General features: G+C 40.7%; 3 protein-coding genes across 3 annotated transcripts in view; 1 reads left to right on the forward strand and 2 right to left on the reverse strand.

Annotated features, from left to right (window-relative positions):
• Positions 1-39,913: 39,913 nt before the first annotated feature.
• IDS (iduronate 2-sulfatase) lies at positions 39,914-48,800 on the reverse strand. Its single transcript, XM_027690628.1, has 9 exons — positions 48,682-48,800; positions 47,929-48,065; positions 46,685-46,862; positions 45,701-45,789; positions 44,500-44,700; positions 43,721-43,891; positions 43,009-43,135; positions 41,314-41,487; positions 39,914-40,915 (listed from the first exon to the last, which is right to left on the reverse strand). Exons 1-9 carry the CDS (start codon positions 48,779-48,781, stop codon positions 40,413-40,415), a joined length of 1,680 nt encoding a protein of 559 aa, XP_027546429.1. The 5' UTR covers positions 48,782-48,800; the 3' UTR covers positions 39,914-40,412.
• Positions 48,801-60,754: 11,954 nt separating this feature from the next.
• On the forward strand, positions 60,755-68,346 carry TMEM185A (transmembrane protein 185A). Its single transcript, XM_027690578.1, has 7 exons — positions 60,755-60,921; positions 63,167-63,343; positions 63,570-63,777; positions 65,125-65,208; positions 66,088-66,264; positions 66,574-66,697; positions 67,246-68,346. Exons 1-7 carry the CDS (start codon positions 60,884-60,886, stop codon positions 67,488-67,490), a joined length of 1,053 nt encoding a protein of 350 aa, XP_027546379.1. The 5' UTR covers positions 60,755-60,883; the 3' UTR covers positions 67,491-68,346.
• A 1,755-nt stretch (positions 68,347-70,101) lies between these two features.
• CUNHXorf40A (chromosome unknown CXorf40A homolog) overlaps positions 70,102-72,089 on the reverse strand; it is a 2,131-nt gene continuing 143 nt past the window's right edge. Inside the window, exons 1-2 of the mRNA XM_027690579.1 lie at positions 71,902-72,089; positions 70,102-70,543 (exon numbers count right to left, since the gene is read on the reverse strand). The exon at positions 71,902-72,089 is cut by the window's right edge and continues 143 nt beyond it. Of these exons, the coding sequence (XP_027546380.1) occupies positions 70,326-70,543; positions 71,902-72,089 (406 nt within the window). The 3' untranslated portion in view covers positions 70,102-70,325. The remainder of the gene's footprint in view (positions 70,544-71,901) is intronic.

Genomic DNA, 72,089 nt, shown 5'->3' on the forward strand with positions numbered 1-72,089 from the left:
CGGGGCCGGGAGCGGGGCCGGGAGCGGGGCCCCTCACGTTAAACTCACCGCCCCGGCTGCTCCCTCACGGTCACACAGCGGGCGCTCCCGTTGCCCTCGCGAACGGTCCGTCCTTCCCTCAGCCACGGCCTGAGGCGGTAAATGTGACCTCTGAGTCCCAGGGCTTGTGTTTGAACCCCCAGGTGGCCTCAGCTAATCTTAACTGTGGCATCTTCCCGTGTCAATGTCCTGCGGGGAAAGGGCAAAGGGGAGTGAGCAGCACCTGTGTCCATCTGTCCTATTTTGATACAGTCTCTGTTATATTTCCTTTATCAGTCATTCCAGTTATTAGTCATAGAATCACAGAATACCCTGAGTTGGAAGGGGCCTACAAGGATCATCGAAGTCCAACTCCTGGCCCTGCACAGGACAGCCCCAAGAATCACATTATGTGCCTGAGAGCATTTTATTCCAAACAGTTCTTAAAGTCTGTCAGGCCTTGGGGCCATGGCCACTGTCCTGGGGAGGCTGTTCCAGTGCCCAAACACCCTCTGGGTGAAGAACCTTTCCCTAATATACAACCTAGACCTCCCCGATACAGCCTCGTGCGGACCATGTCACTGGTCACCAGAGAGAAGAGATCAGTGCTGCCCCTCCAGTTCCCCTTGAGGGGAAGCTCTAGACCCCGATGAGGTCTCCCCTCAGTCTCCTCAGCTGGCCCACACTTCTCAGCCTCTCCTCACACCAAAGTCTTCCCCTGGATCCAACTGGTGGATAATAAACCCCCACATTATTACATGAAGAGTCCATCATATGTAAACCAGTCCCACCAGTGCCGGGCATCACGGTGAGGCACCTCAGCCCTACTGCCCCCAACATGCACTGCTGGGCCCTACATATCCCACAGGGCCTGCTCAGATGTGCAGCCCTTCCTTTCCTGCATTTACTCAAGCAATATTCATTGCACCTATACCACAAATTAAACACCGTTTGAAGCCTAATGCCATCTACTCCTTCTATTTAAAGAGGAAAAATCACTCTGATTATGCTCCTTGCTTGTAGCTTCTGTTTGCTTGCTCCAGCATTCATCTGTAGCTCAGTGTTTACACAGGATACACAACCTGTAAGTCTAAGATTTGATTATACAGAAAGATGTTCCAGGAACGTTACACATAAATACATGGCCTCAGTGTATTCTGATTCATCCAGACTAATTTTTTCAGACTTCTGACCTCACATCATTTGCCCAAGAATGTTCTCATTTGTCCAAGTACCACCAACTCTGACAGCAACAAGTCCTCACCCCATAACTATGTGTCCTCCTGCTGGCATCTGGCTCAAGGAGTCTCCGACAATTACGAAAAATAAGAGTTGGAGCTTTTCTGAGCTTGCAAGGAGGAGATACATGGTCCCTACTGGAAAACCCTGAAAACCGTGTAGTTCTTCTGAAATCATGCTTGAAAATAGATCTTCTGACTCACTAAATACTGAGTCACTGACCTGGCTCCACAGGATGAACCACAATCCTGCACTGTCCAGACCTCCATTGTTGGCTCAACACACCACAGCCACTCAACATCAGCAACCACATCCAGTCAGAAACTCACTGCCCAAAAGCCTCAGGATCTGCACAGTGCAGTCTTCTCCCTTATACCAGGTGAGTCATGGCTATGGATGGTGTTGTGCTTTCTCTCACCCTCCATTCATCAAGAACAGTGTACTGTCCTGGCAGAAGTGCCAAATTTGGTACTGGGATAACAGAAGAAATTCAAGTAGCATTGACACATTTCCACAGCATAATAATCAATAGTGATTGCGTATCTCAACCACCTTGTAAACAAGCAGCAATGAACATGCAGTTTGACATGAGCATGACAACAAAGTTTTAATGTCTCTGGGTTATTTCTTGCTTTTTAATCAATACAGTTGATATAACCCACCTCTGCTGTACTTATCTACCAGTACGGCACATCCATCTGGCTGTTTGTGGGACTGGCATCTCTACACACCTCTACTGTTGAAATAAAGACAAGAAAGGAAGGGGATTGGAAACATGATTCAAATCTTAAGCATAACTTGACAACTACGAGACAAAAGATAACAGGGTGACACTTCCAGAAACTTATACATGATATAGGTGTATGTGAGTTAAACCAGCAAAAGGACATGGCTCAGATGTTTTGTGTTCTCTCAGAGGACTTTAATGTCATTTAATGGGCCTCACTGAAAAGATTGGGCCAACAGTTAGAAATGTAACCACAGTCTTGCAAAAGCTTGGTTCAAACTCATAATCTGCTAAGCATAGCTGGTGTAGTGTTGGGGAAGTCATTAAACTCCAGAGTTTTCATGTAGTCAGTGGTGCAGGTATGGAATTTGTGAAAATATTAGGGAAATTGTTAGAAAAAAATATATCTCAGTGGCTGCATTCTCCAATGGAAAAAAAAGAGAAACACCTCACATGTGTGCTGTGAAAAGAAATTCACTGAAATCTGTGATGCCATGGTAATGGAGATTCTTTTGATTTTCGGCTACTTCCTTCGTCAAGGGCTTATTACTGTAAAAAAATTAAAGAAGGAAAGAAAATAAAAATATTTATCAGTGTGTTCCATTTAAAAATCAGAATATTACCATTATTTTCAGCTATGTTAAAAAAAGCATGTTATTACTGAGATGGATCACTTATCCATCTTTATTAATAATTCCCTATTGTGAAAAAGACGAGTATCATTTTCCTTACACCTTTAGGGAACAAACAATTTTCCCATTTTCTACGACACTAATACACTTTTAATGGCTGTAAATTGTACACACATAAGAAGTGAAAGATTCCTATCATTTCAATCTATATGAAAGTTTCAGCTGCAGCATTTACCGTATTCTGACTCACTGATTTTAAAATTACACGAATGCCCCCACAGATCTTTTGAATTAAAACAAGATACAGCTTCTGGCTTAAAGTGTTAGCCTCCTGAGGTAGGCAGGGTAATACTGTACAAATCTAGATTCCAGCATTTTTTCCACATCAAATGAGCATTTCTTGAGAAAATTTGACTGGCACCCATTGCTCACATGTATCAAATGGCCTGATCTGGAGCAGGATGTTGATTCATCACCACATCAGGCAATGAATTTCCTTGGGCCACACCAGCAGCAAGGGTAGCTGAAAGAAAGGGAGGCTTGAACAAACCCTTCAACCAGCACAAAAGGAAAAAGCAGCAGCTGTGATGAGACTTGAGGATTTGAAAATCCTTGTTAGACCGCTCATGTTGCAGCATAAAATCCACACTCTTTGTCAGAATTTATACCACAGTCAGAGGCCAATTTAATGTTACCTTATTTGTGACAGTAGATCTACTGCTGCAGTCAACAATCCACCATTTGCACATTTCTCTCTCTGCTGGCTTTCTGCAACCTAATGGTGAGACACCAACTGTTACTAATCAAATTATTAGTAACTGGAGTAAATGCACAGGAATGGCCCATCCTAGAGTCCTTCTCTTAGCAAGACCTTGTTGGAGATGAGAATGGGCAGCTGTGTGAGAAATTACAACAGTGCAAATAGCATGTCACTACTGAGCCTCAAACCCATGTTTTCCAAAACTTCTCCCAACACCCTCTTCCAGCCTCCACGTCGTGGAGTAACAGGCACCCAAAATGAAGAAAGCAGGCACGGGCTATTTGCACTCAGTGCTTGAGGAGTGTGTTTCTGCACTGTGAACCTCTGTCCTTTTATTAAAGGTCATTCATCAGGTGCAATGTCAAAATACAACTTGTCTTCTAAACTGGTGGTACAAAATGTCTCAGATGTAACTAAAAAACCTCCCAGTAACTAGGGGGAAGAGCATGCTTCATTTTGGAGGGGAGGGAGGGATGAAAGAGAGAGAGACACAGAGCCAGAGGTCACCACAGAGCAGATAAACTCAGAAGATACGGCTTCTGGAGGAGAACAATACATTCATAATACAATTATGGCAAAATGGGAAAAAGACTGATAAACTAAATAGCCTTAACTCACTCCCCAAGTTCTAAGTGGTGATGTGTTCACTGGTTTAACTTTCCACCAAGATTACAGCTGTGTGACACTGGAGCCTATGAATTTAGATAGCTCATTGGTTGTAGGAGACTAAACACGTACCCGTATCAAGTATGTTTTCAGATCCTTCAAACATGAGGAGAATTCAGGTAGAGTATCATGTGCTACTGCCGCCTGCAGTCTCTGACACAGCTCTGAATTTCTATTACAGCTTTTATACATAACTTTCAGACTTCATTAATTCTGGTGGAATTATGATTCGTCTTTCACTTTTTTTAAGGTTATGTGTGACAAAAAAATTATGCTTTCAATTTGTAAAACCAAATACCTACGTGGGACCTGTCGCCACCAACAGAAGCTCCAAACAATCACACTGATGGGGTTAATTGGCATTTTAAAATAAATCACTGCCTCCAGATTGATTTATTTCCCCCCTTCTCTTTACACAACATTACAGCGTTTCTCTATAATTATTCAATGCTAAGTTCATGGGTTTGAAGCAGACGACTGCCGACTTAGGAAATGGTGTTTGATTTGTTGCCATGGAAACATCTTGCTGTAGATGTACTCTAATCCCATGACAACTCTGTCTCTCAAGAACCATTTTTTCTGACATAATAAAAATCTGATCAAGGTCAGATTTAATAACAATCTCAGTTCTCAGACTTTATTTCGCAAAGCTTTAGCAGAGTTATTTTTTTTTTCTGAAGGGATTCTCTGGAAACTTTGTTTATTTTCTTAGCCAGACTGGAATTTATTCCCTAAAATACATAAACCTGGTGTGGTGTCATGTAAATTTACAGTGCACCTTTTGTTATGGTATAATTGCATCATTAAAAGAAAGTTACTTATAATTGTTTATATTGTCTTGACAGATGTTAACATTTTACATAACATTGTTCCCACTAATACATACATTTAGGATATCAATAATGCTTATCATTTCCTAACAACTGGTGTTTACATAGTAGCAAATGCCAGCATAGCTTAACTTTTCATTGAGCTACATGTTTCATGCTATAATGCTTTTCTGAACTATTTATCACAGGTATATTCAAACCTATAGGACTGGAGACAATCACCAGTGTTTTATGTGTTCCACCAAAAAATAAAACCAACACACGTGCAGAAGAGTCATATTAACACACAAAAGAAGTGACTTGGAAATGAGGAACTTGTCAAGAACTCAGGCACAAGTTTGGGAAATTTTTTCCCTCCTTGACACAACTGTATTTGTCCTTCGGCAGTTCAGTACCCACTGAACTGCCTTTGAACAGTAACAGCTCCCTGGGAAGAGAGACTCGGCTAAATCAGCTCAGCTACACACTTAAGGTTGGGCTTTCACAAGACAGTTAGCGCCTGAAAATGCTGAGAGACAAGAAGGTTTCAGAAACACCTTTTCATCAACTCCAGCTCAGCCCCTGGGCAACTGAGTCCTTAGAATTATATGGTCCCGACAGGTGGGGGAGGAACCAAACTTGGCTAACCCTTAGGGACTTCTCCCTTCGTGCTGCATGTTCAATATAACTTTAGAGCCCCTAGAGAGAGATTTTACACATTCACCTCACCCTAACGCACATAACAAAAAGAGATCAAGTAAAAATCACAGCCTAAAAAACACATGATTTCTATTGATTGTAAAGGGAATTCAAACTAATTCAGAGTCAAATATCTCAGATCTGTCCCAAAAGCACCATTTGCAAACCCGGTCTAAGACAGTGAAGAGAATGGGAAGAATACACCCTTCCTACAGCAAAAACTTATTTATCCAAATTTATTTAGTCTTATGCCTATCAATGCTTCTATTAAAGAAAATATATAATTGACTTCCCTTTGTCAATGTGAATAGTGATCCTGGAACTCCTTAATACATTGCATGGCAATATTTTATATCACAACTACCCATATTTCTTCTTATTCCCCCAAGCACAGCTTCACACATATAGATGACTTTTTTTGTCTGTATCTTTTCAACCATTCAACACTGGACTCTTTGATCTGCTCTGGAAATTGGTATCACACCCTTGTGACAGGCATTCACCAGCCTGTGTTACAGTACTGCTTTGGATCCACAGGCCACAATGGATTATGCAAGACACTCTACAAGATAGATGGCAGGAAGTCCTCACCTCAAAAAGACAGGTAATGGTCTCTGCCCAGTGGGGTTTCTGGCAATCAAGTTCAAGCAGTGACGTATCATGGCAAAGAGAATTACTGGGACCAACGCAAAAATATAAGGAGTCTGTTCAGAAAACTTTTCTACTGTCATGCAATTATACCACAAAGATATATGAAACCACAGAAACCGTCATTTAACATTAGGATTGTAACAAATTTTGTGCATTATTAACGTATTCGAAACCAACAGCTTTTCCATATTGATTTTCAAGTGTGGCACCACAGGCAGAATATAAACCCTTCTTATAGCCCAGAAAAAACTGAGCTACATCTGTTCTTTGACATTACAGGTGATAAAGCATCACTTTGATGGCTCAGCTGAGATCAGAGCACATCCTAGGTACCACATAGACACACACTAAGATACAGCATCTGCCCTGCAGAGCTTTCATTTTAAGTACTGTGAGACAGAGTGAAAAAGGAATTATTCATATTCCTGTACTATAGGTCAGGAAGCTGAACCTTGGGCTTTAAGTATAAGATTGTCCTTCCTTTTGCATTATCAGTGTAAACAAGGATTATTGTCAGTACTATTGTGGCCAAATAAGAAAATCTGAGGCAGCTTCAGTGAAGATTATATCGTGGCATACAACCTGTTTAAAGTATTCATGCTTGGCCCACAGGCACAGAGACAGAAAATACAGATGTTACTGCTGTCGAACTTTAAGGTACTGATCACAAACCCTGAGCCCTTTCTGCTGATGTTGTAAACATGCACGCATTTACACACACCAAAAGATGGTTTCTGCTCTGGAAAGCAAAGGGTCCCATGAGGATACAGCTGCAAGATCCATGTGTCAGTAAATACAGCATCGCCGGGCTGTCACTCTCAGCATTCAATCTCCAGGTGAAAATGCAATATAACAGAAAAGGCCACCCAGCAGGACAAGTCAGTCAGGCACTCTGCAGCAAAGGGAACAGCAAATCCCATTCACCCAGGCTGCCCTGCCACCCTCTTCAATAGAGTCAGCTAAAGGATTTGTGCTCTTCTCCATGCTTACCTTCAAGCCTAAAGAAAGAGGGGTTTAGTGACTTATCCCAGTGAGTGGACCAAGATTGTACAATAGCTGAGTGGTGTGCAGACACAGAACAAAAGGACACTTGAAACTAAAGAGATCAGAAGTTACTTCCACATTAAAGATGATCAATGTCTATTTTTCTTCAGTGTACTCCAAGCAGGATTCCCAATCCACCCTGATAAACACTGGAACTTGACCGCTAACTACCAAGAACAAGTTACAGAAAAAAAAGCATCAATTCCAAATATTGGATGATTTTTCTATTTTTTTTTTCTCAGAAAAAAATGTCAATCCTCATCTATTTTTATCCAAGCTTTTTCTACAGAAAAACGAAAATCATCTGAAGAAATCTGTGTGGGTTTTTCTTTGGGTTTGGGTTGGGTCTTTTTTTGGGGGGGACTGGCGGGGAAGAGAGGAGGAGGTGCAGGGAAGGAAGGGATTTCAGATCCCCTATTTGGAGCACTTGTAAAAACAAAGTTGCCTTGACAACTATAGCCATCTTTACATAGTAATTCTCTTTGCAGAGTAGAAGGCTGTTTTAATTCCTTGTTTTTTCTGTCTACAAGGAGATCCCCTCCCACTCCCAGGTAAGGTTCTGTCATGCATACACTGGTTTTACTTCAGTGTATACCCAGAGTACAGCCTGTTCTCATTGACTAAATCTGGAGTTTTAATAGATGTTATTTGACTTTTAAAAGCATTTCATATTAAAATTTTCAGATTTAATTGACAGATATTCAATTCCAAAGTCCTACTCTCCCTTCATAAATTGCTAATAGTATTTTATCCGAAACAGAGCTAACCTAATAAACAGATGAAACTTTGTTGTCATTTCAGCTGCTCGGAGCTCTGGGCTGTATATAATTGCTCTCTTCATTTTACAGTTCTTCTGCTTCAGATTAAACTTTTTCAGGATGTTGCAACGCCAAAACACACATTCTGACAGGAAACTGGCATCAAAGGTAAAGGGCTCACAGACATGTTTGGTGCTTTGAAACCGTAGGAAGAGAAGTAACTGCTTAATTTACAACAGTTATTGCAGAGGAAGAGAAGAGGGGAAGAAACAAAACACTGACTAAGGGACTGGAAGGAGCGCTCAGCTCTGGCACATCAGTGCCACACAGAATAGGCACAGGTTACCCACAGAGGTGGTGGATGCACCATCCATGGAAACATTCCTGGTCAGGTTGGACAGGGATCTGAGCAGCCTGATCTACTTGAAGATATCCCTGCTCATTACAGGAGTGATGGACTATATGGCCTTTAAAGGTCCCTTCCAAGGCAAACCATTCTGTGATTCTCCCCTTGGTATTCTGAATATTCTTCAGATTGAAAGAAAACACCAAGGGAGGGAAATCCTTTTCTGCAACAAAATGAAAGAACAGCCAAATAAAATAATTCATCATGATAAAAATTTCTTCATGCTGGGGGCTGGGAGAGGTATGCGTGTGTGTGGCTTCCAATAAAGAATTTGAATTTTTCAAGGAGAACAGACATTTTCCACCAAGCTTTTGATGCAGTGTTCCACTTAGTAAAAAATGGTTTTCACTGATTGTCTTTAAATAGCTCTAGTTATAACAACAGCACCCACACATCTTCATGCTCACCTTTACAGGAATCAATGTATAAATTTATAACAGAAGAGTTGTGGAGATGTACGTTAAATCATCCAGACTCCACCCTTCTGGCAGCTCTCCCTGGGGAATAGGCAAACACCTAAGAAAGGCAATTCTTGTTACACACACACACAAGTTCCTCAAACAAAAAGCCACATGCTGCATTATGGTACCTGGGTACACACTTGCTTCCTTCTCCACCTCCAACACCCCGTGGCAGCATTTTCAGAATGAATTCGTACAAAATCTGGTCTTTGTCACCTCAATGTGCAGAACTGGCAATTCCATTTCCTCAGTTTGAAGGTTTAAGGCAGGTCCTTGCAGGTTCATCAAGGGAAGTAGGTGGCAAATACCATTAAGAAGGGATCTTTCCACAACTGGCCACCTGCAGCCAAACTCACCCTGTAGGGCACTGCTGGATCCCCATGTACTGTTGGAAGAAAACAGTGCAGGAACAGTTGGGAATGAAGCCAAAATAGATGTGTGTGTGTGCACATGCATAAACACAGGCAGAAGAGCAAACACAATCATCAGGCACGTGAAGGTGAAATATAATTTTAAAAGGCTCAAGAATAATTGCAGAATGTCCTGGTTAAATACCGTTTTGGTTCAATGAAATATTTTGTTGCCATCAGATTTTGAAGAAGCAGAAATTAACTTATGGCACTTTTTTTTCCCCCACAGTTAAAAAATTCATAGGCAAATATTCCCATTTTTCTGTTCACAAAACTATGGACTGTTTATTTTCACTGGAATTGTTATTCTTGGTGAATAATACAAAAATAGATTTATATTTTAATAATCTTTTTTTAACCACACTTTAAAATAAAGACTGATCCCTTATGAACTGGATACCAATACAAAAATTGTTTTGTTTTGGTTCTTTTTCAAAAATAGACTTTTGTCTGGGATCAGTTCTTCAGTCAAGTGACAAGGGAATCTTTAGGACAGTCTAAAACATTGTGATCCACTGCAGCTTTTATTTGGATGTGTTGAGTAAATACTACAAGCCACATATTACTCTGAGCCTCAGTTTCCTTTGTTGTAAAAGACTGCAATAAGTCTGTCTTTAAAAAGCACTCTAAGGTCTGCAGATGAAGTAAACCATATGATAACTGCATCCAAGCAACCAACAGCAAAATGTGGTTCATCTCCCACATTAGTATCTGAATAAACATAGAATATGTTTATATTAGTAGTTAAATACATAGAAACAGATAATCAAATGGGAGAAACCTATTTTCATAGGAATGACATGTAATGATAAGGATATTTATTATACTTTTGGAAGGACAAAAGGAAATAAAGATGAGTGGACATACATCTAACTTCTTTTCTAGAGTTGTATCTTGTTTCTTAAATCAACTGGCCCCTATTCCTCCTACTCAGAGGAATCTTTGATAATTCACATGTGAAATTAAAGGCATCTTATTTATTCAGTTATTTATTATTCTCTGTAAAATGAGTTAGGAATTTGTCCCTGTGAATAATGTTAGCCATAATAGTTAATTTACTCCTATTCATTGGCAGTAATAAAAATGTACAAGGGGATGCAGAAACATTATTATTTCTTGCTTGAAGTGCAATTTCATGTGGTGAGAAAAACATGCTAATATGCTGCAAAGTGCTACAGGAATTTAGTTCTCAAAGGAATGGTGGTATTAAATGTATTCTGACAAGAAGGGGCTTTGGAAGGGAAACATTTATCTTCATAAAGTCATTAAATTTACTGAGCAGCACTGCATTCTTACTGCAATCTGCTCACTCCATTAAAGGCAGAGCTGTGGAACGGTCTCTGCTGTATTAGGAGCATCTACATTTTTGAAAATTGTAATAATGGGGGGAAGAGAAGACTCAAGAAGGGGGAAATAATATGTCCTTCTTTAAGAGAACCTTCTGCATTAAAAAAAAAAAAACCACAACACAAACCCACAAAAAGCTTCAGAAATCACCACTCAAAAAGAACAAGTTTCACTGCTTACCTCTGGAAAGAAATATATTTTAGGGGAATTTTGCAAGATAAGACATTAAAACACTGCAATGAGGACTAATGGCTTTGAAGGCATTGGCAGCACATAACTGGCATGTAAGGGGTGTTCAAAGTAAAGAGGTGGGAAGAGCAGCTTTGCACATCATATTTGATCTGTAGCTACCTGTTCATGCCCAGGCTAATGGCAGTGAAATGGAATTAGGGCAAGCAGAGAATTCCTGAAACTGGAGATGCTCTTCTCAGTGCCATTGCCTTTGCAGTTGGTTACCTTGTTTTTCTTTGTCCTTGATAGCTATATATATTTTAAGTAAAAATATAAAGTCTCTGTGTGTATTGCAGTGCATCAGTAACATTTTGGGTGAAACCTAAAGGTCAGATAACCCAATCCAAAAGCTTGGGTCAAAGTCAGTCACACCACAATAATCTGCACAATTGAAGAGGAAGGTCCTTCCTTTAGAGGAAGCAGGGCAATTTCTCTCATGGCTCAGATGTGAAAATTGTTGCAGGAAAGGCACTAGAACCAGACCACACAGGTTATTCTTTTCTAGTTCCATTATAACCTCTTTAATGACCTCCACTGCACCTGTCAGAGAAGGAAACTACCTGTGCTTGTTCTGATTATGGCAAACATCAAGAACAGAAAGTCAATTAAATAGCAGTCAAATATGACAGCAACACTGCAAAATTGTATTTCTGATCAACAGCCAGAGCCATCCACAACATGGTTTCTGTGGGCTTCTTACATCAAAAGTCTCCAAGAATTCATTCAAAACAAGGCAGCAGAAAACCATAACATTAACACCACAAACCCCCCTGCCCTCCCAACCACAAAATGATAGGGCACAGAGAAACACCTCGACAACAACAACTACATAAGCATCAGAACCTGAACCTCATGCCCAGCATGACTGAATCTAAAGCTAAGGAAGACCAATACTCAATGCCCTTTTTCACTACAAGGGGGGATTATCATACCTCCTTTAAATGATTTAGTTATAACCACAGCCACAGAGCCTCTCAAAAACTCAGAAGTGTTTTTGCCTGGCTTGTGAAAGCAAAATAAGATGTTGATAGAACTAATAGAGCCCATTGTCAGAGGCTGAATGAAAGAGGCTTTGAGGGGTGCAAGTGAACTTCTCTTCAGGCTTTTCCTTTGTGAGCAGACAATCCTGATCAAGGCCTAGAAGTTTAGGTAGTATCTGATTTCTGGGTCTAGTAGGTTTGAAGAATGACTTTCTAATGGGTTTACATCACAAGTGCAACAGCTCTGCAGATTAGTGTCCTCTCACAGTTAACATCTGGGTTAACAAAGGGCTGAACCTCCTGGCTTTGTTGTGTCTCTAAATGTGCCAGATAAATACAGTGGGTAGAAGTTAGATAGCCTGCAGAATAATTGTACAATCATACCAATTTCTAATACTTGCAGCCAGTTGCAACCTTGCTGTAAAACAGAAGGGGGAAAAAAAATACATCAGGAAACCACAGACTTCCCTAATGGGTTACAGTGCATAATTGAGTATAAAGAATAGTTATTGCCTGAACTACAATTGAACTGAGATTTCCAGCTTCCCTAGCAAATGTTCTGCTACCGCTGCTAAGCTATAGCAATAATTTCTAATTGTGTGGGTTTTAAGTGAAAATAGCAAGAAATGCTGTTCGATTGGTTACCGTAAACTATTCTTTCCAATGCTACCAGGTCATTGGAACAAGTCCTGGAATTCAGAGGTCTTTTACCTAAACAACACTGGCAGAAGCTGGAAACTAATGAAGCAGTGCTGCAGTAGCATCACGCCCATTACATGATTAGAGGGACAGCATTGGACACCGTGAGATTGTCACACACCTTGCTAATGAACCATGTTTTACACACATTTAATTAATTAATTATGGCTGAAGTCATTCACTGCTAGCCAGCAACTGCTTTATTATACACAAACCTGACCACCTTACAAATACCACACTGGAGTGCTAATGAGCTATTAAGTGGGACTGCACGTTACCAGCAATTTTGTGGGAAATCAAGTAATAAGAGATCAAATATCAAATAAAAGAGCTTTTAATCCAAGTGAGATAATTAATTGCACCTCCTGTCTCACAGCTTTCCTAGTACTTTACAAGAAAAAAGAGCTTTCTCATCAAGTTAATTTGATCCTATTGCCAAAAACTTTTTTTAAATGATGAGTGCCATTTAGCAAGTACGATAGGAATTATTATTATTTACATAGCAGATTCTCCATGGAATTCCAATATACTCCAGAGATATCACTCAAATGCATAGGGAAAGATAGCCCCAAGAGTTGAAGGGTCACCCCTCCAGCAGCAGGACCTCTGTGCTGGAGGGGTGCAATCACCTCTGTGTCCCAAAGCCCCCCTGCAACTGCACTGCTCTGTAGGCCCCCAGGACATTCCAGGTTGGAATAAGAAGGCATTTATGAACACATTTCTTTATGCACCAGTTGCATTTAAAAAAAAAAAAAAGGTGATTAGCAACACCATCCAACCTAACTTTAGGTGCTCCCAGACTTAATAAAGTTAACTGTGCTCTGCCTTTATTTTTCCCTTTATCATAAGCATGATCATAAGACAGTATGGAAGATGATCAGGACATTTGAGGAGGTTTAAAGCAGGCTGAGTTTTTTTGGAGTCAGAGGAATCAATAGCCAAGAAGGTCCCAGCTCAATTTTGTAGCCTCAATAGCATTCTTCTTGGGCTTGTGTGTGCAAATGTGTTATAAATCCCTGGGGCCTTGATAGAGCTTTTCTTCTGCAGTTTCAGTCAAATATAGGTTGGCCATGACTTCCATAACACCCATAAAGTGTCAAAAGTAATGTGATGAAAGCATACTTCACTTCTCCCTGGATCCAGAATTAAATGTTCACTATACTTAAAAGTCTTATTATTTTGCAGTTCACTGGCTCACCCCATCATCTCTGTTATCCAATTATTTCCTTTCTACATTGTTTTTTTTTTCCCCATAAACCTTCTAGTCTTTCAGCATTCTACAGCACATCATTAGTTAATTCCTGTTGACTTTTATCATTTGTACTCTCCCTAATTGGTTTGTCACATTCCTATTTCCTTCTCAATCCCTTTCCATTTTTATTTTCCTACATTCTAACTCCCTCATATTTATTTTCCTCCTACATACACTATGATTTTTATTGATGCTGAATGCAGCCCGCAGGCCAAAAATAATAGTCAGTCCAAAACCAAGTGACCACAGTTCTTCAGTTTTTCACAGATTAATCTCAGAAAAGAGGTTCGATTTGGCTAAATTTCCTTTTCTATATTTCTAGCTACTGAGGAAGCTGCACATACAATAAATATTTAATAGGAAATCCCCTCCAGCTGAATTCAGGCCCCACAGCATCTCATTACCATGTCTTGGAATAGCATTCTCATTGTCACTTGCTTAATTATGCTAAGAAAGAGTTGAATTGTGTGGCTGTTGGGATCAGAAAGTGATTAAATTCACTTGGCAAGACTTTGGATATCTCATTATGGTCCTCATTTAGCACTTCTAATTGAGTCCATTTTTAATTTTTTTTTTAATTTTTTTTTTTTTTTTTTTTTTTTTTTTTTTTATAAAGAATATTTGAATAATTTTTTCACAAGAGCCACCAATATTTCCTTAACTTTTTCTTTATTTCATACAAATTTCTGCCATGAAGAAGAATCATGTAAAGATTAAAAACGATTTGATGACCTCCTGCACCTCTAATCTTTTTGAAAGATTCTCACCCTTACAGAAAAGAGAACTGAAACTCCCTAGAGTAGACACCTACTTTCAGATGGAGTTCTCTTCCCTATGCATTAACACTTGCTGAGGATCTTGCCCTCTATGAATGATCACAAATGACAGCTTGCTCCCAAGAAATCCCCTGACCTCTACTCTTCAGCAGTTTTTGGAGCTCGTGTCCTTATTTCAGGTGGGAGCACCAGCACTCTGAAGGTGAAGATGAGGGTGCTGCTGGGAAGAAGATGATTTCTGCTTTAAGAGTTGCTACCAAGCTTGCAGGAAACGCAATTCTCTGAAGGAAAGCAGCAGAAGCACCAGGTATCATTTCAATCACAATTAACGTGTCAAAAGGGAACTCAAGTGATGCACAAGTGCCAGATATCTGCACAGGGGGTTAATTTCATCCTAAGTCAGATGACAAGAGAGTGCTCCATTAAAATCAACACACATGCAGTTTACCAGCACAGATACAGTTCTCACATTAGTACTGGGAAAGCCTCTTAATAGCATCATAAAACAAATTCTCATAGCAATAGCTATGTACAGTCAGAAATAAGACAGGTTGTTAACAAACTCTGATTTGTATGAAACTTTTCAAAAACAGCATCGGGAAAACACATCTCTGTGGGTAATGTCTGTGCTAATTGAGTTCTATCTGAGTGCAGAAACACTGATGAAAGTCTGTTCCTCACAGTGAGATATAAATAACATACCTTTAACCTCTGAAAGTAACCATCACTAAAGAATAAAAGACTTAGAAGGGCAAGAATTAGGACTGGGTATCTTAGAACTTCTCCCACAAAAAAGAAAACAAAAGAAATACGTCCTGCAAACGTCCTCACCAGTCTTTACAACCAACAGCCATAGCTGAACAGTGGTTGTTACATCTTCATTTTGCAGGGATGTAGGCAAATGAAGGAAGGTACTTTAAGAAACCCTGGAGCAATTCTGCTGCAAGAATAACACAAAGAAGTGATATGAAAGAGGAAATAATGAAACTTATCAGCATCCAATAAGGCATGCACATTTCTGTCTTATAGATCCAAAAACAGAGATGGGAAAAGGTTACGTGACTTTGCTGAAGCTTACACAAAAAGATCAGTGTGACCTGAGAAACAGACCTTTAATGAAACTCTCGTCCACACAGAGCCCTACATGCTCTGACTCAGCATAGCACCATGGCTTTTAGTCTGCTCCAGTACCTGCTGGGCTAAAATGGACAACTACCCCCTCCCAAGCCTTACCCAGAGAAGTACATGGAGCAAGGTACATAATTTTCAAAAACCCAGTAATTTCTTCCTTTCCTATCCCTATGGAAAGACTTAATTTTGCAGAATCTCCCAAGCACATGGTCCTCTTTTCAGCAAAACAAGAAATTTTACAGCTTCCTTCTTTGCAAGTGTAAACTTACCCCAAGAGGGTCAATATCTGTCCAACATAGCTGGGGATTTCACCCCTTACTTTTTTTTCAACCTTTACTTTTAGCACAATTGCCACAGAAAAGTTTTTCTCCTAGAGTTGCATAACAATGTCCTAAAGACATCCTTAGCTACTGTAAAGCCCAGATTTTGGTACTCTTAATGTGAACTATGAAATATTTACAGGCATAAACATCTCTTCAACCAGTTCTTTAAAGTCTGTTCAGAGAAACAAAGGGGAAAAAAGAAATGGCAGAGGAAAGCCCAAAGCCTCAAGGCCACCATCAGCCCAAGGATTTGTGGTTCTCCTGAGTGCATTTTTTTTAGTGTCTCTGTTCAAGTTGGTACAGGAGATTGACTTTTAAGGTTGATGGTATTGATCTAATTCACAGCCCTATACTCATTTATCATGATTCTTTAATCAATAGCCCAGCTACTTAAGATACTAGGAGTTCGGGTCCTTATTTATCTAGATGACATTTTGATAGCACCTTTCTCCTCGGGGGCTCTTGTCTTTTAGGTCAGTGCTTCATTTCACCTCATCTTTCCCCAAGGTGTGTGAGCAGTGGGAAGACATTATTGTCTCTCCTCCCAGCCTGTGCTTGGGTGTGGCAGCACCACGTTTTGGACTCCTCAGCAGATTCTGTCATTGTAAGGGCAAATGGGTCAGGTGCTGAGCTGGTCAAAAGCTGACATTCTTTCAGCAGAGCCATGCTGATTTTTCAGCAGCTCTCTCTTTCACAATCCACATGCAGGTGCCTTTACTTCTAACACAAGAGGAGCTGTTGAAGCTTAACCAAAAGATGCTCCCAAGTACAGCAGGTCTCATTGTTTCATCTCTTCACCTTTTCCTCCCTTAGCATCAAGAATAAGCTTCAGGAGAGGGCTTACTGCCAGACTCCTCAATAAGAGCTTCAGTTCTCTAGAATGAAGCAGCTTGTCTGGAGCACTGAGCTGTCCCTGCTTTACATAGATCCTCTCCACCCCTGAAGTTCTATCAAAATACATGCTGGCAATGAGATTACCACAAAAGCCCACTCGTCTATCTAAGCACAAGTTCCTGGTTCACTTATTCATTTTAAAGATCATTGCTACGTTGATGTTCTTTGTTAGGATGAAGGATTTTTGCTTTCTTTCCAGGAGGAGGCAAAGGTTAGTTGGCTTTCATTGTAAAAGCAATGCACCTGCACTGCAAAAGACGGCGGAACACTTCAGTGAAAGGAAGCTAAGAATAAACAGAAACCTGCTGGTCCTTCGTGCTGAGAAATAAACCCTCTCAAGCTTTGAGTCATCAAAGAGTTGTGTGCTGCAGCCCAGTCCCAGTGTACAGCACTGTATCTTCAGCTGGTGGGAAGTAAGGGAAGCTACAGCAGTTCCACAGCTGAACATCTGGTCCCTGCAAACAGGCTTTGCATGCCCCTGGCTGAATTTCTTTCAGCTCCTGTATCATGCAATATAAAAAGCACAAGGAATAGAATTTTGAGCCTTGAGAGTGAATGTGGCTGCATCATGAGCCCCCTCAAAACTTTCCTGTTTCAAAACTGAATGCAAGTGTTTGATGCTCCCAACCAAGGCACAAATATCCTGTGGAACTTTTTCCACAACTCAGCCCGGCCTCACCAACTGCTACCTAAGCAATTCTCTGACTGATTTTATGCAGACCAATGTCAACACTTCCTGGTCTCCAACCTCTTCAGAGATCAGTTGGGAACAGAACAGCTTCCTCCCTCAAAAATAGGCTCCACAGACTTCCAAGACATGAAAAAAATGCTTTAACTTGCAGGGAAATGTTTCTGGAGAGAAGGTAAGAGAGCAGAGACAATGAGTTTTCACAACTCTATAAAAATTCCCTTTATAACCTTTTGCTATGGTTTATAAGAAACCAGTACTCTACAAAAGAACCCTGAACTTCCTAGAGCTTCCTTTGATTGGATAAATGTTAAATAATTTTAATTTACAAATGTAAATGCATACACAAGGATAAACACACTGCTGGTGGTGCTGCCATAATTCTGAGCACTACTTTGTGAATTGTAATCTCACAGCACCAGAAAACTGGGGATTATGTCCACCAAGGTCTGTAAAGTTACAGTGGCACAGCATGGTCATACTCCATCCAGTCCACATGTAACTATGAACTTCAAGTCGTTTACATCTGAAGAAATAGATTTCTTCTACTGCTTTAGAAAGAAGAGCAAATATAGTCACTTCCCACCAACGGAGTTTCCCTAAACTCACCATCAACACTGGATGAAATCTACTCCTGTACACAAGGTCTTCACATTCCTTTCCACTGTTAAAAAAGGTTTATCTAGGAGGGAAGTGGTGCTTGAACCTTCTGCTGAGCTTCTGTACGGAGGGGTGAATTTCACCAGACTATTTACCCAAAGTCATTGCTTCCCAAATCAGTCTAACAACTACAGCTGCTCCCTGACATGCAGGGAAGTGTCGTCTTTAAGAAGCTCTGCCACAGCTTGTATCTCAAAGGCAGAATAAGTAATGTGGGGTGACAGATGCTTTCATAGCTGTTTTTGCATTGTAGAACTTACACAGCACATACATAAATATATCTACTACACATGCAAGAAAGACTTTATTTACACATTTCCTTCTTGTCATATTTAATTCATAACTGCACACACTCAGTCTGCTATGTTCCAACTTGGCCAAATCCTTGTTCACCAAACTATCTTCCCTCAGCACTGCAACATCCTAGGGGCACACAACTGAGAGAAGTGGGAAAGCCTATTAAGTGATGAGGATGCAGTGTTTATAAAAATTAAAATGTGAGCTGGGTGTTTGGGAGAGAATGAAAAAAATTCAAGAGCTGCATTGAAGTATGCTGAATAAATTTAAAATATTAAATCAGGGCCTTAATTACTATGTCTCTAATCTCATACAGTCACACTTCACTTTGAGGCAATTTGTGATTAAATAATAATACTTTAAGGCAAATAACAACACTTGGCACTTTTATAGTGCCTTTTGCCTAATTAGTTTGGGATTAGTTCCTTCGCATTGGGTATGGGGCTTTGAAGATATAAAGTGCTAAGTATCATTATGACCTGAGGATCTCAAAGCATTTTACCCTACGCATTAATTAAGCCTCAGAGCACTCCTGTGAGGTAGGTAAGTATTTTTGTATCCCTCTGTGTTTGGCAGGCCCAAATGGAGAGAGGCTTGGCCAGTGTTTTCAAACTTGCAGACACATTCTGGAAGCACTTCAGTGCCCAAGCCACTCTCCTGGACTGGGCATTCCCACGGCCCCCAGCCAGAGCAGTGCCCATGTGAGCATCTTCACATTTCACTGCAAGGCTCCTGGAGCAGACAGCTCTGCAGGAATGGCTGGGCATGCTCAGAACTGCTGGAAAATCAGATAATTGCTTATGAAAAAGCCATTAGAGTTCATTCCCACCTGCAGGAAGCCCAGCGAGAAAGCTATCCTGGATTTCTTGGTCAAAGGGGTGAAACTGAAGTATTCCAACAGTTCAAATCCAAGGATCTCTGTGGTGGAGTCAGACACAAAGTCATGGCTCCCACTGTAGGTCATACAGCCCTCAGGCCTTCTCCAGAAACACGAGTTTCTTTTCTTTTGCTTGTTTCCTCCAAACATCAAAACTCAGAGGCAGCCTAGGGATCACAGGCTGTTACCAAAGCAAAGAAAGGAAACTTATTTCTTTTTAGTTCATCCATTATGAAAACATAAATCAGCAATAAGAAGCTACAAAATCTTCATTCTATTTATAATTAATATTGTACCTGAAGCAGTCACCTGCAGAAGAAAGAGGTATGAAAGGATTTCAACTTACTTTGATAATTAAGGGTATTTAGTGTCCTTTAAACATAAAGTTTAAAAAAGAGGAAATCCACAATCTGCCTGAATGTTCTTAGTTCAACAAAGTCTTTGAGTTGACAGCTAATAATTAATTAACAATGAATGGTGTCTTTCAGCCTGTCACCATGATTGACACTATCATCTTCTGAAAAGTGAAAGATTTGTTAATGTGGCAGACTACAGTCTGGGAAACATTAAAGCTTCACAATTCCCACTGCTTTCAGCTAAACACTTGACATGACAGGTTACCAGCTTGAGAAGAGGAGGAGGTGAAGAGAACAGCAGCAACCTCTGCCGGCGGAAGCTCAGCTTCCCCTCCGAGCATTGATTTCCTTCAGACAGACAGAAGAAATCTGGGAGAAAAAAGACCTGACTGGCCCTGAAAATCCAAATTTCTGGAGGCTGGGTCAGCAGGCTGGGAAGCACTAACTGCCCACCTCACTGTGCTCATGCTGCCACTGGTCCCGCTCAGCAGCAGGGCAGGGGCTGGAGGGGCCCTGGCAGACCCCCTGTAAGGGCTGCTGTGAGCACCTTCTCTCCGCCCAGCAGTGCCACTCCAGGCTTATCCCCACCTATTCACCAAATAAACACCAAACAGCTGTAAGAGGCAGTAACTGAGAGCTTATTTTCAATTATATGTATTTGTTGATTTTTTAAAAATCCTATTTTTACAGACAGTGCCAAAAACTATGAAATATGTATTCTAACTTAAAACAACTGACCTAATTAAACTAATTAAGCAGCGGAGAGATACTTTATTTTAGTAAACAAGGACTCCTGCCATCTCGCCTACTCAGTATTGCTGTCAACCATGGATCCAGCTTCTCATCAACCTTCCTCTCCAACTGACTCTTGGCTCCCCTTAAGCTTAACTCAATAACAACTTCTGTACTGATAAGCCATCTGTGTTCAGAGTCACCCATCTCCTTGGTCTCACACCTGCAGGTCTGGCTTGACTCCCCTGCTGCAGAGCCCTTTTTCTACAACTGCCTTCATTAGCACAATCTGCTTTCTCGACCTCTACCCCACTTTAGGACTGTCAGCTTTTCCACAACTCAGTTGCATCAGGTGTCTATTTACACAGGAAAAACTTCTGTTTGCTTTCAGCCTCCTCCTCACTGCCTCCCTTTCTCTCCTCCATTAGTACTATCTCTGACCTTCTCACAGTTAACAAGGTCTTATTTTCCAAGCCTCCATCCCAAATCACCTCCATTTATACCACATCAGCTCAGCTCATAGAAGAAAGCAGTTCCAGTAGAATTACCTCCTCCACCAGTTTCTCTGGCATGTCCGTAGCAAAGTCTGCTTTTCTGGTAAAAATAAATCCACCTCCACAATTTATTCTTCCTCCTATTATTTATCCATACAGGCTTTTGCCAACTTTCTACCAAGAAAAAATGTCTAAAAGACTTTTAGACTTTTGAATGTCTTACTCTTTCTTCTCCCTTCTTCCTCCTCCTTTCCCTTTAGACATAGAAATTACTTTGCTTCTGCCAACTCTTAGTTCTCCAGGAATTGTTCTCATTCTCATCTCATTTCCTATTTTCCTCCATGTCTTTGTACGTTCAGCATTACCACGTTCAGTATCTCCCTGCTCAGAAAGTCCCCACATTGACTCTGTTTGCTGAACCTTTCGGTTCATCCCTGCTTCAGTCTCCACATTCCCATTTTGCTCATTCTGTCTGCACAATGCTGGGGGTTTACCCCCCCCTCTACTTTTTCACACAGGAACCAGTCAATCTTACTGTCACATAAACATTCTTCTCTCTGCCCTTCCTAAAGCAATTTATCCCCACTACCATTCCCTCCCAAATCATGTTGCAAATACCTTTTTTTTTGAGCTCACGTCTTGCTGTTTTTCCCCTTCCTCCTTCGGCTTTCCCTTCTCTATTATTTATGAATTGCTTGCCTTGAGTTTTAAGGATGTTCATGATTTACTGACACATCCCATTTCCTCTCATCTGCTCCCAAGATGTCAGTCCTTGCCTCCAATCAGCCCTTGGCACCAAACTTCTACATTTGCTACTTTTTAAAATTAGGACTTTCTTGCTTTCTTTTCTTCCTCTCATGTTGTCCCCTCACACAGGAAACAACCTAAAAATTAAATCATTCTGTTTTTCAAAAATCCGCCTTTCCATTAATGCCTACAAAGAAACTGACAACAATAGATCATTTTTTGCTCAAATATCTTCACCTAAAATATTGTTTCCTTATACTATTTACACTGCTGCCTTCCAGGAATGGTCAAAATCCCTAAGTGGATCTTCTAGTTGCTATAGAAATACAAATACTAAATAACAAAAGGAACTTGGAACTAAAGTAGGCAAAGTACACACAATTTATACCAGTTGCTCCTTGCAGAGAAAACTCCAGAGAGCACCTGCAAATAAACTAACAGCCCCACGTCCCTAGTAGGCTTACATGCCAATATTGATGATGGAGGATACCCAAGCTCTATACATTAGATTACCACCCTCCTTCAGGTGTTGTTTTCATTCTTATTTCAAAGAAAGAAGTGCAGGGGAGAGAAGGAGGAGAGCATTACAAGACATCCCCCCAATATACAGCCTCTCTGAAGATGAAACTTGGGGAGCCCTGCATTAAGCATGTTAAAACCACTGTGAGTTAACAGATGCACAGGAGTACAACAACCTGACTTCTGTGGGACTCCTGCAAGCACAGTCTGCTTAGTAAAGGCCCTAATTAACAACTTTGCAAAGGACAATGAGATTATAACAATTATTCACTGCAGGCAGCCTGTTTTTTCCTCCTCCAGTCTCCAGCATTTGCTTTAGCCTGCATTCCAGATAAATATTTTATTCTGTGCAGGCAGAAGGTTCATTATGTAAGTGACAAAGAGAAAGCATCAATTGCCATATACACAGATCCTAATGCACCTGGTTAATGTAGTTATAATATGTCACTGCAAAACATCTTGTCAGCATTTTGTAATTAAAAAAGAAAAGCTACTGCAATAATAAAGGCGATGCATTTAACAGAGACAAATATCACATGTAAGATGATCTTTCAAAGCAGAAATAGAAATTACCAAAGCAAAGCCTTGATAACCTTGCCCTACATACTCCAGTACCCTTGAATGCTCTTTGGCCCAATAAAGTACCCTTTTCCTCTCTACAATAGCACTATTCAGATAAGTAACACTGACCAATCTACAGGGCTGCAACATTTTTCAAAGGACAAAAAGCATTTCTTTCCCATTGAGTCAGCAGGATATTTATTTCCTTGTAACAAAGAGTTTTCTGAACTGCTGAGAGATTTGTCAAAATGGAATCACAAGTGATACATTAAACAACCAGAGGGGAGAACTTATTATTAGGCATTAAAAGAGAAAGCTGCACGTTTACAAATAAGAATAGGACTGTGTGCTTGACTTTGTAAATTCTCAGTTAATGAGAAATCAAACATGAAAGGCAAACATTTAATCTAGAGTAAATTTAGTCATTTAAATCACAGTCACTCACAATCCTGCTGTCTTACACTTCATAATACACAGCAAAGGGCAACTGGCAGGGCACAAACACATGCCTGGTCAGTGCTCCAGAATACGCTGCAGCTATTTAAATAGCAGTTATCAAACCATCAGAATGAAATTTCTACTATGAAAATGCCAGCTCCCCCCATTGCCCTCAGCGCTTCCTGGGACTAGACAGCACCTTTCCTTTTCCAAGGATGTGCCTGGCCCACGAGGTGGGAAAATCCCACTGCCTTCCTCCAGCGCAACGAGCGCTGGGTGGCAAACTGCAAATGCCCAGCTGGCCACAGCACACCCAGTGCTGCTTAAAACTTACTCAAGAAAGAGGAAAAGGTGGGTTTACACTACCACAGGCCAACCACCATATCAAACCTGGTGTCCTACACCCCAGACTGCAGCCACGAAAAGAGAGAAAGTCACTTCTGCTTCTTCCACAAGCCTGAGTATCACCTACTGTCTTTTAGGAAGGCCCAAGACGATATAGCCACGACTTCTTTGCTGCACACACTGGTCTGACACTGACACCTTCTTGCTGCCACAGCTCCAGAGAAATAGGATTAAATTTTCTCATTTTAAATTAAAATTTTCTCATTTTTGAGGTCTTCCCGCTAGCTAAACTAAGTACCTCCCTGCTCAGCCAGCCCTTTATCCAGAGTCCACTGGGGGGGCATTTAGGTTTTCCTGCACATCCTAAAGCCCCCGGGAGTCTGGTCAGGGCAGCAGATTGCACCCCAGGAGCCAGGCACCTCCACGTTCAGGGCTTGCTCTCCATCGATGATCCTGACTTTCCTTATGTACAGTACAGCACTGGGAAAGACCTCCTGGGTCACAAGCTTTCAAAATCATAGTACTGGAAGACATCCCAGAAGGCCATTTAGTTCATCCTTCTATTCATGGTGAGATCAACTGTAAATATGGTATTTGCTCTTAAAGGTCTCCAGTGATACAGACATCACAACTTCCCTGAGAGTCTGTCCCCCCCTTTCACTGTCCTTTCCATCAGTAAGGGGTTTTTTTTCCATACTATCTAGATTGAAGTTTTTGCTTCAATTTAAGGGCATTACTTCTTTCTCTGTCTCCATGGACAAAAAAATTTTTTAAAAAAATACAAGTTTAAGGACAACAGCACACATATAGAGAAAACAGTCTGCATAAGCAAAAAACCACCCACCCATCTTCTTCCAAATTTTCCCTATTTATCCATAACACTAATGAGATTTTTAGAACTAAAACTCTTGTTTTCAAAACAAGCACCGTGCGCTGAGAACATGATAAGGATCTGAGCATTTTGTGAAAGATTTTTGCAGAGACGGGAAAGACAAAAGGGATTCAAACTTTGTCCTCATATTTCCAAATGCCTTGAGATGGCAAAGGCACAAGCAAAGCTTAATGATGGAAAGGAAGATTAGCAACAACTGAACTGTTATTGTTGATTCTTTTATTCAACATTATAAAGGGACTCACCCCACCAGTGCAGAATTTCAGTCTCTGTGGTTGGACCAGGCCCTGGATCATCACACACTAACACAATTATCCAGCAGGCAGTCAAATCTAAGCCTTCCTCTCCTTTCTTATTCCTTCTCATGTAAATCCATGAGCACACATGATGTTCTTCTCTAATTTGGTACCATCATAAGCAGTTCTTCATCCATTACTGCATTCAAGGCTGGAGAACAAAACAAAGAGAGAAAAAACAACACTGGAACTCAAGGAGAACCAGCCTGTGCTGTGAATACATGTTGAATGGCAGTAGAAGGAGGAGAGCACTGGTATTTATTGCAATCTGCCCATGGCCAGAACAGTCGAATGATCCCTGTTATATGTGTATTTTAAATGCTTTATGACTTTAGGGAGAGCATTGATAAGAATAGATGGATTATTTCAACCCAGAAAAGATTCATCTAATAAAATATTAGGATGTGGTAGTTGGAAACATTTACCTGCTCGGGACTCCCTCTGTCCTAGGTGCTTTACCTGCTACAAGAACATTTGCTAAAAGGAATGCTTGGATCTTTTGGGGTTTGTTTTGGGTTTGTTATGGGGGTTTTTTTTGGTTGGTTGGTTGGTTTGGATTTTTGGGGGGAATGTTTTGTTTTAATTTTTTTTATTCTACAATGTCTCCATAGCAGCAGAAAGTTAATCTTCACTTGACGAAGGCAAGAGCTTAAACAAACCACAAACACCCTATGCAGCATGTCAGGCTTACAAAGGAAGTTCTGGTTCTATCAGGTTTCCACACCACATACAGCTGCAACATTGGCTTATATTACTAATCACTTGCAGTATTTGTGTCTTGGGTTGTAACAGATGGTGTTTGTGAGGCATGCAAAAGCTTCAGATAGCCAAATGGTACAGCAGTTGAGATAAGGAAAAAAATCCTCAAAACAAAATACCCATCCCTAGTGCGGAGGCTGGAATGTGAGCAGTGTTTAAATTATTCCTGGTCTCTGCAAGCACCGTGGATTTACAGACTCTTAACCCTAAATAGGACTAGATTCAATCTTTCATATTTCATTACCCCAGTAAATCCTCACAACACCAGCTCACAGATGCGACGCGCAGCAACACAAGACAAGCCACAACACAGGAAAGTTCTGTTCCTGACACTTGGAGAGGCCTGGGCTCCAGATTACACCAGCACAGCTCAGGTATAGCTCACAGATGTTTCGGTGGCACCTCAGTTCTGATGGCACAGTGCAGTATCCCATATGCTAAGGCACTTGAAAATTCATCAGGGATGCCCTGTTAATTCAGTCGCTCTTCTGTAGAGAGTGTAGTAACCTGCTCTATAGTGGCCCAATAAGACATAATTCTCAGTGCTGAGCTGTTGGCTTTTAGGGGACTTGTATAAGCCTCTACCTCTGGGGAACCATGAGCTTTTTTGCCCACATGCTGACCTGGCTTAATAGACATGGAACAGATGAAGGACACAATGCACATCTTCGTACCAGCACTTAACTTCCTGACATCTCAGGAGACCTCTCAGCAGTTTCTGGAGTTTAACAAAACAAAGAAGATGCTGGAGCTCAGGGTAGCTGCCAGTCAAGACCGCCTAGGCTTGTTTTGAGATGAAAGAATAGAGACAACAGAACTAATTTCTGTCAATTCTTCTCTGGATTCAAGGTCTTTTTAATAGCATTCTCAAATAATGCAGTAACAAAATTATTACTGCCTATTACTTTTGATTAAGAAACAATCATTTAACAACATAGCACAAATACTAGATGGCTAAAAAACCCCGTATTTCTTAACTACAAATTGTGATACTGTACCTTTTTGGACAACAAAAAAGCCTGTCCCCAATTTTTAGCTTTCACTCTTTATATTGCTTTTACATTAAAAACGTGGGAACAAGACAAAGGTTAGTTTTTCTTTGTTCAATAAAAGAGAATGCCTCTAAAAATAATTTGGAAGAAAAGACCTTTTTTATAAATAAAACTTTTAGAAGATACTCTGACCACTGCTAGATACCATTATGCAGAATTGACTTGCATTACATTGAACACAGCTGGGGTCACTTATTTCTCTATTTCTAAGGGTTGTTAGCACTGAAAAAACCAACATGTATTGCTTTTAAAACTCTTCCAACATACAGGTCTCAGATTTTCTCACCACTGGCTAGTGGGCTTAATTTTATGGTGATATTCACGCTGCCTTTGCTTTTAGAGCTGTCAAGTTTTGTTTAAATTATGAGAGTGTTTAAGCACAATGCCAGTCTGAACAACCCCTTACTACAGGTTTACATGACCTTGACAAGCAGCAGCAATGACATTTAACACCAGTGATACCTGGATGATATTTTTGATGTCTCACTATCAAATTTGGAACCACTGAAGAGAAAAAGATCTAACTATTGCTCTTAACTGAAGTAGGATTGGTTCCACAGAGAACATCACCAGAGAGTCTTGTCACTGCAGAACACAAAGCACAGAAAATTATTACAGCATTAAAATACAGAAAAATGTCCTTGACTGGGACACTTCAGATGAGATGCAGGTGGAAGTGGAACACAACATTCATAGAGGATTTATAAGAGCACCCAAAAAACCACCTCATCCAACTCCAGTCACCTGCCCAGATAATCAGCACTTGCCCTTTTTCCTCTGCATGTCAGGCTTACAAAGAAATCAGTCATCTGATGCTCCTCTGAGTGCTTTCAAAGCATCTGATCCCGAAAGCAGCAAGTGTCTTCTCTCAGAGAGGTCAGAAGATAGTAAACGCCAGCACTGCACACAGCAGGTACATAATGTAGCTCTATTTGCTTCTGCTGTACCACAAAATTACAAGGAAGTCAATCCAAGTGGAAAAAAAAAGTGGCTCAACATATCCAGCCCACAGAGAGGCTCTCAAGAAACCCAGTACCTACTCTAGGTTGTACCAAAGACCTCATGGATAACCTCACAAAGGTCACCCTCTTCTCTTCCTCGTGTCTTCAAGTTATCTTACTGTGAAATGATAGTACAAATCATCAGCACGAATTTTGTTTTTAAACCATCACCAGCATCATGACACCTTACAAGGATTTACCTGCTCCCTCCTTCTGCAAAAGGCAGCCATGGGCAGAGACCAGAGACGTGTGGGACACACAGAGAGGGCAGGGCAGTGCTAACCCACCAGCTCCTGCACTGCTCTGCAGGGAGATCACTGCATTTAACTGCTGATGCTCATATCTACCTCATTCCCCATCTTGGTTGTTCCACAACAACCAGAATATTTCAGGGGCTGATCAGACAACACTTCTGTCAGTCATGTCCTCCACTGCCACCTCCAATGACCAAGTGAGCATATCAAATTTGGGTTGACAATATCTCTACTTGTGGAGCTGAATGTGGAAATAACCTTTTGCCACAGAAACACACCAGATATTGACCCAAAGTTGTTGGCACTCAAAGCAGCAGGTCTGAACTGGAGGTCTTCCTACATCTTGCAGCAGACAAATCAGCATCTTGGGTACCCACCACTAGAGATGTAAACTCACATGCTACGGGAACACAAGCTACATTCTTAGTATTATCAGGCAAAATCCTGGGTAATTTGATCTCTATTAATGGTTAAAGAAGGAAACAGCTTCTCAAAGAGGCAATCAGTCTTGCTAAAGTACATAAGCATAAACTGAATCAGAGCTTCAGAAACTCACTTTACATTTTATGTAAAAATAGAAAAAGTAATATATGCAACAGAGCCATTAAAATGCATGTGCATTTGTGTGCAAGTTCTCTTTCTTCTCTTCCTTTCCTCCCCAGCTTGATAACTATATTGTTGATAGGAATAAAATATCAGCCTTTACTTGTACACATACCCAAGATCTTGTAAGTCATTACAACGTGTTTTTGAGATTTGCCACTTCACTGCTCTATAAAAAGCTTCCTGAAAAAGTATTAACAGATGGCCTCTTACTCTCTGAGACTGTTCGCAATACACCAGATGGCAACCTGAAAGAGAAAATCCAACTTACATTTTCAAAACTGAAAGAAATGTGACAATATCCTCACAATAAATATACAGCATGAAGGTAGCAATAAATGATCCGTTTGAAGCAAACTGGCTTTCTTTATTTAAGCAGTGAATCCAGCCCTCACTTTATAACATATTGAAGAATGCTTCATATCCAGTGCTGGAAGTAATTTCTGATGCAAGCAGAAAGTTCGCTTTAAATGAGCAACAGATTTATGAGAGGCAAGGTTATTTGAAAGGGTGAAAAAATAGCCCAATAGCCTTGGGGATTAAGACTTTGTATACTGGATCCCAGGTATCTGGTTTGTGTCTGAGAACTAGTCTGTAGATTGCAGCGGTTTTGCTAATAATGTTAGAACTATTAAACCCAACTTGCCAGTCAGGGTCTTGTTAGGGGAAGGCAGCAACTCTTCCAGATCCTTAACTGCTTTCAAGCTTTTTGATTCACCTGCAAGACAACAGCTTAGCTCAGCTCACAAGAACTGGAGAGCTCTGCTAAGTACATCAGCCATTCTAAGGGTCAGTAGCTGTTCTACTGTCCCTTAAATAAATCAGGATATTCTTCAGATGGAGGCAATAATCTCTACCCCACAGCAAGTCCCCCTAAAACACAAGGACTACTGATGGAGATAACATGTCTTCAAGCACACATCAGAAAACCTAAAAAGAGGCCTTTGTACTTGCACAGTATCAGCATGATGTGGCTTCTTTTCTGGATAAACTTTTGAGATGTTTCTGCAATTTCAGTAACATTTGTCCAAGTTGTGATCCTGCTTCTAATGACAAAGGCCCAGTGTATTCTGAGGAGCTTAGAACAATTCTTAAGGGGAGGGCAGGTAACTTTCCAACTCACACCAGGGATCATTGTAATTGTTCCCAGTAAGTTCACCTTTCACATGCAGGACACACCTGGAAAGTTCACTGATTTTTTCCTCCAAAGCATCTCCAAAGAGGCACCTAGGGACTGGCAGTGGAAACACAAACACCTACACCTGCCTTCATGGAAATAGAGAGTGATCTGTTGTGCCATCAGGTTTTAAGCAGAATTCCCTATCGAAGTCAATATGCCATAAGCACAAAATTGCCAGTAGGACAAATTATAAAAGTACAAACTAGACAGATGTCCTACCATTGCCCATAAATGGGAACCATTTCTATAAAACTGCTATTTATTATTAATAATATATTTATCATGATACCAGATGTATGAAAATTGTCACAATTTCCCTCTTTGCTTTCACACTGGCAATAAGCCCATTTTCAAAACAATCACAAAATTGTCTATGGAAATAAAAACAATAATAGGACTGAAGCTGGGCTTTCTGAGACAGTGTCCCACCACAGAGCTAAAAGACCTTTTTCACTAGTCCAAGACAGTGGACTGTGACAGCAGACTGGAGAGTTTCAGGGAAAAGGAGAAGAAATCTGCTAAGTTCCAACTTATGCGCTTCAGTTGCAGTTGGAGCAACTCATTCACCCTAAATCAAACATTGGTGTTTAAAGGGTCTCTATACCAGATAAAAAAGGCTGTTTCAGGATCTTGGGACTGCCCACTTTGGAAGGTGATAGTATCAGATCCCCCTAGTTATATTATTCATTAAACTACTGTTCCCAATACAAACTCATCCAGTTCCCACCTGGCGCTCATCCCCTTCTGGAATCTGGCCAGGCTACCACCTTCACCCTTGCAACAACATACAAATGCACATCCCTTAATTGCACTGCTGTCTCCCTACAACTACCACACTCCTTGCAAAGCCACTGGAAAAGTTCAGACACATTACTAGGAAAGGGAATGGCAATCACATTGCCTTCATCCATCTTTTTCATGCAGGTGCCAAGTTCTGCAAGGCAGGAGCTACGTCTTAGGTCATGTATTTCTTCCTGCTTTGGCATTTCTCTGACTTCTTGGTGAGCTAAATCAACAGGAGGAGGGGGGAAAAGTGGTTTTTGTTGGGTTATCAAGCTGAACCAGTTCCCAGGGAACCAGACAAGCACCAACAGAAGGGCGAGGGCAGAGCCAGCCAGCTGTGAACAGCAGCTCGGAGGTGGGACTGTCCCTGTTGTTGGCAGCCAACTCAGCCACAGCTCAAACCTCCCCCCATGATGGTTTGCAAGGTGTCTATCACTAAGAACAGGAGATTTGAAACACTGAACATTTTCTAGGAAAAAAAACAACATACGGCACCACTTAAACTAGAAATCTACCTCTGTCATTCGAGTGAAACAATGCAAATCTGCTAATCCCAGTGGCTTTCATGCAGGCACACCAGCAGAGAACTTGATTTACTTTATGAAAGAGGCTAAAAAAAGCAGAGTTCCCATTACATTTCATTTCCCCTACTCATTCAATGATCAAACGCATGAAAGTCCTCAATTCTGCCCCGCAAGCTCGGGTTTCCATTTTAAAGCTGATGGAATGACAGGCTCTAACAGATGATGACGGCCTGTCACCGTTCACTTCTGGAGCTGGCAGGCTGGAGTGGAGAGCTCTGCCAATGTACAAGCTAAAGAAAAGAGATGCCAGACCCAAAGAGATGACTGCACTGGGCTTTTAAAAGCATTTATACTGTTCAACCCCCAGTCAGTGACTGCTGACTGTGAAGAGCTTTTTGCCTTGCTGGTGCTAAAGAGGGAGGTGCTGGTATGGCATCAAACTGACCATGAGGTAGGAATCATGAAAGTGCAGGCTGCCCACAGGAGTGAAACTACTGTGCAGCCTGAAGGCTGCCTGGAGAAGAGAACTGAGGAAAAGGACACAGCTTTACAGCCTGATCCCTCTTCTGAGCATAACTATTGTCAATAACATCCTTACAAAACTAAATACCAACCCTCAAACTCATCTCCATGTCCTGCCCGTTACATTCCCAAGGCATAATCATTCCTTAAAACCAGCCACTTTTAGACTTAAACATTTTGCTGCTCCAGCACAAGAGGTGCCTGGTTTTGCAGTTCACTACAGGAGCCTCACTCATCTTGTTTTATTTCTTTAAATTTTCAGTTCAAGATACACTGAGACTTTTTTAATGCAAACATGACTGCATATTACCCCTATCCCACAGGTTCCTATGAACTTGTCTGTACTGATAGTCACCAACTACACTGAGAAGAGACATCTTGGAGATTTTGTTTTATTCTTCTGCTGAAGTTAAAGGGGGGAGAGAGAAGAAAAGAAAAAGAAAACAGAACCAAAGTGTAGAATCCAGATGAAATTAAGTATTTGGCTCAGTTTTGAGCCAGAGAGTTAATAAACCTGTGTTAGATAGCATAAGCATCTTTACTTACTTATTTCAGTAAGGGATTTTTGGAGTGCAATGAGCTTGGTGAAGTCCCGAGGGTCTGGACTGTTGGCAGGTCTGTCACTCTTGGTTGTCATTACATTAAGAAAGGTTTGCATCTCTCATCTTGATATTGTTGATTAGAATTACGCCAGTCATTATAATTGTTGCTAATATTTTACTTTTTTAAAAACTAGGTTTGGTTCCACTCCTACTAACTGGCATAAATCACAATGTAGCTGGCAAGTGTAAAAGTGGTGTGAGGGCAGGAAACAGGACTTGAGTAAGAAGACTATCAAAATGCCTTGGTCTGTGTTTCTTTCTGCAGGGGAAAAAAAATCAACTTAGCTGACACAAAAATGCTGGGAAACAGCGATTTCTCCTTCATAAAGACTTAGAGCACAGCTCTTAGGAGTGCAGCATTCTAATAAGAATCAGCATTTTAGCTGGAGACAAATGCAGTAATCACAGTCATGAACACAACTGAACCAAATGTCTCAGCAAAACCACTCAGTAATGGCATTAGTCATGATAAAGAAAATCAGTATTTTCAGGATAGAGCATATTCAAGGAATACAAACAGAATCCTTTGTGCCTGCTTCTATGAAGAAATGATTCAGAGTATGAATTTGACCAACTTGCTACTAAAATGGCAGAAAGAAATGCATCTGGAATAGAAAGAGCTGCTACATAAATTGCTTTTTAATTGTCCAGATGACCAATTCCTCTATCACCAAACAGGAACAGTTCAGCAGGGAAAAAAGGAATAGAATGGAATGATTACAGAACAATAAGCAATATTTTAAAAGTAAATTGAAACACTCATATCTCTTATTTTACCTTTAAGCATTCCTAAACTTACCCTTTATTAAACAATGACTGATCTATTCTGCACTCTATGAAGTTGTAAGGACATGAGAAATAGGACTTGTAGCTGCTGCTGATTAACCAGATCACAAGTCTTCATTTCAAATGCGAAATGAAATGTCTAGTGGCAGCTAATATCCCACAGTTTCTGGTTTTCTGTCTGCTGTTCTTTGATGTGTTACTGACCTCTAGTCGAGGAGCTCTGGAACTGCAGAGCGGAGCCGCTCCCACATTTGTGGATGGCATCTGAAGTAGTTCTAAATCCTAACAAAGCAAGGCAAAGCTGGAGGACTCTTTCCTCTTCCCAGCTGTGGTCTCGAGGAATACGCCCAGCACAGCCACGAAGTACTGTCTATAAAACAGAGGGAAGGCTGTGTGTGAGATTTTATGTAGGATCATTGTGTGTTTGCACTTCCTAGTTTTTAGCTTTAATGTCTTGTGACTCATTTAAACCTCTCAGCCAAAGTGAAATGCTATTGATCCGCAATCAAGGGTACAAGACATTTTGAGGAATCCAGACCCGGCTCCTGTTTCAAACTAACACATTTGAGAGAGAGAAAGGAGAGATGCAAGAGAGATGTGGGAGCCTTATGAAGCCCAATGAGCACAGAAATTCAATCCTGTGCTACCAAAACCCTGCCACATCCACGCACCATATTCCTGAAAAGTGAAACGAACCTTAAAACACAGAGCACCAAGATACTTTCTTTTCTAGCAGAAATTAAATCGTACTAATTAATACTCAGTTTCCACTCAGGCAGGTCTCTTCAGCCCACTGGTTCCTTTGGTGGCACTGGGATGGTTGTGCCACAGACTCCTGGGTCTGGTTCAGCAGAGCATTTTAAACACATACTCAGCCAACACACTTAAGTGCTTTACTGACTAGGAAGGTATTTAAGTGCATGAATTAGTGCTTTACTAGGTCAGGGCCTCACTGGATTTGATAAAGGTAAACGAAGGTTAGCATTTATTTCTTTCAGAAAGTGAATATTTGAAGAATCCTTAGACAAACCATACCTTAAAAAGGCAGTGAAAAATTTGCATCTCATTTGCATGGCTTTTTATATTGGAAAGAATGTCATTGCTTTAATAGAGCAACATGGAACAAATACGGAGGATACTCGAGATGTTTCCACCAAGCACATTCCTGGAAAAGAGTAATTGCAGGCAAGAGTAGCAGTTACAGAAACAAATAACTCTCAAAAGAAAAGAGGGTTTGCAAATTCTTAAAATATGAAAACCCTTTTAAAGCAAACCCATCACAGCTTTCTTGTCCAGAATACCTCCAAAATAAATAGCTTTAATCTCTGCTAATCTTATTTCAGTGAAGAAAAGCTAAAGCTGGCAACAAGAAAATTATTATACTATCAAGTTCAATAAGTCAATCTATTTTTAATGTCCTTGATCTTGATTTTGTTTAGTAAAACAAGGTATCCAAGTTTTCCAGCAGAGAAGATAAGGGAAAAAGATGAGTATCCCACAGCTGCACATAATGAGGGCTCCTGAAGTAATGGATCACATCCTTCTTACTGTGAAATATTTGAGAGGCCTCAAGTAAAGAGAATAATTTCCTTCAGCACAAGATCAAACTCACTTTGAAACCAGGAAAATGTGGGAAGTATTAGGCTAGGCTGTAGGTTCAGTCAAGGATAGGTATTATACACTTCATACCTGCCAAGATTTGTCTTCTAGGAATTATATCGTAATTCTGTTACCAGGAAAATGTTTCAGAAAAGGCTCTGTTCTTTAAAGCTGGAATAGCAAGCACAGAGATCAAAACAAACTTTTTCCAGACATGTGATTAATATTTGCCCTCTTATTAGGCAATTTGTCGAGGGGGGGGAAAAGCCCTGCTTAAAATTCACTGCAGCTCTCTGGCCAGGGGAAGCATTTCTTTGGCTGTGCAGGGGCTGTGTACTCTGGCTTTCCTGGAAGCAGGAGAAGTATCTGACAGCAGCGTGGGGTGAGCCTGAGAGCTACAAAGCTTGATGGTGGGGTTGAGATGGGAATTGGAAGAAAAAGCTGCTGCTCCATTTTTCAGACAAGAATTAGAATCCTGAGTTGGAAGGGATCCACAAGGACCATCCAGTCCAACTCCTGGTCCACTCTTTCCAGAGCACTGCAAACAGAAACAGCCTAAACCCAAATCCGACCCTCAACACTCTGCTAATGTGAATAATTATTTGTGAAGCCAGGTTAGAATTGGCATTTCAATACCATAAGGAGCTGCAGGAACTGGGATTTATCATCACTTTCTTGTTGCTAACATTTCAAAGTCTTCCCACAAGACAAAAATTACAAAAAATTCCAGTTTGAAAACTCGAATTGACACGTGAAGTGAGCTGCTTCATTTTCACAGAAGTGAACACTCTCCTTTTGAGATCAACATTTTTGGTTTTGACTTTATTATTTTCACAAAGTAATTGCATTCTCATTTGTTACAATACCCTTTTATATTATGTCAAAATTATGCAATATAAATGAAAAATTGAAATAAAATTGAAGCGAAGGTCCCATATCTTATCAAAGCAAAACTTTTCAATATAACTGTCACCAAAGCAATATCTCTACATAAGACAGTTTGATTTAATCAAATAAATACTTTCCTGACAGAAATAAATAAAAAAAAAGGCTGCAGTCAGATGATCCTCAGCCAGCTCTTATAATGTCTACAAAAGATGCACAATCGAGACTTTTTTCAGGAGACTTGCAGCCCAACACAGCACTGAAGCACAACCAGACTGATGCCACCTGTCCCCACCTCACTGAGCAGCCTCAGTGGAATCCAGACTCAAGGTCTGCCAGACATTTAGTGCAGGTTGGCCACAGAGCAAGTCAAACCATTAGGGGTATGTAACCCAGAGGTAACTGCTCTTCAGTTACACAGGAAACATGGAACCTTCAGCACAGGTGTAAAACATACTAGAAATTACAGACTTTGATGCTCCAACAGCATTGGGACCAAAAGAAAAGAGCAAGGGTTTTGAATACATGGATAATGCCAGACTGAGCATACCTGGGACAAAACTCCAAACATACTGAGGTTGATTTTCAGAAGTGCTTCTGAGATAACTTCAAAGAACTTGTACAATCACAACATGGGCAAAGCTTACGGGTTTTATACCTAAACACAGGAAAAAAATAAAGCAGAAACATCTGAAGGAAGATCTGAGTGCCCCCAGATGCGTGCAGAGCCTAAAACCAGAGACACAAAACATTTCCCTTTCCAATCTTGCTCTCTTTAGATTTCTGTTCTATTTTCTTGCTGGATCCTAATCTTTCAGATGACGACTTTACATCTGATTTCACTGTTCATTACATCTTACTGTTCCTTTCCTCTCTGCTGCTTCAGTCTATTATCCCCACTCCATGTCCAACTGCACCTACAGAAATATCTCAAACTTTGCCATTTCCTCTTGCTTAGTCAAAGCTCCATTATAGTTGGGGCCTTCACACACTGCTGGATAGAAATGTTCTTCTGCTACTCAGTACCGAGCCAAGTGTTAAAGATAGAGGGCAAAAAGCTCTTTTTACTGCTTCAAATGGTGGATCTTGACATTGGTAGTCTATCTTCTTTCATAAGCAGAACTCCCACAGACTTTAAAAGGAGACCTGTACATTTAGGTAGAGAAGAACATTGGAGTTGAGATCCACCCATGCAGATCTGAAGATAATTTTCATTAGCTAGGAAGTCAAACAAAGAGACATAAAAAGTTTTGACACAGAGTCATCTTAACTTGGCTGAGAGTTTCTGATGTGAAAAGCAAGAAGTTCTATAGCCTAGAAAACTGTAAAGCACCAGAAAACCTAGTTACCAAGAGGGCAATTTCATTCTTTATGTAGCGTTTCACATTTGAATGCTAAGTAACCACTGGAGGAAAAAAATAAAAAGAAGAATTACACATTCAACAAAGGATCTCAGCTGCAACTACCAGGCACTTCCCAAATACAGTTTGAAACATAAATTGTGCACAGTGCCCTGCAATCCTGGGTGCTGACCATGACATTATGACCCTTTTGCCACTGATGATATTGTTGCTTATCACAGAAAATACACATTAACACCAGGAATTAAGAAACATCCCTGATATTGAACCATCACATCCATATCCCATCTTTCATGCTGTGGAACACTCGCTCCAGCAGGGGACTCCACTTGACCAATACAACACAGCAGCAAGTCACTAATACGTAATTAACATGCAGTGGTGATTAATTAGGTAACATCTGACCAATAGCTGGGGCACTCAGCTGCCTTTGCCTGCCTCACCACAGAAACACATTTGCAACTCTCACATTAATGCAAAACATACCCCATTTCCCCCAGCAAGCACAGGCCAAAGGGTGGATTCCAATCTGTTGCACAGCACAGTGTGTAGCTACGGCATTTGCACATACTCCAGTGTGCACAGCATGCCTGAAATTAAACCCAAATCTTTTCTTTGCAAACAGCATGCTGTAAACATTCACTTAGTGTTACAAAGAACACCCAAATACACAGCCACCTCCATCTTTTTAAGATTCCTATTGCTTCTACTTTGTAAACAGTGAATTTTTTACTTCGCTTTGAAAACTTTGATTTAGGGTGTTGTATATCTATATACTTGAAACAACATCAAGAGTTATGACTGACTGATGTACAGCTGTTTAGGGACCAAAATCTTAATTTCATTGCTTAATCACTCCTGTACATTAGCTTATTAACAGAGGCCTGTTTATTGACTCCACTTTGTGCCAAGTGCTTACGGCGGCTACTCCAGGGTCCCCAGCGGAGTCTCTCCATACATGTACCACAGGTAACAATTCCTGCTGAGGCAGCATCATGCTGTTCTTCCAGCTGTTCTGGTGCCATCCTGAGAAATAGGGTCAACACTGGCATCTCATTTATTTCCTGATGCTTGGCTTGCATCCTCTTCCCTCTAGAGAGAGCAGGCTCGCAAGAGCACTTTATTTTTATTGCTCCTGTTAAGCTCTTTTGTTCTTCAGTGGAGGCTGCTCAGCCCAGTAAGACCCATAGCTCAGGCTCTCCAGCACAAGCAGGGTTTTGGTTTGTTTGAAAAAACAGGTCTTCTCCCTTTGTTTCTGCTGGATTTACGTTTTGCTCAACCTATTCAATAACAAGCTATCACCTGGCATTTGTAAGAACAGAGTTTTTTTCACCTCTGTGCCTCACTCTTCCCCCAAAACGCCAGGTCCCAACTCAGCAGCAGGCAGGAGGGCCCAGCTCTCCAGGTGGACTGCAGAGTCCTGCCCAGGGACTTCTGCAATTACTCAAGAACGTCCTTCCCCTCAGCTCACGGATACATCTTGATTCACTGGCTGTCAGAGACAATTCTGTTTCATGTCTCCCCAAAAGATTACTGGATTTTGATTAAGAAAGGTCAAGGGCAGCTTTTCCCATTCAATATAAAGAGAATGACTTGAGGAAAAAAATACTCATCACCTACCACCAGGACTTTTATCTCCACTTGAAAAATTAAATTGCCTGAAGTGATGGGAGGCTTAGGGCATGGTATGCACAGGAATGTTTTCATGCAAATAAATTCCTAAATAATTTATCTACATGCTATCATTTTACATCCCCCCAAAAAGTGTGGTTTGTTTGGTTATTTTACAGGTGTCTTAGCAGAACAAAACACAAAGCTCACGTAGCCAAATCTCAGATAACACCCATTTGCCAGATCAATTTTAAATGTACACTGTATTACTGACCCAGCACACCAGAGATTTTGAATAATCCTTAACGCTTCGATACACGCCCCAAAATAACTTTCCCAATATTTAATTTTCCTTTGAAGGGAAGTGTGTCAGAGATATAATTAGTCCTAGCTGCAGACTCCAAAACTCTGTCTGGCACTGCTCTCAGTAAAACACACCTTCAGCCGGTGTCAAATTGGTACAGCTACATTGAATCTGCTACCTGCAACTGAAGCACTTCACACCAGCTGAGGATCTAAGTATACCTGCATAAATGAGGGGAAAATATGTTTTCACCTGGAATAATAATGCTGCAGAACACACGGGATCTCAGGCTGAGTAAAACAAATGACAAGTTCATAAGAAATATATTCTTCTAATTGAGTTTAAAGGCACTAAATAATTGCTGTCTTCTAAGAGAGAAACAGATTCATGGTGGGTATCTCCACATTAATTAGGAATAAGACGTGGATTTTAATGAAATAAAGTTATGGCTGTGGCTTCTCTAGGATATTAAAAGCAATTTATCTGAGGAAGACAAGTAATGGCTGGCTTTTTGTAGGAACTGGAGCAGTTCATTAAGGGAGGTAGCAGGAATTAACACCATCTGAACAAGCTCTTATTTGCTAAGGTCCAAATTCCGAGACCCTCAATTACCAAGACAGAACTGCAGAAATCCAGCAGGCTGATAGAACACAATACAAATTACTGCCCTCACACTAAAGCACTGTGTACCTTGTGGCTGTGAGCACATGGTACAGACAGCACTTAAATAAAATACTCAGCAAACCCGTTTTTCTCAGATACAAGCTCCCAAACATATTTACCTTAATGCATTCGTCCATCTGGAAATTACTTACAGCATAGCTTGGGACAACTTACGCTCCACATCCTGTGTTGATAAATGCCACACTAAAAACTTAAAACTAAATGGGAGGCTTTTAGCTATCCTAGGCCAAAACAGAGACTGCCAAGCCCCAGTTAGCACCAAAGCATGCAAACATCCAGGTCTCTGTCACTGGACATGACAACCCTTAAGTGCACTGAGCAGTTCAACAACCAGCAAGCTACAGGAGCTAAAGGTTTCCATCTCCTTTCACCTGTGGAGACCAATTAGACTAATCCTCAGGAAAATATCCAGAAGAGCATATCTTAACCCCCCAGTCTTATTTAGTGTTTCAGTGATGAAAGCATTAATTTCACAGATATTAATCAAAAGTTCAGATTCTCCTGCTGTATGATAAGAAGTATGAATTTTCAAATTAAAGTTTTTATTTAAAATAATTAAATTTTGAATGAAACACATGAAGTTTCTCTTTTAGCTCTAGACAGAGGTAAGGCTGATGACAGCAGACACCGTGGCCCTTCACCACTACCAAATGTCTCCCTGACCACTCCAGCCCCAAGTCTCCTAAGTAAACGGGACAGGACCTGTGTAGGGACACACATGCTCTGCATAGCCTTTCAAACACAGAAGTTTCTGGTTTTCCACCTTTCATATCAACAGTTTCAGCATAGATAATGAAATTTAATTCTTCACTTGCTACAGAAGGTCACAGAGATGTTTCATAGTATGGGCCTGCATACTCTCTGTGGCCTTTTCAAAAGTGTTGTGAGCTTGTGTTTGAAAACATAATTGCAGAAATTCCCTCTGACTACCTTCAGTGCAGTAACAAGAAAAAGGCAATAGCTAGTGTTTTGATACAGACAGGATTTTAATTCAATCCAAGTGTTTTCTGTACAACAGAAAGGTTTTATACAAAAGGGGGAAGCATTCATTCAGCTGCAAGAACAGGAACAGAGACATGCCTGAACCCTAGTGCTTCAGAAAGTCAAGAATCTTTTTGAAAAACCAACCATGTGAGGTGGTGTTATAGATGTTGTAATCCTGGTTTGGATCAGTCTCCATCATGTACAACTCTCCTGCATGGACATCCTCAAAGTTAGCGCTGAAGTTGTCAGGATTAAACTGAACCCACAGCGTGTACCTGTAGTCAATGGCCCGCATGGAATAGCCCATGATCCTGATGTCTTTCAGCTTTGGCTCGTCAGAGTTCCACTGGGGAGTGTCTGCAGGTCGGGGATATTGGCTGAGAGCAACAGGGTCTTCATTAAAACACCTGGCAGTGTCACCACAGCCCTCCTTCCCTTCCTGCACCTTCTCTTCAGCGGCATTAAAGTAGCGGATGATGCTTGTCCCCTCCGTGCACAGGGCAACGTGGAACGACGTCTTGGGGCACGTGGGAGGAACCTGCAGGCCAGCGAGTTCAGCAAGTGTTGGAAACAGAGACACCAGCTCCACCACTTTTTTGCTTTGCCCTAGAAGAAAAAATATCAAAATACAAGTTACGGAACATGATGGTTTGACAATATCAGTAGAACGCTCTAGAAACTTACTCTGATAATTCAGCTGGTGTTTTATCAAAAGTACTTTGTACTGGATTTGTGGGGTACCAAAATCAAGGCAATTAAGGGGTGGCAGTTAGCTCTGAAGATGCCAGTCTATGCATTTATGATGTACTTTAAACAAGAAAATTTTTCCACTTATGTTTCTCAAATGTGCAGCCTTAGAGACAAGAATATCCATCGCTTTGTAAAAGAACTCTTCAAAAAGACAAAGCAAATTCACAAGGTGCCTGTAGGCAAAGTATCATTACATCACCACCTCTGCTTTGTATATACCCACTGCAAACAAAACATAAACACTGGAAATTTACCTTGAGGTACTGAGCCTACAATATGGCTAAAAGGGTCGAGGTAGGGGAAGACCCTCATTCCTTGACTGACAGAGGAAGTTGTCACTCCTGGTACATAAAACATCAGCGGCACACGGGTAGCAACATCAAAATTGCTGTATTTTGCCCATTCACCATGTTCTCCCAGGGACCATCCTAGGTGACAAAGAACACAATTCAGAGCAGATACTGGGCTGTAATTTAGTAGTCATTTCTTTTTCATTGTAAATTGACCCTGGCTGTTGGGGCCACTAGTCTATTAATAAAGGTTATATTAATAGGTAAATAATCTGTACTTAGATATAAGAAGATTTTTCACTAATGTGAAAGCTATTTCAACAGCCACCTCAGTCTTGCAACTTGATACTCTTTATTAAGGAAATAATTACACCTTTCCTTATTTCCCCTACTCTAGATTAGAATTAGGCAATTAGCATTACAACAGTAGAAAAGAGGAACTGGAATGTGTCACAGCTTCTGCAAGAGTCTCCAGATCAATGCCACAAAGCACTCATTTAAGTTCTGGGCAGCTGCCAGCTCTCCAATACTCCTGTTAACACTGTAACTGAACATCCCTTGGAGCCAAGGCTGCTATCCATGCCAGACTGCCATATCAGGACGTTACTCCTGAGGAAGCAATAGAGATAAAACTTTTTAGCTCTCCTCTTCCTCTTGAAAGAGATGCCAACATGACTTCCTTCTAGGCAGATTTACTGCCAGCTTCACTTGGGGAAAGACAAAGGAACTCTATGAAAGCTATGTTAACACATGATATTTTGAATCACTTTGCCAGCCATGGCACTGGAAACACCAATTATTCACAGTTATCCACACAAGGGAAAGAGGAATTCAGTTTAAAATGGAAAGTCCAAGTCAAGTGGCAAGTCAGTAGGAACTTCTAGAGTCACTTTAGTACCAAAAATATTAACCTCATTGCTCTACAACTCATGAGGGTTTGTTTATGTGAACGCACTCACAAAAATCAACCCAAATTAACTAAATATGTGACTGTAAATCAACGTAATTAAGTCACATCCTAAGTGGTTTAAGTCAGCTAAGCCATTCCCCCATTAATGGGATCAGGAGAGGGTTATTTTAAAGAATATTTGAGTACTGAAACAACCATTAAATGCTTGATGTATTTGTCCCACAGATCAAATTCATTTTTTTACCACCAGGATCCAGAGTGTACAAGACCTCAGTTATGAGGGGGGACCATATCACTATCAGTTTAGATGCTCTGCAAGCAGCAATGACAAGTGCAAGAAAACACACTTGAGCCATTAATGAGAAAGCTTGTGGTGCACCCACTGCACCAGATGGCTCTCTGCAAATGGTAAGGAGGGAGGAATGGTCACTCTCCTTTCACAGGACTGTTCCCAGCAAGAGTCACTCCTTGGGTAGGGGTTGGGAATACAGCAAGCTCAGCCCCAGTCCTGGCAGGCAGTCTCATCCCTCACCAGCAAACCCTCAGCCTGATTAAGGAGGTGCCTGTGGGGACTGAACTGTGCAGCCACAGAAGCCAGAGCCAGTCCCTTCAATCACAGACAGACCAACCAGAGATACGAGTACGGCAGCTCTGCTGTATGTCACAGAAACACACACTGCATTAATGTGCCAGCCTTTAGTTGCACAATGAAGTTATTAAGTGAGCTGGTGAAAGATTTAAATGTTTACCATGGTCAGCAGTAAAAACTACCATCGTGTTATTTGAGAGTCCTACATTATCCAAAGCATTCAGGAGCAGGCCAACCTGCACATCCACGTAAGAAACTGCTGCATAGTAACTCTGACGGATCTGCCGCTGCAAGTTAAGAAAACAGGAGAGAGGGGAAAAAAAGTTAGTTTTTCCCCCCACACACACACAGGAGAACCAGTGGGTGGCTGTGTAAAAGAATCATGGGATTTTACTTTTAAAGCTTTATTTTTTGAGTGTCTGTAGCCTGATTAATGTCCCAGAAAAGGTAAATGGGGAGGGGGCAGTCTGAAAATTCTATCTCCCAGAAGTGCTTTCAAGCAAAACACTGCAAACCAATCCATTCCCTTGATCCAGCCAGTGCACCTTATTTTGGCATAAGCACTGGAAAGCCAAGGAAAAGCCTGCAAAAGATACCCTTTGTGCTTGCTTGAAACAGACAAACAGACTCAGATAATGAGCACAAACACAACACTGGTAAACCTGCTACATACATTCCCTCACATGCCAACCAAACTGCAGTGACAGAGAAGGTTTTTCTGTAGAGGTGACAGTATGCAAGGCAGGGAATTCATCATATTTGCAAATTGACAACTGCTGAATAACTGGGAACATCTAAAAACAGCCGACTCCTCCCTTGCACTTGAACAAGCGGAGGCAGTTTGACTTCAGTGCACTGTATTGACAGCTTACCTGGAATTCCTCTGGAAGTGGTCCATAAGGGAAACTAACATTTAATGCTTCCACATCATCCCTCCGTCTGATATCTGTCCAGGGGTTGTACGCCACAGAAGGTAGTTTCTCAGGCACCCAGGGATCTGGGGCTAATGGGATATTTTCCAACGGGTACAACTTGAGAAATTCCTTTACAATACAAAACACACATAAAGACTGTCCTCACCTCAGATTTACTGTAAACTCTGTGTTGTAAAACAGTAAGCATTTCCCCTTGCATGACCCTTAAATGCTACAATTTACAGGGCTTCATTCCCCTTCCCTCACAGTGTAAAATGTAGCAATACTAGTCATCTCCAACCAATTCCTGAAACATACTGAGTTAGTAAGTACCTAAACCCAGCCTCCTGTATCTCAAAATAACACTGCAATAAAAGGTCCAACAGCACTTTCACTGAAATCAGTAGGAATTTTGCCACCAACTCAAACAGGGAATGGAATACAAGATCTTGTAAGGCCTCATTATGTCATACTCCATCAAGCTGAGCCCCATCTCCATGCAGTAGCAGTCACTATTATGGTGGTAGAAGCCTGGCTTTTGGCTGAGGAGTCACAATTCATTCCCATTAAACATTCTGAAATGCACCACAGATGACTCCCGAAGTTACACCAAATCAAGGCTGGTTTTCAGCTCGCTTCCCAGAAACAACAGCAACAAAGCACTTGCGGAAACAGCTCTGCAAAGCGAAAGCAAGGATTGTCTAAGTTCCTTTTCCTGCAGCTTCCCATCTCCTCACCTGGGGGTACCTCAGTGGGATATGTGGCTTGTGGTAACCAACAGCCAGGAAGAATTTTTGCTTGTTGGCTTTCATAACATTCAGTAAACGTATGGCCTCTTCAGTGCTCTGGATATCAGGCAGAGTACCCTTGGGCATTTCTGACACATCCACCGGGCACACCAAGTTCGCATGAAGTTTTCCATCTTTTCCCCTGCAAGTCTTTATTTTTAAAATAAATAAATAAATTAGTTAAGTAACTTCCATAAAAGCAAAGACAAAACCCTCTGTTCCATAACTTTTAAACCAATTTGTTTCTCAATCCTTCCACCAACAAAGGAATGCAACATTCATGCCTATGGAAAAGCAGAAATCCTCTCTAAAGCTGGGTAGAAGATTAAATGTGGTCACACAGGGGAAAAACCCACAGCTTCCATGATGAATAGAGTCTCTGAGTTATTGGCAATGCAGCAGTATTCAGTTATGTCATACACATGCATTTAAACTCCTTCTGATCCCAAGAGTCCACAGAAAAGCTGCCTGGAAGCTACTGACTTAGTTTCTGAGCAAATGCCAGCAGTGGCTGATGTGTAATCAGTGAAGAGAGATAAATTGGACTAAACAGTTGTCAGGGAAAGGTGGCCTCAGCAGGGTGTTTAGCTAAATGAACATACTTTTCTTTATGTCATGGATGCAAATATTGTCGTTGTTAAAACCAGTCTTTTCCTGCAATAAACACAAGACCAAAGCACTGCTGAGGCTCCCTGTACCCTCATGGCTGCAGCTCCTGCTGGGCCGTGCACAGACTCCAACACATGATGTTAATACAATGTTTGCATAAACATAAACCAGATTGTTTTGGGTCACACTTAAAAGTAATAAACATTCTAGAAAACTGAATCAGATTATAAAGTTTCAGATTATTTAAAGATTACTTTAATTATGATCCCCACTCACTCAGGCCTGGGCTCTTTATTGCATTAAGTTCACTAAGACTATTGACAATGTTTTGTCACTTATTAAGCAAAGTCAGACCAGTGTGCAAGTTGCCAACTGCACTTTTCAGATAAAGGAATTAATGACATATACACAAATTAAGACCACTCTTGCTTATATCTCAGTAACTTAAGTTTCCAAATACCAATTTAGAAATACTTAAAACATCTGCAGGATGGTTATATCCTGAAAACTCCCCTGTGAGAGTCCCACAGATCATCCTTACCTTATGATTTTCATACTTTTCAGTTGAAGGATGAAAGGGTGGAATGGACCAGCTGTATGGATAGTCATCACTGTGATTGGATGAAACCCCTGAAAAGGAAAAAGATATTAGAAATTCTCTAATAGTTCACTGAACCAGGAAGAGCTCAAACACAAGTTTAACCTGCGTTCAGTTGTGGGGTTTCTTCTAAAATATGCAAATGAAGAATCATTTCCAAATAATCTTTGACAGCAGAGAAAAAGAAAGCCAAGAAATAAAAGTAAAAAAGTTTAAGACATTTTTCCCCAGAATACACTTTTTACTGGTGAGGAAGACTCAAGCCTGTTGAAGAGCCTTACTAAATGGGAGTAATTCCTCAGGGAAATTACTTCAGTGAACAGCAACAAAAAACCCTCCCCAAAACCCCAGAATTAATCACAGTCTTCATGCATATCCTTGATTAGCTTTACTATCAACTGAAAGTTCATACATCCACACAAATTTAGTTCTAGGATAAAAAACTACCAAAAAGAGGGTCAGTATTACACTATCTTTCAACTCAGTAGCGTTACTGCTTTTTAACTAGTGAACTAATTTCCTACTGAACTTGTAGCATTATCATACATTCTGTATGTCCTGATCCACACTCACAACCACAACATGAAGCACATGCAGGCAGAACTAAGCCAATGAGGCTGTTCAGTAATTTCATGTTCAGCAATACCTCACTTCCAGATGTATTTTTAGAATGCAGGCATTTATTTCCACAATTCCTAGACAAGATGTGAAAATATTCACTATGTAAGAGTCATCTAATACAGTCCTCTCTAATGCCTTAGGACTTAGGATTTAAAATCAACCTCCATTCATTGTAAAATCTGGCTTGTGGTTGTGATTTAGGTTCTCAATAGACAGGAACAACACATCGATAGTCATATAAGTCTGCTCGTGAGGCTACACACGTTAAGCATTTGTATGTAAATCAAATGACAATTCAAACCATACCAGGATGAAAAACTTTCCCCACAGATAGGGTCATGTAGCCATTTTCCTTGAAATACTGGGGCATTGTGGAATAGTTTCCTGCGTGTACCCTCCAGTAGGAGCCGAAATCGTACAGGCGGGTGGTGTCAGGTCTGCGGCCAGTGAGAAACGACACCCTGCTGGGAGCACACAGGGCTTGCTGGGGAGAGAGCCAGCCAAAGAGAGAATCAGTTTGGAACAGAAAGCAAAACACATGTACAAACTGACTGAGGCCTGGCTGGGCAGAACATCTGAAGGCTCCGGAACTGCAGGGAGAATGTTTCAATCCACTTCAGGCTGGAATGAACAGCATCCTTATTAAGCATATCAATTCCCAGTTGCAAGCTTTTACCAAGATAGACACTTACCTATCTATAATTTTTCAAGAAATAGCCAATTCCTAAGCACAAAAAACTTTGGTTATGGAGCTAGTAGCACAAAAGAGAAAGAAAAAAAAAAAGGTCAAGTTCCATAAAGGCAGTGCTTTTGAAATCTGGTCGCTCACATCACCTGGAATTAAGCAGCAGTGGCAGGTGGACTGTGCTGATAAAAACCCAAAGTCTAGTTGATCTGGATTGCCTTAAGAATAATGAAAGGATAAACACAAAAAGTCTGGGTTACGGTCCAAAGGCCTCACCAATTCTGCTTCAGACTGACAAGAACCAAGAGTTATTGCTTTCAAGTCCTATTCCTGAGTCAGAATTAGACTCAAACTTCTAATTTCTCAGCAGAGAGAAATTTGGGACTGTAGGTATCCTATGCAGAGCATCCATGTGAAGAGCAATTAGTGAGACTTTGAGTCCTCTCTTTAAGTCATGCTTACCACACAAACTGCCCCTCCACAGCAGCCTATTGAATCAATTTCCTCAAAAGAAAAGATTAAAAAGTAAAATATACTCTTTTATAAGCAGTAGAAAAAAAGAATTCTAATTTAGTAAAACAGCATTTTTAAGCAACACTTGACTGCTAACAGTGAAAATGCTTGAGTGGCATTACACTCCTCCAAGGGCTACATAAGTACGATAATTTAAATGCCCTGTTTTCATTTTTCTCACTTTAGTAAAGACAGGTTCACATACCACAGTTCAGGTTAGCCATTTATTTTCTACTGTAAATACTTAAAGTTATTAAATACTTGCTTTTTCTACTGGTCTGCCTAACACCTACTGTGACAAAACCAGTAATTATTTTGCATAGAGAAAACATGTTTAAGTCATTTATCTCACCTGGGCATATGCATTGCTGAACACAATACTTCGAGAAGCAAGTTGATCAATGTTGGGAGATTTAACAAGCTTATCTCCATAACAGCCCAAAACAGGACGGAGATCATCCACAACTATAAACAGGATATTCATGCCATCTACGAAAAAACAGAATTAGGAATAAATTAACTTGAGCTGCAATAAGGAGAGGCTACTTTATGCTGGTTTTAACTCTGAAGTGCACATAAGAAAAAAAAATTAATTAGATGGGCAACAATATTGAATATCATAGAATTGATATCTTTGTAAGGAAATGTAAACAACGGGATTAATTCTTTTACAGGTAGGAATTCTTATTTGGCCTAGACAGAACCACAGTGGTTTTCATTTCCCTTCCCATTTCATTGCTTATTCCCGTTTTTTTCCAGCGGCTACAGACATTGTCTTCAGCTGGCTACAGAAAGGTGGTGCAAAATCAAGAGGGTACTTTATGGGTTTACCCCTACTACAGCCTGCAAGGTCTGAGAGGGGGTGTTAAGCCACAGGTAAACAACAGTCTCATGCCGTGCAATCTTGCTCCGAACAGATAAAAATACTTTTTTTTTTCCCCTTAAATTAATTACATGCGTATTTCTTAAAACGCCCTCTTGGAAACATCGAGCCCCCAAGCCCTGCATCGCCCGCCGGCCGCTTCCTTCCGTGCCGCAGCATCCCCGGCTCCCCCGGAGCATCCCCGGCTCCCCCCGAGAACGAGCCCCCCGCGGCCGCGCCCACCTCCGGGCCCCGCCCGGGCGGCCGCGACGGCTCCTGGGGGCAGCTGCAGCAGGAACAGGGACAGAAGCAGGCCCAGGCAGGGCCGGGCAGCCGCCGCCATGTCCCGGCGAGGCGTCCCGGGGCGGTCCCGGGGCGGTGCCGAGCCTTAACCCCGCCCCGTGCCGCCGTTCCCCCGCGCCCCGCGCGGTGGCGCCGCGGCCCCGCGATCCACGGGATGGGCCCGGCCGGGAAAAGCGGGACCCGCCGCATCCGCGGGGTGTTGAGGTTGCAGCGCCGCTCCTGCGGGTTCCTTGCCCAAGTTTACCCCTTGCGCGAGTCTCTGAGCACTCGCCGCAGCTCCCCTGGGAAAGGGAACAGTCAATGGTATCCTGACCACATTTGCGATGGAAAATAGGAGGCAGAAATATAGGAAACTCTGTGTGTCTGGACAATCTGAAGCTGAAATATAGCAACTTTGCCCTAAAACCACCAAGGAATTCCTATCAGTGTTCCCCAAATCGCTGGCTTCTTTCACTGGAGCGGGTACCAACGCTAAAACAGAGCCACCTCAGAGCCAGAAGAACTTTTTTCTCATCACTGGAAAAGCTGACAAAACTATAAAACTGAATTCAATCTAAATTTTTTTGCAATGGATGATAGCTATTTTGTTAAAATACCTGTAGGAATACCTCAGAAGAGAGCAGATTTACTGGAAAAAAACTATAAAGCTGAGGAAGTGTAAGCCAATTAAACACATACAGTTCATCAGAGTTAAGCATTTTCAGATGTTTTCAAACAGTACAGAATGCCTTAGTTTCCCATAACTGGTTTGTTTTGCTAAGTTTTTAAGAGAATAGGGTAGAAAACAATCTGCTTCTCTGCTCTATAAGGAATCATACCTGTGACATCAAATACACTGTGTATGCACTTACCATAAACTTACAAGGAACATTGGCTAAAATGGCCTGTCACAACCCTACTGTTCTGTGGGATGTGTGACTCAAAAGTCCAGTATATTGTGTATTACACAGCGTGTGCATACACATTCAAGCACATGTACTTTCTCTATACTATTACAGTGAAGTTTATTTTTATGTGGGTCTTGTACTTCCTTTCTGCACATGCTGGAAAAGCTTGAATGAAATCAAGAACACTGTTACTATGAGTTCAGTTACTACAGAACACAGGACATGCAAGCAGCTCATGAATACTATTCAGTGTATTTGATGACTGCATATTTTGGAATTAATGTTGTGTATAAGCAGTGTATCTCACAGGTATCAGCAACTCCCCTCGCACAGATCAGCTGCTGGAAAAGTATTGAACATTGCATCCCCAAGTGACACTCCTCTTCATCTGGAGACTTTTTATGCAAAAAGCCAGGGAATTATTTTGCTATTGCACATGCATTTAATTACCATAACGCTTGCTTCTTTCAAATGCAAATACGTTAAGTGGTACTTGATATGGATTTCCTGGTTTGCCTAACATGAGTATGTAGCAATCATCTTAAGTTCAGTCCACTAGAAGAACAAATTACACAAGTAAAGTTCTTTTTCAAACAGCATACAAATTCTGAAGCTAAAAAGCAAGTTGGGATGATGCCAATGAATGATTGCAGACACTGAAATCACAGCCCTAATAGTGTATCTTGGACAAACTGGTCTCACAGCTCAGATGTCCACTCCACCCCGGATGTCTATGGGCCTTTGAGCAGCCTGTCGTTCAGCTCCTGAACTAAACCACTGCTGTATTCGCTGTGATGAGTCAAGGATGTCACAGGAAAGGTTAAACCTAAACCTTGGCTGAACTGGTGATACCTTGTACTACACTCCTCCTTAGTCACTCTGCTAGAAGTCCCAGCAGGCTCTATGAATATCAGTCTCCCACACCTACAACTGAGTACCAAATCTGTCAGTTTGATAGCTTAGCAATATGCTGAGGCATATACTGAAGGTTTGGGGGTCCACAGCAGTGCTTGCAAAAGTGTTAGCAATGTAGATGAGGCCACCAACATAACAGCTAAATATCTTAAAATCAACTATTTTCTATGACAGACTCACATTAGGGTGTGGTAAAAACTCAGCACAGCAATATTTTCAGTGGGAAAAATATTTTCATGGGACTCTGTAAGAAATGGCTGTACTATCAGACCCATAGTAGATCTTATGAAGTAGCATTTCCATGCCTGGGTATGGTCTCCAAGAAGGTTTTCTCTGAGAAGGAAGATAATGTGCGCTTTTAAGACTAAGTGAATATGGTCAGGCAATATAAAATACCCCAGGTGTTGAGCTCTGCCTGGGAAGGATGTCTTGACTTCACATATGTAACCTGCCCTTGCACATGACCTCCAGTGATTACATCAGAAGTTGCACTTGGCACAAAAGCCAATCTAAGGAATTTTTCTGCATCACTTAGTGATTCTAAGAAACCATGTTTTCACAAACAAATGGCTGGGCACTGTGATCAGTTTAGTCAAACTCAAAAAGAGCGAGGCAGTTTTCAATGAATCAATATAACTAATCCCAAATCCATTATCATTTATTTCTCACACATAATAAAAAGTGACTAATCATTACAGGAAGCTTCTGATTGGCAATTTTATTTATCCCTAAACAGATCCTATCAAAAAAGCACTGTTTTCCTTTTTATTTTATGGACAGATTAAATTTATTCCTGTACAAGCTGCTATGAAGAAAATGAGAGAGACCTGTTAAAGATATTAACACCTGCATTAATATCTGTAGCCTCCTATGGCACATATGGTGATGAGTGAAATACCTATAGCAAACATGAGCCCCCGAGACATACTGCTGATGAATCTCTAAACAGCATTTTTATCTTTAAAGAATTTCATAGCTGTACTTGCAGAATCAAAGCAATCATACTTTTAAGTCATCTGTGAACATTAGCACTCAAGGGTAAGCTAAACATCATTCAGAGGCATCTGCACTGACTTTCAGTTTGTTAACATTGTTATGATAAATGATAAGATGCCATTGTAGTCCATCCTTGCAGTCTGACCTGCAGAGCTGCGCACTAGAAGATACATGGTAGACCTTAGTTAATAATATTCCTAACCCAAAAATACTCATTATAAGCCTTCATTTCATATACAGTCATTTCTCTATGGCTGAAGCGAGTCAAGCAGATCTGTTCACCTCCAGCACACTCCCTCTCTCCCCAAACCCTCAGTCAGTGATCTCACACCATGAGTTTTCCCAAGCACATGTAGTGCACATGAGAGCCATTTCTAAGATACTATTTTGGCTGACTTCAGAGTACTCGGCAATAGGTAAGGCAGGTGCTGTTATCACCACCAAAAGCAATGAATCAAAGGCACACCTCAGTTATGGTTTCTCCCATTTCCTGTTTGGCCTATAAACATGGCAAATTAGACACTGGCACCTCCATCTCTGATGTGCTGGCCAGAAAAGAGATGGGTGGATTGAGGAACTGGAGTTCTTCCTGACCCTCCCCTCACCCATTTTAGGAAATGTGCCTACAATTGAGGTACTGCTCAAAGAAATCACACTTGTTCCAAGTGCTTAGTGAGGGCAGACAAGAACAGTGCAAGGTCGCCCCTAAGAAGTAACTTTCATGCACATGAGCATTGACACAGACAATTCAAGTTACATGGTAAATACAATAAGGAGATAAGGCCTCCAAATAGGAAAGCCTGTGTAAACAAGATGTCATGTAAGGCTACTGAATTCTTTAATGTCGATGGCTGTCAAGGGCTGGTCTATTACTTAAACATCTACAAACTCCGTTTTGTTTTTATTTGAGATTAATAGTTGCTGCAGATTTTAGAGGGTGTTTGGAATGGCATTCACAGTGTAGTTACAACGTACACTTGTTAAAAACCCCAAAATAATCTGGCTCCCATTTATTGTTAATAATGAAATCTAAGCGACCCTCTATTCCCCTTTCTACAACTCCCTTAGAGGGGAAGTGAATAAGCTCATCAGTATTCAGGTATTGCTAACAGGAAGGTCACCTTCTGTTAAGCAACTCTCCATTTCAAACATTAAAACCTTGCAATTAGTAATTTGACAAGGACACCAAAGTACATGACTACTTTGCTCTGACTAAGGTGATGTTTTCTGTATTGTAATTCTACTTACAAAGCATAAGAGGAGTGATTCCTGCGAAGGGGCAGATCCTGCCTCTCATATATGTGCAAACTGTGGAATACAAAGGAAGTGTCATGAAGGTGGAAGCACAGGGGAGGATAAATAGGGATCTGTAATTATGCAGAGCAAGGTAGAATTAAAAATTGCTCAAGGTTAGGATAAAGTCTTTTAGAAATTAGCAAGGACTTGCTACTCCTTAGAATTCCTTTAATGACACATGATATCATGCTTCACTAAAACAACAGTTGTAAGATCAAGAGACATAGCACTAACAATTGTAATAGTGTGTAACAGTGTTTTTTGAAAATATCAGATTATCTACTATCTCTTTTCTTCACAGTTCACCTTAGGGAACTAATCCTTGATGTAAAAGATTAAGAACTACAAAAGCATTTTTTCTCACAGCCATTGTAGACATTTCTGGCACTGCTCTGAGTTTACTGTGTACACAGTGGTTCTGTTAATATGCCAGTAGGTTCCTAATTCTGCTTCACAAGACCATACAGCTACGCACGAGTAATACTGGTTCATGGGCTGAAAAATACCTCCAGGAGCATCCCATCAACCTGCCAGGTATGACCCCAGTACACAGCAAGTTCCACAGCAGGCCTTCTGGTTCTTGAGAAGCACATTTCCACCACAGTCATTTTCCCAATTCAATATGTAACAGATCAAGATACAATTCACAATGTATTCGGGAATTGGTACTACCCTGAGTATGACTGCAGGATGGAATAGCTTTTGTGTGGTTACTGAAATAGTTATTCTACATTTCATTCTTTTTGTTAGTGTAAAAGCAGAAAACCCCAAAGATTATTTCTGTGTAATGTGTTTCTTGATCTCCTACAATATCTGTAGTGTACTGGATCCCAAAGGCCCCGTGCTGACTTTACTCAGTGCTTTTAAGCATGACACTTCAGCAAGGTAACTTATCTGTTCTGGATACCATCTTTTCCCTTGAGTCAGTAAGACTCAAAAGTGTTTTGCAGGAGCTGTTTGCCCTTTCCAAACATTCTTTTTCCCATAATTTGTCAACAGTATTCTATGGTTCAAAAGGTTCAGGTAAAAACCACAAAGGCACAAAGGTGTTCTAGTATGTGTTGGTTCAAGTCAAATAATATCTCTGATCACTTTTAAAACAAAGGACTTTCACATGTGCCATGAAATGCTCTAGTGGCAACAAGCTTTGGAAAACAGATTTGCTGGGAGGAGGTAGCCATAGTGATAGCAGAGAGCAGCAGGATATGAAAACTCCAAATATCTATCAGAAATTAAATGGAAAACGAGGGGAGTAAAATAAAGACAAAGCCCTTGCAGGTCTTAAAAGGTGAAACTGAACATAAATTGTAACTTTATAAGCATGAGCAACCAAAAATAAGTATTGATCTTGCTGTCAACTTTCATGAACATGATAATATTATAAGCCTTCTTTTAAAAATAAATAAATAAAAACCACTTTGCTCATGCTCAGCAGAAACTCCAGCCTCAGCTGAGCAATATTTTCCACTGCTCCAGGCAATCACAAGGGAGGCAAGAAGCTGGTAAGAAGTGAGCAGTTGTGATCTGGTTACACCTTCTGCAGTGCAGCCTCATGGGCCATGGTCCCATCTGCCTTTGGGAGCAGGTCGGGGAGTGGGGAGCCAACTGGGGGCAAAGGTACCAGGCTATTTCAATACTTTGAGCACAGAAGTGTGTTTTGTCTCTTCTCTATGAATAATTCATGTCCTTGATAAAAAGATGGAATTTACAGACCAGGGAGAAATAGGGGACAAAGAGATTATGACCCAAATTGTGGTCATTTATTTTGCCCATCTAGAACCCAAAATTGTGGTTACTTATTTTGTCCATCGAGAACTCGATTTTCCAAACTTATTGTTGTTACATAACCCTGTAATACAGCTTTGAATGAGCACAGTTCCTCATCACTACTGTGGGTATGAATGAACTAGCTCCCAGGATCTCAAATGCAGATACCCAGTGAGCAAGGAATACATAGAGGGGGAAAAAAAGAGCAGTGAAGCCTGGCTTGTATTCACATAGACACAGGGTAAGATTCAATTGTCTTAGAGAAGATCATTCTTTCTCTTCTTGAAATTCCTTGACTCCTTCTTAGGACACCTTTCACCTTCAGCAACAAAACCATATCCAAGATGATGCTTCACTAGACAATTCCAACTTACATGATTCCCACAGGATTCATATGGGGAAAACCAGCATGTGATCATGTCATTGAAGGCTGCTTTGCACAGCTTGGCTGTGTGAGAATACCAGTGCTTTAAAACATATTGGGTGTTTTTTTCTTGAAAGATACACACATGTTCACTGGAATACAAGTTAAAAAACAAATGTCTGGTAGACTTATGTAAAGCTAATAGTCCAGGGGAAAGCTTAAACCCCAGGGAAGATAATTCACCTCATACTCTCCTCTTACTGAGTCATTCTTTGTGAGCTTGGAGTTGGTAATCCAATGCTCCTCTTGGACCACTGAGCTTAAGCTTTCTGATTTTCTCTTATGTTTAATTTTGACAGCTCCTAGATGATTCCAAAATGTCATCTTGCTAAACCTCAGTCCTGAAACCAAGGTAAAAAAAAGCAGCTAACCCCCTTGGATCTTTTTCACTTTTATTCCCTGTCTCCTATCCAATTTTGTTAACAATTGTTTTTTCACTTCATGGCTGAAACATCAGAGACCCAAATGAGCTGTATTATTTTTAGGTATCTTTGTGTGCCTTTTCAGCATGGTGAGATATAAGTAAGTCCTTGTCACAGAATAAAATGCAGCAAGTATTTGGTTAAGTGTTTTATCTCTGTAAAAGCTATGTAAATTTGCCACAATCATATTGACATTTAACCCGACTCCCTTCCTTGAATGCATTGCAAAAGGAGCTGTGTTATATCCAATTACTGATAAGGTGAAGCCTGATTTATCATTGTCCTGCATCACTGCCTAAAGTATACGTTGCACAGTGTTAGTACATCAGGGTGCCAGTATAGTAGCCCACGTGCTACACTGCTGCAAATTATTTCACTGCTGCAAGGCATGTGGAACTCACTTCTCGTGTCCAACATCTGAAACCTGTTATTTGATTTGGTGGCATTTAAGCATTTATCTTGTGCTATCTCGCTTGACTTCTGAGAGAAGCCCAGAGGAGTCATGGACAGCAATCTCATTTGAAGTCTGTGTTATCCAGACATGCAGATCCTTGAGACTCTTGGAACACCTGACCTGTGCCAGCACTAAAGTTCTTAATCTGAATAACACTTTAGGTAAATTACTAGGTGCCTTAACTTAAAAAAAAGGAGGAACCTAAACAGTTAGAAGCTTCGTGTTGCATGCAGAACTCCCATCCCTTTCAAGCCATAACATGATAGGCACAATCAGTTCCTTTAACTCACAGACTGTCCTTGGTGAAAGGTCCCATTCCTACTGCAATTTGCTTTGGTAAAATACAAATGTTTAGTGAAGACAAGAGTTCCTATTTTTCATAACAGTTGACAGGTCAGTCTTTTCACATGAATTATCAGGTCAAGGGAAAGCTCAAATTGCTTTCCCTTCATAATGGGCAGGACTGATCAAGTAGAGGTGGAGTGGAAGTTAACAAAAATCATAGCAAATTTAGCAAAAACACAAGCAGAATTGTACTGCAATTTTTGAATTCCTTAGAAACCTCACATTAAACACCTCTATATTTTTCAGTTCATAGAATTAAATTACTTTGGGTTGGACTAAGGTGATGGTATTAGTCAACCACATAATGAATTTTATAGCAAAACCATGGGAATTTGGTATCAAACATTCTACCTTCAGTCTAACTTTACTGTATTGAAATTAAATGCAACATTTAAAGCTAAACCAAAGAGATGCTGTATTTCCATTATACAAACTACTTAATGCACTTTCCCCCAATTGTTAAATTTATACAATCTCTTTTTAATAATTAATGTAAATTAATTATTATTTTCTATTTATATAAGGATATTTCTGCTGCAGATATACTTCTGGTTAATGACAAGCATGAAAAAACTTTTAAAAATAACAAAGAAATGTGATGCTTTGCTATTTTAAAAACCCTATTTGGTAAATTTTAGTCAAAGAATAAACTACTGCAGGGCTGAAAATGTGCACTTTGGTTAGTTGTGTTTAGAATTTGGATGACTATTACTTTTGGCAATTAAACAAGAACAGAGTATGAGCTGAAAGAAAATATGAAAATCAGCACTGTACTGACTTGAACAAAGTTCAGTGACTATTAAAAAAAAACAAAAATATCCCAGGGATGTGACAGGAACTTCAATGAAGAAGTCACATAGTAACAGTGTTTGAAAAAGCCATTAAGGGAAACAAAAAACAAACCTCACTAGTTCTGGATCTGTTTGCTTTTAATTAATGAAGACAATTTTACCTAAAATACTTGATGAATATAGCAACTGGGCAAACTAAGGAAATCTAAGCCTGGGTCAGGTTGACCTGTGTCTTCCAGTTAACACAAAACAGACCTCACTTTGACTTCAGCTGAGTCAATAAGGATGCCACTACCACTTATTTTTATCAAAATATTGGAGGATATTAAGAAGGAAGAAATTAAGAAGGAATTAAGAAGACCCTGAAGGAAAGCATCGGCTCTGATGAATCATTACAACTAGGAAATTGGTAGGATTTATTTATAGAGCAATGACCCAATGCCTTCTTTTACTGGTTTATCTTCAACAGCTCCTAAACACAGTGGAAGGGAAAGTTGTGCAAGAAAGCTCAGGGATAGAGCAACATAAAAAATGAATAATTTGAAGCTGTGGGGAGGCAGGAATAAAATAGATTCCCTAAGAAAAGAGGCATGGAACATGACTTGTTTAAATGAGCTTCTTTTCAACAGGAAAACAAGTAATGAGTAAAACCAGCTGAACAGATGGAAAAATAAAGTATATCTAGACACATCTTTTGCAGGTGATGGCAGATCATTATGTCAAATACTGCTTTGGCCAAGCAGCTTTTGCAACAATGCATTTTCTAGAGTCCAACTGGCAGAACAGCCTGTGAAATTCATAGTGGTTTAGTAGTATAATTTGCTTCACATCACAATCATAGTTGACATTAATATAAACAGCAGCTTGCTGAAATACAACTCTACAAATAGTTTTCAGGCTGGAGGATATTATTTTAGCATCCAGTATACAGAAGCAAATAGAATGATTTAGAGCTGTTGCCCTTAAACTAACTTCCCAAATGGGACACAAAACAATATTATTGCAGAAATTATTGAAATTTTCATTGAAACTGGAGGCCCTAATTTCAAAACCAAGCAGCTGTGTGTAATGCCAATGACAACATATCTATGTACATATCAGATCACTACTGTTTTTAACTGTGCAAAATTACTGGCTGGTCTAAAGATTCTAAAATAGATGGAACAATCCCTTCTTTGTCAATTACCAGTCAATCTCTGTTTATTCTGTGAATAAATGTTAATAGTAAGGCCTACAGTGAAATCAGCTGCAATTCAAATGGGGATTTTCAAACCAGGAGATTTGTTTTTGTAAACAATTTGATGTTCTGTCATAAACCATGACAGATGATCCTAGAAACAGTTCATGGCTGTGCTGTCAGCCACATCAGTCAGTTATTACTGAACTGCTGTCCTCCCTTTAAACGTTCCAGTCATCTAACAGTGACACTTTGAGAGTCTGTAAAGCAAACATGGATTATATGGTATGTTAGAAAGGAGTCAAGGCTGACTGTCAACAGAAAAGCAATCTTCACAAATTAAAATGCTGCTTCAGGTTTTGTTTCCTGCACTTAACGTTGGCCCGTCAAGGATAGGGATCCTCCTGGTTTGTGCTTTTTAAGCAGAATGAGAATACAAGATGGCTTATGAGAGCAGTCATGGCAGTCACTGTAAGAAAGACACTATACGTGACTTTTTGAACTAATTTGAGGAAATAGATAAATGGAATAAAACCAAAATGTGTGTCTGGTCTCTAGCATAAACTGTCTCAGGGAATTCCCAGTTTTCAAGTCTCCATCAGCACTATAAAATGTAAACTGAAGATAAACCTTTTAAGTTCAGAAAATAGTTTGGGTTTTCTTTGCTGTCCAACTCTCCTCAGTATCACCCTCCCATGTGTATCAAGCCATAGCATTCAAGAAACCTGAGACCACCAAAAGATCTAAGAAAGCTCCTAAAATTCCCGGTTACTTGACTTCAAGACAAAAAATTTAGCTGCATCTCTCCTGAGGTACCAGTAGAAAGTATGTCCCCTGAGATTTCATTTCTGTAACTAGGGATTTCTTTCCTAGTTCTTTCCCTTGTAGGAACTATTTTGCTGCCTGGGCAGTCAGCCAAACATCGTAGCTGCAGAAGAAATCTTTCTTGATTTACTTCTACAGACCTTCATGACTATTCTTAGAAATGGCAAGCTGCTTTATTAGCCTTCTGAATTATTAAAAGTTCTCAAGTTAATTCCTTGTTAGTAATATTTTGACTTTGTTTTATGTTTGCATCTGGATGCAGATAATTCTTACAGGTACTGTCTTGTCTAGTACCTTCTTTATGCGTTGCAGTAGATGTATTTTATCTTGGATAAATACATTATGCATAATTGTTCTCTTTCTCAAATTGATGAGGCTCAACTTTTTCAAAAGCAGAATGAAGATCAAGGTTCTAGTTTCCAATTTTTTAAGCCTGTTAATTCTTTGATTCCTTACAAGTTCTTGTACTCCCCTGGCACAGGTCCTATCATAGGGGCACTTTCCATCTTATCAGACTCTGAAGACGGCCTAACTCTCATCCTTTCCTTTCTTTCCCTTTTCTTCCATTGTGTTTTCTTGTTTCTCTCTTATCCTGAATTCTCACCAATCTCTTCACACCTCCCCACTGCCATTATTTGTGCTGACATGTCCTTGCTTTCTTGTAGCCTTTTACATACCCTTGCTTTATCAGATGAATATATTGGGCAGAATATGAAAACAGCCACGTCACAAATTGCAGCAGAAACTAAGTGACCAAATGACAAACAAAACCTGTCTCCAGATCCCCTGGGCTCATCTTCACTAATAGTTTGAAGAATGTCTGAGGTGGATTTCTATTAACACATGCAAGATATTATAAGCTTACCCAAGTGTGAGATGAAACACAAATGAACAGGTAACACATAAGACATTTTGAACAGATTTAGAACAAGTGATCTGAGCCCATATTTTTAAAATAACCAAGCTCTGTGCATAACTTCTGAAAAGCAGTCGCATATTTAAACAGAAATAACACAACTTGAAGCAAACGCTGCTGGCATAAGTCTGGGGTTGCAAGAGGAGGGTGTTCCTTTACATGTCCCTGCAGAAAGTCCCCTGACCAGCGGAATGAGCAGCCAGGCTGCAGAGGCACAAGGGAAACACAAGCTCCAGCCTGCAAAGGAACAAGGGGGGAACACCACCGTGTACCACGGGTGGGGGATTTATTGCAGCAAAGGCTGCAGAATTGTGCTAGGCCATCGAAAAACTTTTAACAGAGCGACCTCCCTAAAACAAAGTTAACAGGGTTGGTTGGTTGGTTTGGTTGTTTGTTTGTTTGTTTGTTTGTATTTGATACACTTCTCAGTGAACGCTGGATTATGACAACTTTTCGTAGAGCTGTCCCTAAATGCTCAGTGATTTAATTGTCCTAGAGATTTAAATGCCTCACAGTTGCCCAGAGAGGTGTAATAGTCAACCAAATTCTATTCAACCTGGAGAAGAGGCTGAAGGGAGACCCTATAGCAACTTCCAGTACCCCAAGGGGCTCCAGGAGAGCTGGTGAGGAACTTTCTACAAGGGCGCGGAGTGACAGGACAAGCAGGAAGGGCTTCCCGCTGGAAGCAGGCCGGTTTTGCTCCGATGAGGAAGGAATCCTGCGCTGAGGCGGGAGCGGCGGGGCCGCCCCTCACAGCCCCGCCCCGGTCCCGCCTCGCGCATGCGCGGTGCCCTCCCGGGAAGGCCGGCGGCGCGCGCCGCCCGGTTCCCGGCGGCGGGCCGTGCGCACGCGCGGAGGCGGCGAGGCCCGGCCCGGCCAGGCCCGAGAGCGGTGGCCGCGCCATGAGCGCCTGGTAGAGCGGCCGCGATGAACCTGCGCGGCTTCTTCCAGGACTTCAACCCCAGGTGAGGGCGGCGCGGGCACGGCAGGGTCAGCCCGGCAGCCTGGCCGGGAGAGGCGCTGGGTGCGGGACCCTCAGCGTCCGAGCGGAGCGCGGCCTCGGGCGGCGCTTCCGCACCGCGGGCTCGGGCGGCGCCGGGAACACGCCGTTCCCGGTTTCCTTCACGGGATCAGCCAGGGTGAAAGAGACCTCTGAGATCATGGAGTCCAGCACTCCCGGCCCCGCAGGGGTCGGTGTATGCTCCCCGGCGCTCCTCACCTGGTTCCCAGCCCGAATTCCAGTCTTCCTTTTTCTTGTTTATTGTGTAACTTTCTCAAATGATTCCAAGGCTCGTTGTGGTATATGAGTGCTCGCCGTGGTGCTCTGGGGTGCGGAGCTGCCCCACGCCCCCGCTCAGGCTCGGTGTTGGCAGGCTGAGCAGTCCTGGGATGGACAGGGAGCATCCCAGGGGGCGAGTCTGCATCCTGGCTCTCCGAAAATTATCAAGTCACTGGTGCCTGGGATTCTGCTGGCTCGCTAAGCAAGTACTGACACGTGAAACTGTTAAACTGAGAGAATGAGTTGAATTTTTTGCTGTTACCGGGTATTTTTAAGACCTCGGAATAAAGGTCTCCCAGTAACTTGTGCAAGGTGGCTCGAGATGCTGAGAGTCCTGGAAAAGCCTTGCGTGTGAAAGAGGCCTTACGTGATGGCAGTTACAGCGAGCTGTGTTCAGTCGGTTGTTGAGACAAACAAAAGGGTAACCAGCGCTCCGGGAAATGCATTGTTGCAGAGGCTGAAGTAAACAATTGAAGTATGTGTGGTTGGAAGTAATGGGAAAGTAGGAGCAGAAGTCCCAGAAGCTTTATGAAGTTTTGTTACAGGAGCGATGCTTGCAGCTTATTTGGGTGCTGAGTGATGAATGAGCAAGCTGAATGTTGCACTTCAGCAGAAATCTTCATCTCGAGTGTTTTGATGCTGCTGGAACACTCGGGGAGCAGTGGTGCTTTACCACATGGCATTTTACTGCTGTATTCATTAAGGAGCTAGGGAAGTACACGAATATTGAATATTTAAAAAGGATGACTAGCTGAAGAAGCTGAGACATCTCTCTGTTGCTGTGAAGAGTGACTGGTTTATATCATCCCATGCCGAGGTAGCTTTATCAAGCACGTGAGGAAATGCTGACACAATAAATCTGCTTTTCTTTATGAAGGGGCAGATGAGACACTTGTCCTGAGTAGAGACAAAACAGCTTGATATCTAAGGGTAGCAGTGCTGTTCTGATGAATGCTTTGTTATTTGATGAGAATGGGAAGTGGATAGTTGGAGTTGTGCTGGTGGAGAGAGGGTTGTATCCCTGACTGTTGCTGCTTTACTCTGTTCCTTAGATTACCCATGTTTTAAAATACATATAATTACTTCACTAAAGTGGTGTTGAAGCCTAATTACGTTTTTTATAAGGCAGTCTGTGAGCTTTTGGTGAATGGGTGGGTTATTTTCCCTTCCTGTCTGGTGAGGAAATTGCCTGCTATGTAATTATTTTGTTTGATGTTTGATGGTGAAATCAATTGCTCAAGTATTCCAGATACATTTATTCATTCTTAAATTGACTAAATCATAAAATATGTCAATATAGCTACTTTAAAGTAATAAGCACCATCATCAGTATTCCAGTTAGAAACTTCAGTCTGCAATCAATAACTTTGTTAAAAGTTTAACCTGTTGTTTTTTTCTATAGTGTTGCTTTTCTAACTGAATGTAAATATTAAGAAAAAAAATATCAGGAGTCTGCCCTATTACAGTTTGTAGTAGCTTATAACCTCTAGTTAAAAGTGGTGAGGATAAAATTTCATAAATTATGTAATTTAGTTTTTGATGTTCAAAACCATGTTATTTGATTCATGGGACAGAACACATTGTCTACAAACACGTACAGCTGGTATATTTCTGAGCCTCTAATAATACAGCTCCCGACTGGATCCTTGTGGGAGGGAACTATTTATAGCTGTTCATTCATTGAGATTGTCATGCAAGAATGCTTTTGATGCATCCCCTTGAAGCAATGGTTTTATACGTGAAAGAGGTGACGTGCTGTATTTATAATGAAATACTGGATTCCTTGCAAAGAAGTTTGACACACGTTTTTTGTTAGGAAGTATCTCAGTTAAATTTCAGCTGTGACTGATTTTGTTCTGTACAAAGTTCATGGGAAGTTGCCTGCTGTGATTTCTGACTCTTTTTTTTTTGTTTGCTTGTTTATTTAATAGCAAATTCCTTATTTATGCCTGCCTGCTGCTCTTCTCTGTGTTGCTCTCTCTACGTCTGGATGACAAAATTCAGTGGAGTTACTGGGCTGTGTTTGCTCCAATATGGCTGTGGAAGTTGATGGTGATTGTTGGTGCCTCGGTGGGAACAGGAGTATGGGCTCGGAACCCGCAGTACCGGTAAGTTGAGGATGTTTATTTGGCAGAACAGAGGGAATAGGATGTATGCTCTGTACTGAGTTCAGTTCATAAATGGGTTTTTTAACAGCATAAGAGCATCTAGAACATTTGTTTCCAACATTTTAAAAATAATTATCATTAACTTACCAAGTGTCTTGGAATGTTTGCAGGATAGTGTGCTTTCTTTTTGGCAAGTAAATTGAATGCTTCCTTATCCTCTCTTCAGAGCAGAAGGAGAAACCTGTGTGGAGTTCAAAGCCATGTTAATTGCAGTAGGCATCCACCTGCTACTGCTGATGTTTGAAGTCCTGGTGTGTGACAGGATCGAAAGAGGAACCCATTTCTGGCTTCTGGTCTTCATGCCCTTGTTCTTTGTGTCTCCAGTGTCAGTGGCAGCTTGTGTGTGGGGATTCCGACACGACAGATCCCTGGAGGTGAGGCTTCATTTGTGGTGTGTAAAACTCGTGCCAATGCAGGACCAATTCTGTGACAGTTTGACTCTCAGGAAAGTGTGATATGGAGGGCTGCATCAGTCCAATTAATTGTTTGCACTCACCTGCAAGTGTGAATGAAAATCATGATCAGGAATAATATAACTTTTTCTGGTATCTTCTAATTTTTTTCAACTACCAAATTGCAGCATGTTTTGAACCTGCCTTTTTGTTATTGTATGTTAAAAGAACTCACCAGGAACTCTGCAATATGGACTAACACTGGACATTTACATGGAAACAACTGAAAACAATTCCACTGATAGCAAGCCCAGTCCCTAGGCAGAACTGAACTTCCAGAGCTCTTGGTAATCAGGGCTGAAAATGTCTTAATATCCCAATCTCTGTGTTTAATCTTTAATTTGGGAATGTGGATGCTAGGCATGAAACAGTAAGGTTTTGCTTTCTGCCTCTATCTTCTCTAACTCCTTTTCATTTTGGAGGGATTCTCAACATATTCCCACAGTTGTGGCGTTTTGCAATGAACTTAGAATTCTTCCTGAATTTATTTTGTTTAAGGAATTTTTTGTTTTGCTATGTCCTTGAACTACCCCATTAAAAATCTGATTTTTAGTTGAGGTTCAGCTTTTAGAGCCCTTCTCAAATCTTCATTCGCGAAGCCTAGCCATGATGATTATGAATTTTAAGGGACTGTTTCTCTAACAGTAGCCTAGGGTGAGTTTATCACTAGAGAGAGTAACATTTATAGTAAGTGATTGTTAGGGTGGCTGGTAAACTGATATTTTAAGTTGCTCATTTTAAAACAGTTGCCTATAGAATTTTATTTTGCAGGGTTCTATTCACAGTTAACCATTCCTAAAAGTAAAATTTGTGTAGAAGTACTTGCCTTCTACTGGATGATGCTTGATTGCCCATTGATTTACAGATGACTGCACAGCTGCTAAGTACTGGCAGAAGAAAGTGGAATCCATAAAAGGCAACAGCTGTCTCTACTCATTTTTATAATGTTTTTTTTTTTAGTCTTTTATCATCTTCAGTTAGTGCTGTTCTACTTTCTTTTCTTTTTATTCCGTGAAGATTTCATTATTTCCCTTTGATTTGCTAGAAACATAAGAGGGGCCTGTCTTTAATCCAGGACATTAATTTTTGACATGAGTAATCAAAGTAGTTGTTAATTTATTATTATTTTCAGAAGTATTTAATCTGAAATATTGTCTGCTCATTGCAGTGATGAACATGGAGTCAGAGAAGTTCTTTGACAGATTGCTTGGTTATCTTGGAAATAGCTTTATCGTGCTAAGAGTTAACTAATGTTTTTCCTTTTTCTAGCTGGAAATCTTGTGTTCAGTCAATATTCTACAGTTCATATTTATTGCACTCAGACTAGACGAAATCATCAGATGGCCATGGCTTGTACGTAACAAGTGTTTTCTATGTTTTCTTCTTATCTTTGTTTAAATGCTGAATTTCATAAAGATATTTACTCTAGGGAACAGTTAATATGTGATTAGTCCATGATAACATTTTTGCTTGCTTAGCATCCTTCGCTGAAGGTCTGGCATTTCATTCAGTGGTAATTGGAGGCTGTTTTTTGGGCATTTCACCCTCTGAGGGAGAGGAATGTGCCATCAACTGCAGTTAATCCCTGAGCAGTAGTTGAAAGAGAAATCCTAACCAAAGTTTCCAATGGGAACAGTAAACTAGCCATGAAAATGATTGGTGAGTTAGAGAATGTATTGGTAAATACAGCGTGGTAAGTGAATAGTTTTATTTGTTGTGTTACCATGTATGTAAGTCCATTTACTGGTCACTGTAAACTGCTGAGATGTCCTGTCCCAAATGCCTTTAGAATAAAAAAGTGCTGTTTCTGTGTCTGGATTTTTGCAAACTGCCATAAAACTGATAATCTGGCTTGGTTATGTCTGTCCTTTCTCTTTTCCTAAAATTTTGAGAAAGGATTGAAACCCTTCCAAATAAGGTGTCCACTGTAGGAAATACTTGCTAAAATCAATTTCAAGTACAATTTGAGCCCACGTAAAATCGTGGATATCTTACTAAAGTTGAACTACATTGACCTAATTTTAAATTGTTTCATCTTCATGGGGTTTAGAAAGCTGGGGAACCTCAGAGAGCTGATATGGCTCATAACAGCATGCTTGAATTGATGCTCTTCTGTTAGAGATTATATTAGTTAAAGACTTAAATTTCTTTTTCTTGTTTAGACTTAATATGTAGACTTGCTTTATTTAAAAAAAACACACCTGAAACAAATCAAATCTCTCCCTCCCTCAGGTTGTTTGTGTTCCACTGTGGATCTTGATGTCCTTCCTGTGCCTGGTAGTGCTCTATTACATTGTGTGGTCTGTTCTGTTCCTGCGCTCTATGGATGTGATTGCTGAGCAGAGGAGGACACACATCACGATGGCTGTCAGCTGGATGACAATTGTAGTTCCATTGCTCACATTTGAGGTTGGAAAAGCATAATGAGTTTGTGTCTTGTTCTTTTTTTTCAGGGAGTGATGAATACTGGGTTTTTTAACTTACTGAAATGAGAACGCTGCTTTTTGTTTTGGAATAAAATATTAGCAGCAAATGTGTTCTTTAAAGTTTTTTTGAGTAAAATCTGCATTGCATTGGAACTGTAACTGCATGCTTCTGTGGAGACCATTTTTCCCCCACAGATGTGTGAAGTTAAAGATCTGAAATCAGCCTATGCTTTAAGCAGTTTGAAAGTGAGTATTGCAATTAAACTGACACTATATTTTTTTTTCCGTTTAGATCTTGCTAGTACACAGACTGGATGGGCATAATTCTTTTTCCTTCATACCCATATTTGTTCCTCTCTGGCTTTCACTGATTACATTAATGGCAACAACATTTGGACAAAAAGGAGGAAATCACTGTAAGTATTTTCAAAATCCTAGAAACAGATCGAAAATCAATGCTTAAATGTATTTAATTAAGATTTGTATTTTGAAAAAGGGGTTTTCTATGTATATTCTCATGAAATAATTCACATATTTGTTAGACTGTTGTTTTCAGGTGGCTGCAGTAAGTTTTCGTGCTTACAGTGTCATCCCATGTGGCACTGCTTGCTTTGGTTGAGATGCAAAGTCCTTTGTGTTCTTTCTCTGTACTGATGTGACCTGACACTGTGTAACGTGTGAAATGAAATGGATTCTTGCTGTGGTAGTATAACTGTAATTTATAGAGATGGATATACACACAGGCATGTGTGTGCAAATGCACGTCCCTATTCTGGATGTATATCTATGCGTATGTAACCTGAACTGTAGGGGTAAGGAACACTGAGAAGCAGCACTAACAAATTTTATATTATTCACATGCAAACAATCAAGAGAACTTCAATGAGATTGCATAGTCTGCCTGCTTAATTATGTGTTCATTCTGTTCTGCAGTAACATGAAATAATTTTCCCTTTTTCTTTAGGGTGGTTTGGAATTCGCAAAGACTTTTGCCAGTTCCTACTTGAAATTTTCCCATTCTTACGAGAATATGGAAATATTTCTTATGATCTTCATCATGAAGATAATGAGGAGACAGAAGAAACACCACTGCCTGAACCGCCAAAAATTGCACCAATGTTTCGAAAAAAGACTGGAGTGGTCATTACACAGAGTCCTGGAAAATATGTGATTCCACCTCCCAAGTTAAACATTGATATGCCAGATTAAGATGACAGTAGCATATTAAACTTGAACTGGTCATCAGCAGACAAATGTATTTCATCTCATGCCTTGTCCAAATTCCTTTAAAATAGGTATTGCTGAATCAGTGGCTTGGATTACACAAATCAGAGATCTTGAAGATAATCTGAGAGTTTTTTCCAGAGAATTGTGGTTGTCTAATTTGTGAACCTGCCTAACGGGTTGGTTGCACGCTTGCCTGTATAGTATTTATATGAACATTTTTAGCAGTGTAATATATTGTTTAAAAGTCTTGTTGTGTACAGTATAAGTATTATCTAAAAGTATTTTTTTAAAAACCCTGTATGAAATGCCTATGCTATTCCAGGTGTCTTTTAGGTCCTAAATATACACTTGATTTTTGTCTCTTTTAAATGCTTTGGGGATGCCTTAGCATAGTACCTCTTTACTACTTTTTCTGTTCAGCCACAATCATTGTCTCAACCACAGAGGCACAAGAGTGTTGCTCTTCTCATGCAACACTGGAAAGCTTTTTTGGGGGGGGAGAAGTAGAATATATGGCAACTTACATGATTCTTTTGAGTTAGCCATGTAAATTTTCATGTAAGTATTTCAACTTTTGCACTGTCTTGGGAGTCACATGTTGCTTTTGTTGTTTTTCCGGTTTCACATTTTGATTCTTCCTGAGCAGCATGTACACCATTCTCCCACTAGACTGGCTGTTTAATAAGCTGTTCCCCATTGCATTGTGTGCAGTCTGTGCCAGAAATGTTTGTTGTAGGTCTCACAGCTGTTGGTTAGGTATAAGTATCATAGCTTGGTCTTTGTTACCAACTTTGTGTTGGTTGGTGTAAATGATTAAACTTTTCAAGACAGGAACTCATTGGTGTTGCTATAGCATTTTCTTGTCTGAAGAAAGACCTGCTTTGACAGTGTCTTGGACTTACAGGTGCTTTGGAGAAACTGAGTCTATGAAATCTACAGTCCTGTAGCTTACAAAAACGGATGTCTGGTATTCCCAGATCCTTGCAGCTGCTCTCTGTGTTTAAGTAACCCCCAGTTTTGGTAGTTTAAATACCATAGGTTATGTTTCCTTAGTGTTACCATGGCAGTAAGAGAAGGGAGTGTATGACATTTCTGCATGTGTGCAAAGTGCACACCTGGAAAACTTGGATGTGGTGCTTCCATTCTTGATGCTGCAGAGCTCCCTCTTCCTGCCTGTGGAGCAGCTACTGGCTGAAACCCAGCCCAGCACTGTCCTATCCCATACCTTATATTCTGTTGCAGTTTTGTTTTGTGGCTCAAGTAAAAAAAATCTGTAAATGAAAACCAGCAAGTATTTAACATTTGCTGCTGCTGTTTCATGTCACTGGGACACTGGATGCTGCTCTGATGTCACGGCAGCACAGCATGGGTGTCCTAGTGATGACTGAGAACTTTCCCTTGGGATTCTCAGTCAGGTTGGTCACTTCCTTTCAGCTGGCTGTCTGCAGGGCCATCTGGCTGCTAAGGTAAATGGCTTCAACTGAAAAATTCGCTCAAACCAAGAAAAAAGAATTTAAAATGGAGCTTTCCTCATCGGAAACTTCATGTGATTCTGTTCTGGCCAATGGATTTGAGTCAAGCTTCATCCAGCATGTGACAAAAGAACAGCTAGTGACTCTGCCTTTGGATCTCCAATAGAAGGAAAGTCTCTACAAACCAACTGAGCAACACTGGTCAAGAAGAGAGCTGAATTCACCTGAGGAGAGCTCTAGCCAAAGCAATGCCTGCACATACCTCAGCTTTCCAAAACAGCTCTGGGATGGTGCTAAGAGCGATTGGTGTGCGTCCCTTTGGTGAGGTGACAAGGGGAAGTGCATAGTGATTCATGAAGAATAATTGAAAGGAATGGTGGTGCAATGACTTGCCAGCAGGAGGAACAGCTAGGGAGGTATGTTGGGTCCTCTATGTGCAAACTAACTCAGAATATTCTGATGGGACAGATTGCTCTTCCAGTGAAATAAGCCTTTACTACACAGGAAATGAGCATGGCAGTAAACTTTCTGTCATTTGTTTCTCTACTCCTGAGGTACCATTTCTGAATAACAGAAATGCTGATAGAATATACATTGGTTATTTCCAAGTACTTTAAACACATAAAATGAAAAGATATTCTCAATGGGATTTTTTAAAATTTGCTATGAGTCTTGCTGTACCCAATGTGCAGTTTTCCTGTGGCTGAGAAGGTATGTGTCAGCATCATATCATTCCATGCTAAAGTGGCTGACAATGATGGTTGGGTTTCTAGATCAGTTTGTATGTTTTTGAAAGATTACTGGTATTTTTCATCTTAAATGAGAGAAAGAAATGTAATACTTGCTTCATTTCATTTTTAACAAGCTCATAATGGCCTTCCTACAACTTCTGTCAGGTCACGGAGCTGTATCCTTCAGATGTGTATCTTGTGTACTTCCCTGTGAATGAAAACAATCTGTCCTTAAAGTAGGATTAGGAGTGGGCTGTGAGACAGATACCCTATTAATGATGGCACCCTGCTCTTAAGCACTATTTGCCTATAATCAGAGATGCAAGCATCATATAATACAGTTTTATTTACTCACATTTTAAATTGGCACACAATACAAAATGATGTGTTAAAAAAATGGCATTTACTTAGTTGTTTACATAGGAAAAATCTAGAAAAAAATTAATAATTTCCAGTAATAGTCATAAAAATCACATCTTGCTTGTTTTGCCTTAAAAGAGCAGTTTTTCAAATGTATTTGCATTTCAGTTTTGGAAGGGAATCCTAAACAAGATGCTGACTTGTGAATTACAATTTTTTGGGGGGGCAGGAAAAACAGTAGTAAGGGGCAACACCTACACTTCTGAAGGGATCAGTTCTTCAGGGATGTCCACCTGCCACACACCTGTTCTCCCTCTGGCAGGAATTGGTTCCAGGAGCCATCTTGGATTTGAAACAACAGTCAAGTATTTCTGTTCTAGATTATTGAGGACAGCTTTGTTTTCCAGCTCCAGAATCTCTTCAGGAGGCAGGTTTTCTGGATAGAGTGATGTTTCTCCAACGTCAATTAATCCTGTATTGTAAAATTAAAATACAAAATTAGTTGCCTGTTTGATCTCCAAGAGAAAAGTTTTCCAGAAGTTACCCTCCCTGAGGACACGCAGAACAGCCACTTTGCTACCAGAGGGATGCACACCTCCAGCCTGTGCCTTTTGTTGCAGAAGACGGACCAGGTGACTGACCTCAGATGGGTGAAGAACAGGAGAAGCACCCAGTTATAATCACCACAACTCAGTGACAGAGAATTCTGTGAAAAGCAGCCTCCATCTAAGGAGATACACCTACCAAAACTCCTGAGCTACATTTGGCCTTGAAACAGATTCATTAAAGCATAAAAAAAACTCTCTGCCCCTCTCAGGACACTATTCTATTAACATTTTAAAATCATTAAACTATACGGAAATTCCTGCTGTCTGGAAACCTTTTTATGTCACAAAAGGGAATTTCTATATTGCTTAGTGATTAAAAATGTTAAATAAAGATCAAAGAAGCTTTGATACCTATTCTGCAACTGAGTGTGCAATTTATGCTGAGGCTCCAAATCTGCAGATAATGTAGGACCTACAGTTTTCAGCACTGAAAAACCACAATTTTTCAGTGTGATAGAAGTAATCTGTTGTGCCAGAATAGCTACAAATATTCAAATGACAATGAAAGACAGATGGTTTAACAAATACACCTGCACAGAAACGGTGCAAAATGACTGCTGGATAAAAACTTGGTAAGTGTACAGTGCAGAAACATCTTCTGTATGTCAGCACAATGTACACAATGAACCATCACTCCATCCTGTGTTACAGAAACAAACTTCTTCACTGCCCAAATACTGTGTTTCAGTAAAACTGAAATAGGATTTATGTAATTACTTATGTAATACTCTAAAATGACATGTAAAGTGCTGCAATGTCATGACTTCACTTGACCATGAGTACTGCAAGAGTTCCTCAGCTCAAAATGCAAGTGTGGAATTGACATTTATTATCTTGCAACAAAATAACGTGCAACCTGTGTTATCTTACTGCCCGATGAGTTAGCACAAATCCATTTATTTCTTGTACAGACTTTGTAGCCTGAAGTTTTAATTAGAGTGAATGTTTTTAGAAGACAGAGGCCTGACTAAAATTCTTCAACCTAAAGGTCAAAATACCTCACGTTTCCAACACAATGGAATAGTACAAATTTTACTGACAACTTCCCTTGCTGTACTCAGCCTACAGGAACTGAAATAGACCCCCCACCCATCGCAATTCAGGCTCCACTCCTTCAGAGTGCTAAAAAAATGTCATAATGAGCACAACCACGTGAAGCACGTGTATTTGAATGTTAACAAACTGAAAGCTTGCTTGGAAAATAAAACCTCAGGTTGCTTACCTGCAATAACTCCTCTGCCGAATTTTTCCCCTTCATCCAACAAATCTTCCACTTGTTTTGGTGTCATACCAAACCTATTCAAAAGAATGTCTCTCCATGATTCATCTTCCCAGTCCTTAACAGCGATATGAATAGCAATGGTGCAGTTCTTATAGCCTGCTAGCAAGGGACGCCAGCGAGTCTCCACT

This window comes from Neopelma chrysocephalum, unplaced genomic scaffold (genome assembly GCF_003984885.1).
Source record: "Neopelma chrysocephalum unplaced genomic scaffold, ASM398488v2 Primary Assembly neopelma1_81, whole genome shotgun sequence".
In the NCBI taxonomy this organism is placed as follows: domain Eukaryota; kingdom Metazoa; phylum Chordata; class Aves; order Passeriformes; family Pipridae; genus Neopelma; species Neopelma chrysocephalum.

What these genes read in the sequence shown, in the direction of transcription:
- IDS (XM_027690628.1), bottom strand. Translation starts at nt 48,781, where the DNA reads ATGGCGGCGGCTGCCCGGCCCTGCCTGGGCCTGCTTCTGTCCCTGTTC. An exon ending in TCCCACTGAGGTACCCCCAG is followed by an intron (nt 43,892 to 44,499) that starts GTGAGGAGATGG and finishes TGTATTGTAAAG; the next exon opens with GAATTTCTCAAGTTGTACCC. An exon ending in CACTTCCAGAGGAATTCCAG is followed by an intron (nt 43,136 to 43,720) that starts GTAAGCTGTCAA and finishes CTTAACTTGCAG; the next exon opens with CGGCAGATCCGTCAGAGTTA.
- TMEM185A (XM_027690578.1), top strand. Translation starts at nt 60,884, where the DNA reads ATGAACCTGCGCGGCTTCTTCCAGGACTTCAACCCCAG. An exon ending in TCATCAGATGGCCATGGCTT is followed by an intron (nt 65,209 to 66,087) that starts GTACGTAACAAG and finishes TCCCTCCCTCAG; the next exon opens with GTTGTTTGTGTTCCACTGTG. An exon ending in TTCCATTGCTCACATTTGAG is followed by an intron (nt 66,265 to 66,573) that starts GTTGGAAAAGCA and finishes TTTTCCGTTTAG; the next exon opens with ATCTTGCTAGTACACAGACT.